The sequence below is a fragment of the Aegilops tauschii genome, chromosome 4 (genome assembly GCF_002575655.3).
Source record: "Aegilops tauschii subsp. strangulata cultivar AL8/78 chromosome 4, Aet v6.0, whole genome shotgun sequence".
NCBI classification, from domain to species: Eukaryota; Viridiplantae; Streptophyta; class Magnoliopsida; order Poales; family Poaceae; genus Aegilops; species Aegilops tauschii.
The window spans coordinates 376,952,429-377,024,517 of NC_053038.3; the positions used below are offsets into that span (position 1 = coordinate 376,952,429).

Below are 72,089 nucleotides of genomic sequence, written 5' to 3' on the forward strand. Positions count from 1 at the left end.
TCATAAGCAATAGACTTGGGGTCTGGCATAGTAAGGATAATTCAGTGAAGGGAAAGAGTTCATACCTCAAATTTCTGGTGCATTTGCTTCACCATATCAACTTCAAGGTCACGGCTGCTGTGCACTTGGCTAAGATATCCAGAAAAAACTTCCCCAATGCTCATGTGAGTATAATCAGCAATGTCAAATCTGACCTTACAGCGTTCCAGGAGCTCTTCCTTGGCAGAACACTTGGCTAGCACAGTAGGTCTCCCCAGTTCAGTATAGCCGGTCCTGGTAATTTCAACATCAGCATCTTGTGGATCGTCTATCTTGGCCGGGCTGGAAGCTTCAAGGGTTATAGAGCTATCGACGGCTTGATCAGCAGGCGGGTCAGCGGTTGGCGTTGGCATGTCATGAGCCAGTTCAAGCGGCGGCTCAGGAACAGAGGCTTCCGGTGCGGCCGTCTGGAGTTCTGGCTCGTTGATGGAGGGCTCTTCGGCCGTCTTGCTCATCTTCACCTTTTTGCTGGGCTTTGCTTTTCCGCTGCATAAAGATCAAAATATCAGTACAAATATAAAGAATTGAAATGAATACAAGAAAGTAAATTATCATTACCCTGGAGCGGTCTTAAAAGCCGGCATGTTGGACTGGAGTGAGTCGCTGGAGGAAGGTGAAGTTTCCTGATAATTCGAGTTAGAAGAGTTGAGTGGTTAACGAATGAGACCCGCCAAAGGATGAAAAGGAGTTAAGTCGGAGGTGACCTCGTTCCGGCGCTTCCTTGGTGTATTTGGTAAGCCGGAGGAGAGTTCCGCGTCCTTGTTGGTCCGGGTCTGCCTCCGGTTCTCGTGAATCTGTCGCTTCAAAAGAAATTGAGGATCTTGATAAGCTAAAGGATGTGAAAATCTTACTTTCCGGGTTACTCTTCGGATTTTCTATCTTGGCAAAAGCTCGGAGTCGGAGGAAATAATAGTTACCTCTTCACCCACTCCGTGACTCATTCCCGTGTCCTCCTGATGATAATCAATGTCAATAAGGTGGTTAAAAAAGGAGCCTAGAGAATCAAGAGCTACCTCCGACTTAGAGGTATCTTCTAGTCGTAGGAAATCAGAGGTGCTGGTCTTATTTCCTTTCTTCTTGGCGGCGGTTTTTCTTGCGGCTCTCTCTCTTGGCCTTCCTGGCTCTCTTTGCAGCTTCATGATCATACTTTGTCTTCCAAAATTTGTCATCAGCCTGTGAAAATCAGCAAAGTTTGAGTAAAGACAAAAACATCAAGGATGAAGGTAAAAATGCTCAGTTTGGCGACTTACCGCTGGAGCCGGGTTAGCTTTGCAGAAAGGGATTAAGCCCACCTTGCCACAGTCTGCTAGGCTTTCATTCAAGAGTGAATTTGTCATATCATCGATGACGTCGTCAGGTAAATTATCAGGGCTGTGCCACAGAGGATCATTCTTCTCGCCCGTATAAGTACACATCAAACCAGAGCGGCGGCTCAATGGAATGATCCGCCAGGCAAGCCAAACCTGGACCAAGTCGATACCACTTAAACCATTCCCCAAAAGAGCCTTGATTTTAGCCATGGTGGGGGCGAGTTTCTGGCGATCAGCAGCGGACAACTTGTCTGGAAGAGGATGATTAGACTCGAGGCGCGGGGCGCGAAAGCCGGGTAGAGAGTTCTCATCAGCCGGAGAAGTGTCCTGGCAATAGAACCATGTCTGGTTCCAGTCTTTGGGGTGACTTGGTGGATTCGCATAAGGAAAAATGGTGTCTCTCTGTCGTTGGATTGAGACCCCACCAAGCTCCAAGCTAGGCCCGTTGGCACATTCATTCTGGCGGTTCAAATAAAATAACTCTCTGAAGAGTAGCAAGTTGGGTTCTTCTCCAAGATACACCTCACAGAACACTTGAAAGTTGCAAATATTAGACACAGAGTTCGGTCTGATGTCTTGAGGACGGAGGTCAAAAAAGTGTAGGACGTCTCTGAAGAATTTTGAGCTGGGTGGTGAAAAGCCCCGGTTCATGTGGTCAGTAAAGACGATGACTTCCCCCTCTTTGGGCTGAGGCTTTTCCTCGGTTGGACCAGGCGCACGGTATGACATGACTTCCTTCTTTGGCAGATAGCCGGTTTTCACAAAATCGTCAAGAGTGCTATCAGTGACGATGGATGTGACCTAGTTGCATGAAGTGTTGGGAACGTAGTAATTTCAAAAAAAATCCTACGCACACGCAAGATCATGGTGATACATAGCAACAAGAGGGGAGAGTGTTGTCCACGTACCCTCGTAGACCAAAAGCGGAAGCGTTAGCACAACGTGGTTGATGTAGTCGTATGTCTTCACGATCCGACCGACCAAGTACCGAACGCACGGCACCTCCGAGATCAGCACACGTTCAGCCCGATGACGTCCCTCGAACTCTGATCCAGCCGAGTGTTGAGGGAGAGTTTCGTCAGCACGACGGCGTGGTGACGATGATGATGTTCTACCGACGCAGGGCTTCGCCTAAGCACCGCTACAGTATTATCGAGGTGGACTATGGTGGAGGGGTGCACCTGACACGGCTAAAAGATCAAACGATCAATTGTTGTGTCTCTAGGGTGCCCCCCTGCCCCCGTATATAAAGGAGCAAGGGGGGAGGTGCGGCCGGCCAGGAGGGGGCGCGCCAGGAGGAGTCCTACTCCCACCGGGAGTAGGACTCCCTCCCTTTTCCTTGTTGGATTAGGAGTGGAGGGGAAAAGAGGTGGAGGAGAAGAAGGGAAGGGGGGCGCCGCCCCCCTCTCCTTGTCCTATTCGGACTAGGGGGGAGGGGCGCGTGGCCCTTGCCGTGGCCGCCTCTCCTCTTCTCCACTAAGGCCCACTATGGCCCATTAACCCCTGGGGGGGTTCCGGTAACCCCTCCGGTACTCCGGTAAAATCCCGATTTCACCCGGAACACTTCCGATATCCAAATATAGGCTTCCAATATATCAATCTTCATGTCTCGACTATTTCGAGACTCCTCGTCATGTCCGTGATCACATCCGGGACTCCAAACAACCTTCGGTACATCAAAACATATAAACTCATAATATAACTGTCATTGAAACGTTAAGCGTGCGGACCCTACGGGTTCAAGAACTATGCAGACATGACCGAGACATGTCTCCGGTCAATAACCAATAGCAGAACCTGGATGCTCATATTGGCTCCCACATATTCTACGAAGATCTTTAACGGTCAGACCGCATAACAACATACGTTGTTCCCTTTGTCATCGGTATGTTACTTGCCCGAGATTCGATCGTCGGTATCTCAATACCTTGTTCAATCTCGTTACCGGCAAGTCTCTTTACTCGTTCAGTAATACATCATCCCGCAACTAACTCATTAGTTGCAATGCTTGCAAGGCTTAAGTGATGTGCATTACCGAGTGGGCCCAGAGATACCTCTCCGACAATCGGAGTGACAAATCCTAATCTCGAAATACGCCAACCCAACAAGTACCTTCGGAGACACCTGTAGAGCACCTTTATAATCACCCAGTTACGTTGTGACGTTTGGTAGCACACAAAGTGTTCCTCCAGTAAACGGGAGTTGCATAATCTCATAGTCATAGGAACATGTATAAGTCATGAAGAAAGCAATAGCAACATACTAAACGATCGAGTGCTAAGCTAACGGAATGGGTCAAGTCAATCACATCATTCTCCTAATGATGTGATCCCGTTAATCATATGACAACCCATGTCAATGGCTAGGAAACATAACCATCTTTGATTAACGAGCTAGTCAAGTAGAGGCATACTAGTGACACTATGTTTGTCTATGTATTCACACAAGTATTACGTTTCCGGTTAATACAATTCTAGCATGAATAATAAACATTTATCATGATATAAGGAAATAAATAATAACTTTATTATTGCCTCTAGGGCATATTTCCTTCAGTCTCCCACTTGCACTAGAGTCAATAATCTAGATTAGACAGTAATGATTCTAACACCCGTGGAGCCTTGGTGTTGATCATGTTTTGCTCGTGGAAGAGGCTTAGTCAACGGGTCTGCAACATTCAGATCCGTATGTATCTTGCAAATTTCTATGTCTCCCACCTGGACTAAATCCCGGATGGAATTGAAGCGTCTCTTGATGTGCTTGGTTCTCTTGTGAAATCTGGATTCCTTCGCCAAGGCAATCGCACTAGTATTGTCACAAAAAAATTCATTGGACCCGATGCACTAGGTATGACACCTAGGTCGGATATGAACTCCTTCATCCAGCCTCCTTCATTTGCTGCTTCCGAAGCAGCTATGTACTCCGCTTCACACGTAGATCCCACCACGATGCTTTGTTTAGAACTGCACCAACTGACAGCTCCACCGTTCAATGTAAACACGTATCCGGTTTGCGATTTAGAATCGTCCGGATCAGTGTCAAAGCTTGCATCCACGTAACCATTTATGACTAGCTCTTTGTCACCTCCATAAACGAGAAACATACCCTTAGTCCTTTTCAGGTATTTCAGGATGTTCTTGACCGCTGTCCATTGATCCACTCCTGGATTACTTTGGTACCTCCCTGCTAGACTTATAGCAAGGCACACATCAGGTCTGGTACACAGCATTCCATACATGATAGAGCCTATGGCTGAAGCATAGGGAACATCTTTCATCTTCTCTCTATCTTCTGCAGTGGTCGGGCATTGAGTCTTACTCAACTTCACACCTTGTAACACAGGCAAAAACCCTTTCTTTGCTTGATCCATTTTGAACTTCTTCAAAACTTTGTCAAGGTGTGTGCTTTGTGAAAGTCCAATTAAGCGTCTTGATCTATCTCTACAGATCTTGATGCCCAATATATAAGCAGCTTAACCGAGGTCTTTCATTGAAAAACTCTTATTCAAGTATCCCTTTATGCTATCCAGAAATTCTACATCATTTCCAATCAACAATATGTCATCCACATATAATATCAGAAATGCTACAGAGCTCCCACTCACTTTCTTGTAAATACAGGCTTCTGCAAAAGTCTGTACAAAACCAAATGCTTTGATCACACTATCAAAGCGTTTATTCCAACTCTGAGAGGCTTGCACCAGTCCATAAATGAATCGCTGGAGCTTGCACACTTTTTTAGCTCCCTTTGGATCAACAAAACCTTCTGGTAGCATCATATACAACTCTTCTTCCAGAAATCCATTCAGGAATGCAGTTTTGACATCCATTTGCCAAATTTCATAATCATAAAATGCGGCAATTGCTAACATGATTCGGACAGACTTAAGCATCGCTACGGGTGAGAAAGTCTCATCGTAGTCAATCCCTTGAACTTGTTGAAAACCTTTTGCAACAAGTCGAGCTTTATGGACAGTAACATTACCGTCAGCGTCAGTCTTCTTCTTGAAGATCCATTTATTCTCAATGGCTTGCCGATCATCGGGCAAGTCAACCAAAGTCCACACTTTGTTCTCATACATGGATCCCATCTCAGATTTCATGGCCTCAAGCCATTTTGCGGAATCTGGGCTCACCATTGCTTCTTCATAGTTCGTAGGTTCGTCAAGGTCTAGTAACATAACCTCCAGAACAGGATTGCCGTACCACTCTGGTGCGGATCTTACTCTGGTTGACCTACGAGGTTCAGTAACAACTTGATCTGAAGTTCCATGATCATCATCATTAACTTCCTCACTAATTGGTGTAGGCGTCCCAGGAACCGGTTTCTGTGATGAACTACTTTCCAATAAGGGAGCAGGTACAGTTACCTCATCAAGTTCTACTTTCCTCCCACTCACTTCTTTCGAGAGAAACTCCTTCTCTAGAAAGGATCCATTCTTAGCAACGAATGTCTTGCCTTTGGATCTGTGATAGAAGGTGTACCCAACAGTCTCCTTTGGGTATCCTATGAAGACACATTTCTACGATTTGGATTCGAGCTTATCAGGTCGAAGCTTTTTCACATAAGCATCGTAGCCCCAAACTTTAAGAAACGACAACTTTGGTTTCTTGCCAAACCACAGTTCATAAGGCGTCGTCTCAACGGATTTTGATGGTGCCCTATTTAACGTGAATGCAGCCGTCTCTAAAGCATAACCCCAAAACGATAGCGGTAAATCAGTAAGAGACATCATAGATCGCACCATATCTAGTAAAGTACGATTACGACGTTCTGACACACCATTACGCTGTGGTGTTCTGGGTGGCGTGAGTTGCGAAACTATTCCGCATTGTTTCAAATGTAGACCAAACTCGTAACTCAAATATTCTCCTCCATGATCAGATCGTAGAAATTTTATTTTCTTGTTACGATTCAACTTCACTCTAAAATTCTTTGAACTTTTCAAATGTTTCAGACTTATGTTTCATTAAGTAGATATACCCATATCTGCTTAAATCATCTGTGAAGGTGAGAAAATAACGATACGCGCCGCGAGCCTCAACATTCATCGGACCACATACATCTGTATGTATGATTTCTAACAAATCTGTTGCTCTCTCCATAGTTCCGGAGAACGGCGTTTTAGTCATCTTGCCCATGAGGCACGGTTTGCAAGTACCAAGTGATTCATAATCAAGTGGTTCCAAAAGTCCATCAGTATGGAGTTTCTTCATGCGCTTTACACCGATATGACCTAAACGGCAGTTCCACAAATAAGTTGCACTATCATTATCAACTCTGCATCTTTTGGCTTCAACATTATGAATATGTGTATCACTACTATCGAGATTCATCAAAAATAGACCACTCTTCAAGGGTGCATGACCATAAAAGATATTACTCATATAAATAGAACAACCATTATTCTCAGATTTAAATGAATAACCGTCTCGCATCAAACAAGATCCAGATATAATGTTCATGCTCAACGCTGGCACCAAATAACAATTATTTAGGTCTAATACTAATCCCGAAGGTAGATGTAGAGGTAGCGTGCCGACGGTGATCACATCGACTTTGGAACCGTTTCCCACGCGCATCGTCACCTCGTCCTTAGCCAGTGTTCGCTTAATCCGTAGTCCCTATTTTGAGTTGCAAATATTAGCAACAGAACCAGTATCAAATACCCAGGTGCTACTGCGAGCTCTGGTAAGGTACACATCAATAACATGTATATCACATATACCTTTGTTCACCTTGCCATCCTTCTTATCCGCCAAATACTTGGGGCAGTTCCGCTTCCAGTGACCAGTCTGCTTGCAGTAGAAGCACTCAGTCTCAGGCTTAGGTCCAGACTTGGGTTTCTTCTCTTGAGCAGCAACTTGTTTGCTGTTCTTCTTGAAGTTCCCCTTCTTCTTCCCTTTCCCCTTTTTCTTGAAACTGGTGGTCTTATTGACCATCAACACTTGATGCTCCTTCTTGATTTCTACCTCCGCAGCCTTTAGCATTGCGAAGAGCTCGGGAATCGTCTTATCCATCCCTTGCATGTTATAGTTCATCACGAAGCTCTTGTAGCTTGGTGGCAGTGATTGAAGAATTCTGTCAATGACGCTATCATCCGGAAGATTAACTCCCAGTTGAATCAAGTGATTGTTATACCCAGACATTCTGAGTATATGCTCTCTGACAGAACTATTCTCCTCCATCTTGCAGCTATAGAACTTTATTGGAGACTTCATATCTCTCAATCCAGGCATTTGCTTGAAATATTAACTTCAACTCCTGGAACATCTCATATGCTCCATGACATTCAAAATGTCATTGAAGTCCTGGTTCTAAGCCATAAAGCATGGCACACTGAACTATCGAGTAGTCATCAGCTTTGCTTTGCCAGACGTACTTAACGTCATCAGTTGCATCTGCAGCAGGCCTGGCACCCAGCGGTGCTTCCAGGACGTAATTCTTCTGTGCAGCAATGAGGATAATCCTCAAGTTACGGACCCAGTCCGTGTAATTGCTACCATCATCTTTCAACTTTGCTTTCTCAAGGAACGCATTAAAATTCAACGGAACAACAGCACGGGCCATCTATCTACAATCAACATAGACAAGCAAGATACTATCAGGTACTAAGTTCATGATAAATTTAAGTTCAATTAATCATATTACTTAAGAACTCCCACTTAGATAGACATCCCTCTAATCCTCTAAGTGATCACGTGATCCAAATCAACTAAACCATAACCGATCATCACGTGAAATGGAGTAGCTTTCAATGGTGAACATCACTATGTTGATCATATCTACTATATGATTCACGCTCGACCTTTCGGTCTTAGTGTTCCGAGGCCATATCTGCATATGCTAGGCTCGTCAAGTTTAACCTGAGTATTGCGTGTGTGCAAAACTGGCTTGCACCCGTTGTAGATGGACGTAGAGCTTATCACACCCGATCATCACGTGGTGTCTGGGCACGACGAACTTTGGCAACGGTGCACACTCAGGGAGAACACATTTATCTTGAAATTTAGTGAGAGATCATCTTATAATGCTACCGTCAATCAAAGCAAGATAAGATGCATAAAAGATAAACATCACATGCAATCAATATAAGTGATATGATATGGCCATCATCATCTTGTGCTTGTGATCTCCATCTCCAAAGCACCGTCATGATCACCATCGTCACCGGCGCGACACCTTGATGTCCATCGTAGCATCGTTGTCGTCTCGCCGTCTTATGCTTCTACGACTATCGCTACCACTTAGTGATAAAGTAAAGCATTACAGGACGATTGCATTGCATACAATAAAGCGACAACCATATGGCTCCTGCCAGTTGTCGATAACTCGGTTACAAAACATGATCATCTCATACAATAAAATTTAGCATCATGTCTTGACCATATCATATCACAACATGCCCTGCAAAAACAAGTTAGACGTTCTCTAGTTTGTTGTTGCAAGTTTTACGAGGCTGCTACTGGGCTTAGCAAGAACCGTTCTTACCTACGCATCAAAACCACAACGATAGTTGGTCAAGTTGGTGCTGTTTTAACCTTCGCAAGGACCGGGCGTAGCCACACTCGGTTCAACTAAAGTTCGAGAAACTGACACCCGCCAGCCACCTGTGTGCAAAGCACGTCGGTAGAACCAGTCTCGCATAAGCGTACACGTAATGTCGGTGGGCCGCTTCATCCAACAATACCGCCGAACCAAAGTATGACATGCTGGTAAGCAGTATGACTTGTATCGCCCACAACTCACTTGTGTTCTGCTCGTGCATATGACATCTACGCATAAAACCAGGCTCGGATGCCACTGTTGGGGAACGTAGTAATTTCAAAAAAAATCCTACGCACACGCAAGATCATGGTGATGCATAGCAACGAGAGGGGAGAGTGTTGTCCACGTACCCTCGTAGAACAAAAGCGGAAGCGTTAGCACAACGCGGTTGATGTAGTCGTACGTCTTCATGATCCGGCCGATCAAGTACCGAACGCACGGCACCTCCGAGTTCAGCACACGTTTAGCCCGATGACGTCCCTCGAACTCCAATCCAGCCGAGTGTTGAGGGAGAGTTTCGTCAGCACGACGGCGTGGTGACGATGATGATGTTCTACCAACGCAGGGCTTCGCCTAAGCACCGCTACAGTATTATCGAGGTGGACTATGGTGGAGGGGGGCACCGCACACGGCTAAAAGATCAAACGATCAATTGTTGTGTCTCTAGGCTGCCCCCCTGCCCCCGTACATAAAGGAGCAAGGGGGAGGTGCGGCCGGCCAGGAGGGGGCGCGCCAGGAGGAGTCCTACTCCCACCGGGAGTAGGACTCCCTCCCTTTTCCTTGTTGGATTAGGAGTGGAGGGGGAAAGAGGTGGAGGAGAAGAAGGAAAGGGGGCGCCGCCCCCTCTCCTTGTCCTATTCGGACTAGGGGGGAGGGGCGTGTGGCCCTTGCCCTGGCCGCCTCTCCTCTTCTCCACTAAGGCCCACTATGGCCCATTAACCCCTGGGGGGGTTCCGGTAACCCCTCCGGTACTCCGGTAAAATCCCGATTTCACCCGGAACACTTCCGATATCCAAATATAGGCTTCCAATATATCAATCTTCATGCCTCGACCATTTCGAGACTCCTCGCCATGTCTGTGATCACATCCGGGACTCTGAACAACCTTCGGTACATCAAAACATATAAACTCATAATATAACTGTCATCGAAACGTTAAGCGTGCGGACCCTACGGGTTCGAGAACTATGCAGACATGACCGAGACATGTCTCCGGTCAATAACCAATAGCGGAACCTGGATGCTCATATTGGCTCCCACATATTCTACGAAGATCTTTATCGGTCAGACCGCATAACAACATACGTTGTTCCCTTTGTCATCGGTATGTTACTTGCCCGAGATTCGATCGTCGGTATCTCAAACCTAGTTCAATCTCGTTACCGACAAGTCTCTTTACTCGTTCCGTAATACATCATCCTGCAACTAACTCATTAGTTGCAATGCTTGCAAGGCTTAAGTGCTGTGCATTACCGAGTGGGCCCAGAGATACCTCTCCGACAATCAGAGTGACAAATCCTAATCTCAAAATACGCCAACCCAACAAGTACCTTCGGAGACACCTGTAGAGCACCTTTATAATCACCCAGTTACGTTGTGATGTTTGGTAGCACACAAAGTGTTCCTCCGGTAAATGGGAGTTGCATAATCTCATAGTCATAGGAACATGTATAAGTCATGAAGAAAGCAATAGCAACATACTAAACGATCGAGTGCTAAGCTAACGGAATGGGTCAAGTCAATCACATCATTCTCCTAATGATGTGATCCCGTTAATCAAATGACAACCCATGTCAATGGCTGGGAAACATAACCATCTTTGATTAACGAGCTAGTCAAGTAGAGGCATACTAGTGACACTATGTTTGTCTATGTATTCACACAAGTATTACGTTTCCGGTTAATACAATTCTAGCATGAATAATAAACATTTATCATGATATAAGGAAATAAATAATAACTTTATTATTTCCTCTAGGGCATATTTCCTTCATGAAGTGCTAGTTTTGGGTGGCACCGTGAAGAAGGAAGCCTAACAAAGAGTGAAATTGCCGGTTCAAATTTAAGCCGGAGGAAAAACATTACAATACATATTCAAGATGGCGGCTTATAAAGGGGCCTAATGGTATATGGCTAAATTATGTCAAGTTATTTAAGCCGCCATGAGTGCCATGACCAGTCAAGTTATCTAAACCGCCATGAGTGGTTAAGGTTATCAATTGAGCATTGCAATTTTAAGCCGGTGGTAAGAGCCGCCATGGCTAGGTGGATCTAACAAATACAGTTTTTGCCTAAATGTTACACAAACAAGTTTCATAGGCTGCAGCTATTATTTTGGATCAATGGCTGGTCAGGAAAAGAAAAATAAATCTAGACCTAAAACCCAGTATAGATGAGTTCATGAGCTTTCACAGGATTTTTCTTCAGGAAAGGGGATCTACTGATATCAAAAGTGGAAATAAAACAACTACCTCATTGGTGGAACGCCGTTTTCAGCTCAAAGAAGCTTGCGGTACAGCCTGGAAGATAAACTACGATGAACTACGAAGAACACAGAGAAACTCGCAAACCCTAATGCGGATCTGGGGTATGGGAAGGCAGAAACTTACAGCTGCAGATCTATTGCGGAGGGTCGCCGCCGTTCTCTGGATCGATTCAGGTTGATGCAGCGGCCGAGGTTGAAGAAGACGAGGTGCTCTGCGGCGGCGGCGGAGCTCAAGTGGCAGAAGGGTTGCGAGAGGAAGAAGATGCTGGAAAGGGGGAGAATGAGGAAAGACCGGTCGTGCCTATTTATAAGGAAAGACTCTTAAGTGGGCGCGAAAAATGAGGAGGCCGAAAATATGGTTATCCAGCTACCAGGATGCCTCGATTCTCAGGACAGTCATTAAGATAAGGATCTGTTGAGATACGTTGGATAAAGTGTGAAGTAATGGCAGATGACGTCATGGCGGGTTATCACAAATCCAGAAGATGACATCATGGCGGGTTACAAATTCTTGCACAATGAAGAGCAGAAGATTTTCTATAAGTGTTGAAGATTGACATGAACCAGTTCAAATCAATCTGGGGCCTAATGTTGGGGACATAACTATTAGGTATGACCCGCCCAGGAGGGGCCAGGTTATACCTATGGCGATTCATGAAGCCCAAGACAGCTCTGGAAGATGGCGGTTCATTTAAGGGGCCAAGGCCCAAAGGCGACTCAAGGCCCGTAGAGATAAACCGTCATATGTACATAACTTGTATTGTAAGGCAGGGATAGTTAGAGACCGAGCCGGACACTGTTTATGAGCCAGCCGGGACTCTGTGAGCCGTTGGGTGTCGACCTCTGTATATAAAGGGACGACCCGACGACGGTTCAGGACAAGTAACATCAGATCGAAAGCTAGGTCAAGCAGATTCGCTCCCTGGTAATCGAAACATAAGCAATACCACCTCAAACTGGATTAGGCCTTTACCTTCACCGTAAGGGGCCGAACCAATATAAACCCTCGTGTCCTTTGTCCCGTTTTAACCCCTTTAATCTTCCTAGTTGCGATGGCTCCATGATTAAGTCCTTTCACTAGGACATCTGCCGTGACAATTCCACGACACAACCCAATATTTACCCCTACTATTTTTATGTGTTCACATGATTATGCTACTGTAGTAATCATGTTTTATAGCTTTTGTTCCAATAAAGTGCCAAGTAAAGCCTTTGGGATAGTGTGGATGATAGTTGATTTGATTCTGTGCAAAAACAGAAACATTTGCTTCCAGCCCCAGAATTGTTTAAATTCATTGTAGCGTGATAAAATTATGAATTTTTTATAAATTATTGGTATATAAGTTTTCTACATTGTCCCAATTTTTCAGAATTTTTGGAGTAACAGAAGTATGGTTATTGTTCAGATCATTACAGATTGTTCTGTTTTTGACAGATTCTGTTTTCAATGCATAGTTTGCTTGTTTTCTAGCTTTTATGACTTATATTGGTCAATATAAATTGTATAAATGATATGGTACAGTAGGCATTGTGTGAGAACAATTTTGAATCTTGTCTTGACAGTACCAAAGTGAATGATTTGTCTTTATCATACTAACCCATCTCACGAAGTTCCGTTAAGTTTTGTGTTGTGAAGTTTTCAAGTTTTGGGTAAAGTTTTTATGGACTAAAGAGTGGCAAGAGCCTAAGCTCGGGGATGCCCAAGGCACCCCAAGGTAATATTCAAGGACAACCAAGAGCCTAAGCTTTGGGATGCCCCGGTTGGCATCCCCTCTTTCGTCTTCGTTCATCGGTAAATTTACTTGAGGCTATATTTTTATTCACCACATGATATGAGTTTTGCTTGGAGCATCATTTTATTTTAGTTTGATTTGCTTGCTGCTATTTAGAGTAATGGTTTGCACCTTTTAGTTCAATAAAAGGTCAAGTATAGCCTTTACCATGCTTATTTTGCAAGTCTATATGTTGCTGTTTTGAAAACAGAAAGTTTTCGATCATTGTCTTTAAAAATGTCAGAACGTGATAAAATCTTGAAATTTTTACACAATGAGCAACAACAAATTATCTACAGTGTGGTAATTTTTCAGAATTTTTGGAGTTAGAGTAGTATGAATTTTCTTGCATTCTTTACAGGTTGTTCTGTTTAGACAGATTGCTGTTATGTTTGCATTGTTTGCATATGTTTGCTTGTTTAATGATTCTATTTGAGGATGGGAGTGTTAAATATACAAAGGCATTTAGTATGCAATGTCAAATAATAATTTTTGTGATTTGCTACAGTAGAGAATGATAAGGTTTTGCATTGATTTATACTAACGTATCTCACGGGTTCTTGTTGAGTTTTGTGTGGATGAAGTTTTTAAGATTTAGGGAAACCGCGATATGAAAGGAATTAAGGAGACACAAAAGCTCAAGCTTGGGGATGCCCAAGGCATCCCTAATTAATATTTCAAGAAGTCTCAAGCATCTAAGCTTGGGGATGCCCCGGTTGGCATCCCACATGTCTTCTTCAACAACTATCGGTCAGTTTTGCTTGAGCCTAAGTTTTTGCTTCTTCACATGATATGTGCTATCCTTGCAATGTTATTTTATTTTATTTTGCTTGCTGTTTGAGTAATATCCCAAGATCTGAAATTCTTAAATGAGAGGAGTCTTCACATAGCTAAATAATTATTTGACTACTCATTGACCTTCACTTATATCTTTTTGGAGTAGTTTTTCATTAATCACGTGCTTCACTTATATCCTATGAGTAAATGGTTGAATGAATTGAATATCATAAATCTGAAATTATATATGTTTCATATGCTTGTCCCATGGGGAGTAATGACTTCACATATAAGAAGTAGAGGTGGTAAATTTATTGAAAGTTAGCAAACATAGTTTTGGTCACTTGAACAATTCAAGAAAGAATATTGAAGGTAGAGAGGTTTCACATATAAATATACTATCTTGGACATCTTCTATGACTGTGAGCCCCATTAATTATTTTCAAACCTGAGCAAATTAGTTGAAGTTGGACAAGTAAGACGGCATAATGAGTTATGTTTGGGTATATTTGTATAGAAGTTATATTGTTATGGATCCTCCAACATGTGGTGCTTGCTATTTAGAATCTTTTGCTAGCCAAAATCTCTGTACTAAGCGGGAATATTACTTGTGCATCCAAATCCTTGAACCAAGTTTCTTCCATGAGTGTCCACCATATCTACCTATATGCGGTATTTACATGCCATTCCAAGTAAATTTGCATGTGCCAAACTCTAAACCTTCAAATAATAATCTGTTTTGTATGCCCGAATCGCTCATGTAGCAACTAGGGGCTGTCAGTATCTTCCATGCTAGGTGGGTTATTCTCACGATGAGTGGACTCCGCTCATCATTCACGAGAAAATGGCTGGTAACTGGAATGCCCAGACCTATGATCAAAAGATCAAAAACAAAATCGCAAATAATTTAAACAAAACTCCCCCAAGATTGTTGATAGTTGGACGGCACCCGTTGTTTCGGACAAGCCGTGGAGTGTGGTTGTTGGTGGAGGGGGAGTAAAATCTTTACCTTCTGTTTGGGAACCGCCTATAATGTATCTAGTATGGAAGATATTGGGAACTCTTGGTTGTTATGTTCACAATGAAAGCATACCTCTCAAAATTATTTTCATCTCTGTTTTAAAAACTTCGAGCTCTGGCACCTCTGCAAATCCCTGCTTCCCTCTGCGAAGGGCCTATCTTTTACTTTTATGCAAGAGTCATAGTATTCCTTCTCATTCCAACCTACTCTTTAGTTGTCAAGCATCACATGATGGAGAAAGATCTAAGCATATATGGCCATTCAAATATATTTGATCATGAATTATTATTGTTGACAATTATCTATATGATAAATAAGTTGGGAGGCGAAACATTAAGCCCCAATCTTTCTTTGTGTTCAATCGATGCTATTTGTTCTAAAAATATGCTTTGAGTGGTAGCAATCATGGAATACTATATGATAGTTGAGTATGTGGGATTTGCTAAATCAAAGCTCTTACATAGACCCTTCCTGAAAATAAGATGAATTGCAATTGTTTGATGACCAAGAACATAGTTTGTTAGTTTTCAAGAAAGTTTATGATCTATGCTTTGACATGTGAATAGCTTGTTACTTGATCATGAAAAGCTTTATGATATGAGCTACTGTTACGATATATAATGATGCTAGAAAAAGTGATTGAAATTATCATTGATCAAACTTGTGCACTTGATAGCATTCCACATCAAAAATTCAGTTTTATCATTTACCTACTCGAAGACGAGCAGGAATTAAGCTTGGGGATGCTTGATACGTCTCCAACGTATCTATAATTTTTTTTATTGTTCCATGCCATTATATTATTTGTTTTGGGTGTTTTATATGCATTTATATGCTATTTTATATGATTTTTGGGACTAACCTATTGACCTAGAGCCCAGTGTCAGTTTTTGTTTTTTCCTTGTTTTTGAGTTTCGCAGAAAAGGGATATCAAATGGAGTCCAAATGAGTTGAAAATTTACGGTGATTTTTTATGGACCAGAAGAAGCCCCCGAAGCAAAAGAGTTGGGCCAGAAGAGCCACGAGGCCTCCACAAGGGTGGAGGGCGCGCCCTCCGACCTTGTGGTTGACTCGTGGACCCCCTGACTTGAAACCGACGCCAAAAATTCCTATAAATACAGAAACCCCCGAAAAGAAACCTAGATCGGGAGTTCCACCGCCGCAAACCTCTGTAGCCACAAAAAACCTATCGGGACCCTATTCCAGCACCCTGCCAGAGGGGGAAATCATCACCGGTGGCCATCTTCATCATCCCGGCGCTCTCCATGACGAGGAGGGAGTAGTTCACCCTCGGGGCTGAGGGTATCTACCAGTAGCTATGTGTTTGATCTCTCTCTCTCGTGTTCTTGATTTGGCACGATCTTGATGTACCGCGAGCTTTGCTATTATAGTTGGATCTTATGATGTTTCTCCCCCTCTACCTTCTTGTAATGGATTGAGTTTTCCCTTTGAATTTATCTTATCGAATTGTCCCTGATCATCAAAAGGAGCTCTGGTTGGCCGAGGTCTGTCGCATCATTACTGGGGATCTAGAGTATGATTTGGTGGATGATTTTATTTACCCATTAGGAATTGGCTGTGTGGTTTTTGCGGATATGGAGAGTCGGGATGCTGCAATTAGGGAGGGACCTCACGCTCTGTCTGAGGATCTACTTTTTCTCTGGTACCTCACGATGAAGGTCTCAATATGCGCATGCCTGCTTTTGAATATGAGGTCTGGGTTATGTTCCTAGCTTTCCCTATGGATTACCAGACTGAGCACTATATCCACAAGGCCGTTTCTAACTTTGGAAAGCTCCTTGTGTGGCCACGTCCGGGTTTCAACAAAGCTCGAGTTCTGGTTAAATGCCATATCAAAGATGTGGCTGAAGTGCCACATAGTTTGTTAGTTACCAGGGTTGGTTTGCTGCCAGGGCTTGCTCGATCCTGGTCTGTGCCAGTGTATGTTCTGAATGGCAGGAATACTATTCCTAATTTGGTTGGCAATGAGGATGCTCCTCCGCTTCTGAATGCATCACCCCACCCTTATGAGCTTCCCTACTACACCCTCATGCAGCAAGCACGAATTGATGAGATGGCTGCACAAGAGGCTCTGAATGAAGCAGCATGGCATGCCCCAGAACCGGCCCAGGTGCAACTCCAGGATAATGGTTGGCCTTTGTGGCCTGTGGTTCCTCCACCGTACACAGGGTTCAGCTTCAGAACATTCTTCCAGTACGATGGACCGTCTCTTATGGATGGGGTGGATCCTGAAATCAATATCCAGGATAATCTGTCGGATGTTTGGTCTTCTGACTTAGAGTTTCAAGCGGTGGAAGCACTGGCGGATGGTTTTGTGCTCGGGAATCCTACTGCACGCCTTGCATTTGTCAGAGTTGGAGGAAACTCAGCTAGCTTCTTTGTGACTGTCGATCATGATCTGTTGCTTTGGATGGGAGGGATGCTTAAACGCATATATACGCCAGCTCTAGCCTTTCAGACTTCTGAGGCTGTTATGTTTCCTCTCAATCCTTTCAAGTTTCTGCAGAATCAGTTGAATGTTGCTGTATCTACCTGGCTGGAGGGCATAGTCCCAGAGCGTGATGTTCTGACAGAGGTGTTCAGTTCAATCTTTCAGATGGGGGCTGCCATCATCCCGTCGTCTTGGCTGCAGGAGGCCACTGAATGCCGATCTTCAGCGTTTGATTCTGCGTGGGGTAGGGCGGCTTGTTCTCCTGGTCTTAAGGAGATTTCAAGACTTGCCCCCCGAGATGCAGCGTTACATCCAGTGATCTTGTCTGTTCAAGAGTCGGCTCTTCAGGTTCGGTATGATGATTGCCCCCTCCTATGACGATTGAAGATCTTCAACAGATGGGCAAATGCTGCGGGATGGCGCAGGAGGCTCTTTCCCCCGAGAAGCTGCTGGATGATCAGCGCTCGTCCACGGGTGCCGGAGACTGAACTTCTGCTGGTTCATGAATAAATCTTCGAATGTTTTGTCGTGGAACATCCGGGGCATCAACTCTGATGCTAAAACTCTGGCGCTCCGAAATACTATTGACACTAGTGGTTGCTCTGTGATTTGTATCCAGGAAACAAAGCGTGAATCTTTTGATCTGGCGTTTATTAAAACTTTCTGCCCTAAGCGGTTTGATAAATTTGTGTTTGCTCCATCTGTGGGTGCCTCGGGTGGTCTTATTATTATCTGGAATAGCTCCGTGTTTGTGGGCACCCCTTGGTACGTTGATTCGTTTGCTGTGGGTGTTTCTTTTGTTGCTACACAGTCCAATGACTCGTGGAAATTGATCAATGTCTACGGTCCATGTTCTGGTCAGCGTCGGGTGGATTTTACTAATTGGTTATTTGACCTACACATACCTGATGATGAGAACTGGTTGATCCTTGGGGATTTCAATTTTATTCGTTCCACGAATAACAGAAACAAACCTGGGGGCGACGCTGCGGACATGTTGCTTTTTAATGAAATCATTAGAGCGCAGTCTCTGATGGAGTTACCTGTGAAGGGTCGAACATATACCTGGAGTAATATGCAAGATGATCCCTTACTTGATCAGCTTGACTGGTTCTTCTCGTCCTCTTGCTGGACCACTTCGTTTCCAAATACAATGGTCTTGCCACTAGGAAAACCGGTATCAGACCATATTCCCTGTGTGGTTACAATTGAGTCCTCTATTCCCAAGTCCAAACTCTTCCGTTTTGAGAACTTTTGGATTAACCATTCTGGATTTATGGAGGTGGTGGCCGCTTCCTGGTCCAAGGCGTGCCATGCACCGAACGCTGTCGCCCGTATTTGTAAAAAGCTGAAAACTCTGAGGTATGATCTCAAGAGATGGAGCAGGGATATCTCAAAGCTGAAAACCATCATTCAAAACTGTAATGAAGCTTTAGTTACGATGGATAATCTCGAGGACAAAAGGCCTCTATTTATCCAGGAATCAAACTTCCGGAAAATTTTGAAATCTCACTTGCAGACATTGTTGCAGTTTCAGAATGAATATTGGAGGAAAAGATGCACGATCCGATTCTTCAGATTTGCGGATGAAAATACCAAACTCTTTCAATCACTGGCCACGGAGAGATACAGACATAATTCTATCGCCATGCTTCGTGATGGCGATGTGGAAATACATGACCATGCTGGCAAGGAAGGGGTATTGTTCAGAACCTATAAGGAACGGTTGGGCTCCTCTAAACCCACTCACATGCGCTTTGATCTTTCCAGAATCATCCGTCGGATTGAGGGACTGGAGCACTTGTCGGCACCTTTTTCCAATGAAGAGATTGACACTGTTATTAAGGAAATGCCTAGTGATCGGGCTCCAGGTCCTGATGGTTTTAATGGTTGCTTCCTTAAGAACTGTTGGTCGATCATCAAGTCAGACTTCTATGAGTTGTGCCATGCATTTCATGTCGGAGGGCTAGATATAACCAGTATTAGTGAGGGGTATATCACATTGATCCCAAAGAACTCCTCTCCAGAAACTGCAAATGATTATAGACCAATTACTTTGTTGAATTGTTGTCTGAAAATCATCACTAAGATATTGGCAAATCGGCTACAGAAAGTCATCCTCAAGATCATTCACAGAAATCAGTATGGTTTTCTCAAAGGGAGGACTATCCAGGATTGCCTAGCGTGGTCGTTTGAATACATACATCAATGCCATACTTCAGCAAGGGAAAACGTCCTCCTTAAGCTAGACTTTGCCAAGGCGTTTGACACTATTGAGCACGCCCCCATGATGGAAATTATGAAACACATGGGTTTTGATGACAAATGGCTTGGATGGATGAACACGATCTTTGGTTCGGGGGTTTCTTCGGTACTTCTTAATGGAGTCCCTGGTCGAAAATTCAACTGTAAATGTTGAGTGCGCCAGGGGGACCCTCTCTCACCATTGATCTTTGTCCTTGCGGCTGATCTCCTCCAAGCAGCAGTTAATGATGCTTTTGTTCGTGGGCTGCTTGATCTTCCTCTCCCTCGTGACAGGGCGGGTGATTTCCCGGTTGTCCAATACGCTGATGACACGATTTTAGTTATGCAGGCATGTCCCGTGCAGGCTGCTCGTATGAAAGCTATCCTAGAAGATTATGCCACTTCCATTGGACTGAAGATCAATTTTCAGAAATCAACTCTCATACCCATTAACATTGATCACCGACGTGCTTGTGAACTGGCTGGGGTTTTTGGTTGCTCTGTTGGTTCCATGCCCTTCACATACCTCGGCCTGCCAATGGGCACAACGAGGCCCAGTGTCCTTGATCTTATGCCACTGGTTCATGCAGTTGAACGGAAGACATCCACTGCTCTGTCACTGATGTCATCTGGAGCTAAACTAACCTTGGTCAATTCAGTTGTGACTTCGATGCTAATATACGCAATGTGCACGATCAAGATACACCCAAAGGTGATTGAACATCTGGATAAGCTGCGTAGACATTGCCTCTGGGCTAAAAACTCTGACGATGGGATCAAAAATAACTCTCTTGCGGCCTGGGAGCTGGTCTGCCGCCCAAAACGCTGCGGAGGCCTTGGTTTTATTGATCTTAAAACACAGAATGCAGCCCTCCTCCTAAAGCATCTTTTCAAATTCTATAATCATGAAGATGTTCCCTGGGTGGAGCTTGTTTGGGATGCCTACTACAGAAACAAGATACCGCATGCATCTGAGGCGATTGGTTCTTTCTGGTGGAGAGATGTGATGTAACTCAGTGGGATATTCCGAGGGATCACTAAAGTCACCCCGGGGAATGGCTCTAGTGCTCTGTTCTGGAAAGATGCTTGGTTTGATAGTACTCAAGGCTCCCCGCTAATGGATATATACCCACGAGCCTTTTCATTTTGTTTGAATGAGGACGATTCCATTGCTAAGGTTCTTGCTGCAACTGACCCATCCACGATTTTTAGTCTACCTCTCTCGACCCAGGCGAGAGAAGAAATCAAAGAGATCCAGGAGGGGTTGCCGCAAAATCGACTGGCCGTCGATAACAGCGATGTCTGGGAATGCTTGCTCGGGCGTTTTTCGTCCAAGAAGTTCTATAATCACTGCTACAAACAGGTGGTGGCAGACGAGGCGTTTGGATGGCTCTGGAAAGCTAAAAGCCCGATCAAATTCAAGATGTTTGGATGGCTACTCCTAGTTGATCGCCTGAATACCAGGAATATGCTCAAACGCAGACACTTTGTTGTCATGGGGGGCAACTATGCATGCATGTTCTGTCAAAACCCTCCAGAGGAAACGGTGGAACATCTGTTCTTCAACTGCCCCTTTAGCCAACGCTGCTGGGATGTGGTTGGAGTGACATGGCCGACAGCTGATAACAGACTGGCTCTTCTGCATGGAGGTAGGGGTAGTTGGAGACAACCCCTCTTCATGGATATCTTTCTCCTGGCTGCTTGGAGTCTTTGGATGGAGAGAAACAATCAACACTTTAGAGGGATTCAGCACTCTCATGGAGCATGGCTAGCTAGATTTAAGCATCTCTCGGAGCTGCTAACACATAACTGCCGGGAGGATCTTCATCCTTTCCTTTCTAGTTACATTGTAAACTTGGGCCACTAAGACCGTGGATAGCTAGCATGGCCGGGGGGGCTCAAAACCCTTTTGTAATACATATGTAATTGTTCCTTTGTGAGTAATACAAAGTCAGTGGGAGCCTCTCCCACTGTCGCTCTTCCTCAAAAAAAATTGAGTCTTTAAGGATTTGAGAACACTTGATGTATGTCTTGCATGTGCTTATCTGTGGTGACAATGGGATATTCACGTGATCCACTTAATGTGTGTTTTGGTGAACAACTTGCGGGTTCTATGACCTTGTGAACTTATGCATAGGGGTTGGCACAAGTTTTCGTCTTGACTCTCTGGTAGAAACTTTGGGGCACTCTTTGAAGTTCTTTGTGTTGGTTTGAATAGATGAATCTGAAATTGAGTCATGCATATCGTATAATCAAACCCACGGATACTTATGGTGACATTGGAGTATCTAAGTGACATTAGGGTTTTGGTTGATGTGTATCTTAAGGTGTTATTTTAGTACGAACTCTAGGGCTGTTTATGACACTTATAGGAATAGCTCAGTAGATCGATTAGAAAGAATAACTTTGAGGTGGTTTCATACCCTACAATAATCTCTTCGTTTGTTCTCCGCTATTAGTGACTTTGGAGTGACTCTTTGTTGCACATTGAGGGATTGTTATATGATCTAATTATGTTATCATTATTGAGAGAACTTGCACTAGTGAAAGTATGACCCCTGGGCCTTGTTTCCAAGCATTGCAATACCGTTTCCGCTCACTTTTGTTACTAGTTATCTTGCTGTTTTTATATTTTCAGATTACAAAAACCTATATCTACCATCCATATTGCACTTGTATCACCATCTCTTCGCCGAACTAGTGCATCTATACAATTTACCATTATATTGGGTGTGTTGGGGACACAAGAGACTCTTTGTTGTTTGGTTGCAGGGTTGTTTGAGAGAGACCATCTTCATCTTACGCCTCCCACGGATTGATAAACCTTAGGTCATCCACTTGAGGGAAATTTGTTGTTGTCCTACAAAACTCCGCGCTTGGAGGCCCAACTAGAGTCTACAAGAAGAAGGTTGCGTAGTAGACATCACTAGGGTTTAAGGGCGGCAACAACAATATTGATTACTAGATATTTGCATTTTCAGCCGAATTTTAAATCTTTAAACTTGAAAACTGAGATTTTGCTAAATTGTTGATCAATTTGGTATGAAATTTTGTTAGTCTCTCAACAGGCCATTTATTATTTCGTTGGAAAGGAATCCATAGTTTTGCGTATGGTTTGTTCCAACCAAAGATAGTCCATTCCATTCACTGTTTTTTTTGAACGAAGGCTCAAGAAGAGCCCGGCTTTGAATTAACAAAGCCATCAACCGGCCAGGATTACAAACTCGGAACCAACACAAGAAAGAAAAGAAAACGGCAAGATACAAAGACGCTGGAAAGCAGCTCACAAGCCTCCTACACACCAAGCTAAAAAAGATCATCAGGGAGAAGCACCGCTTGGCGATGAAGAGGTCCTCAACGCGAACAAAACCGTGGAAGAAGTAGAATGCCCGCACTGGATCAACACGTCCAACGACGAAGCAGGGCACGCTATCGCCTAATCGCCAGCAGCCCCGACCCAACACATCCGCCCAGCTCCAATGTCAAAGAAGGCCCCTGCCTCCTCGCCTGGCTCGAAAGGCGCCGCACCGTTGACAAGAGAGCAGTTCACCCTAGAACCTGAGAGATAGTCGCCGGATGACTGCATCTGTAAAGAAACCAAGCTCGCCCAACAAGTCACGAACAGATCACCAGGAGCAGGGCACCGCCAAATCCCACAGATTGGACACGAAAGAGGAAGAATTGTCGGAACGGACAAAGTCGAGCAATAGCTAGAACTCGCAAGAAGACATTGAGAACCAAAGTGCAGGTACAGGAGAGCTCTCAAGGTGCGCTGAGAAGGGCCGCCGTAGGAGGGGAACCCGATCCCCTCTCGCCCAGGAGGAACCATGGGCCAGGCAGGGCACCCCGCATCAGACCGGAGAGCTCCCGAAATAGTCACTTAGGAAGTCGTCGTGGGAGGTCAGCTACCGCCGCCGCTGCACACGAAACATATCTCCGAGAAACCCCACGCTCACCTAGCTCCCAAAACGGCGCCTTCAGGAAGGGCGCCGCCGCCACCCAACAAACGTTGAGGATTTCTCCCGGGAGGCAAGGAGGGGGAGGGGACAGAGGAACATACCCTAGCGGCGCCTCCAAGGAGGGGAGCGACGCCCTCGGGCGTCGCCGCCGTCGAGACCAGCAAGGCCGGCCTAGGATTTCTCCCGGTCTTCACGTCCCCGCCAACCACTCCCCAACGGCACGAGAAACGGCGCCCCACGACGAAGCAAGCCGGATCCCGCCGTGGCATGGCTCATCCAGAGACAGAGGATGCAGGGGCGGCCAGATCTGGTGCCGCAAACAGAAGGTTGCAGGCACGCCCTGGCTCACGTCCTCCGGTTCGCCCGCCGTCCCCACGGCCGAGGTCGCCGGTCCACGCCCGCGCCACCGCCTGCCGAAGGCCGGTGACGCCACTCCGACCAGGGCCGCCGCCCTGGAGCACGCAGCCCCCTGCAGCAGATGCAGAGCAGCGAAGGCCCCGCTGCCACCTTCCTTTGCGGCGCCCCGGGCTTGCCCGGCGGCAGCCTCAGGCGGCGGCGAGGGGGGAGGGGAGGGAGGGGGCCGGCAGGGGGGCTAGGGTTTGGGGCCCCCGAGTCGCCCTGGAGGGGGCGACGCGAGGGGAGGCGAACTCTCCATTCACTGTTAGAATCGCTAATCCGCACTTGAAACTAGTGTATGGGTTATGTGCAATGGTGTGCCCAAATAGTGGCGGTTTTCAGTAAAATGTTAGCTAAGTGGTGGTTATGAGCAACACTAACCCTAACTGTGGTGGTCTTTTACGCAATTTACGCTTGCTCCAAATACAGGACAGGTCTGGGAAAGCCTGACCACCAGTGAGTAGCAGCTAGGTTTGATCAAAGCCTATGTATGCTAGGCAGTTTCATGGATGCATGGAGTACACCATAAGATACGTAGAAAAGCCAAACTGAACATAAAGCTTACCTTAACTTTTGTTGGCAGATGTTACTTGCTGCAACAACAACATGAGGTGATCGACTACTAGTTTCCACCGTTTGATCACACAGTTCACTGCTCAGCTTAAATTTGTGGCTCTTACACAGCACTCTTGCCACTCTTGTTGTATTAAATCAGCGACAATTAATATATACCCAGGGGGTATATTTTTCTTGATCTTCGTCAGGCACGGGGTACTGCCCGATCAGTGTTTTTTCTGAGTAACCGAGATGTTATCCCGGCATGCCATTTGCGTTGCAAGAAAACATTGGGTCCACAGACCACACATTAATGCCGTTCGTTCCCTACATGATGATGGATAATTGGGTATCACTCGGAGAGGAACGTTACCGCTTTCCTAATTAGGGAATCCGGCAGCGCTATTATCAGCCTGATCACTTGCCGTGGAGGGCATCGGAGCTTTTTCCGATGCCCGCGCCGATCTTTACACCGAGATGTGCAGAGGCACTTGATCATCTCGCACAGCTTTTCTCATGCCTGGTGGATGATCTCACCTCTCACTCTCCATGCATGGATGTACGGGCGCCTTTGAACTTGCTTGGGCGCGACGACTCTCTCGGAGGTACGCGCTTTTTTAAGAGCACATATAACCGTCTGCCGTTACTTAATTATAACGTGGGGCGCAGCTGCAGCAGTGGAGATAATCTGTCATGCCCATGAGCCCATGACGTACGTACTTTCGAATTATATATGCATGGCCGCAGATCTTAATAAGAAATACCCGTGTACAGTACATAATACGAGGCACACAGATCAACATCTGAAATCTAACGAATAATTGAGCATTGTATACTTTTCGTTAGGCAGCTAAACTCTTGCTTGCATAATAATAATAAATAATAATAATAGATACTCCCTCCGTTCCAAAATAGATGACCCAACTTTGTACTAAAGTTAGTATAAAGTTGAGTCATCTATTTTAGAACGGATGAAGTATTATGTACGGCTTTTCCCGTTCATTGTACTGAAATGAAATGGCACGATGGCAGCTGATGAGATAGATCTGGTTTTACAGCTCTTTCGGTGGCTTTAATTATAGGTTTTCCGACAGCATCAGGCAAGTTTGGCAGCTGCCCATGTATGTAGGCGTACCCTGTTTTCGTTTCTTTTCTTTTCTTTTCTTTTCTCGCCACAATTAATACTAGTACAGCCGAAGCGTCCAGAAAGGCATGCTGGGGTGTTTGGTTCTAGGGACTTTTTTGTGTTGGGACTAAAAAAAGTCCCTAAAATCTCTATCAAACCAAATAAGGAAGAACTTTTTTGTGACTTTTTGCTAAAAATCCTTAGAAGCACCTCTTTGAGAGTCTTTTTCAAAAAGTCCTAAGGACTAGAGAACCAAACACCACCTACATTCTCCCACGAGATCTGCCTATACGCTCCTCCTTAAACAAGCCTGGCTAGGCAAGGGCAAAGTCGGTACATCACACGTGGGCGTAGTACATTTGCTGCGATCTAGCCAGCCTTGGTCTTGGTCACTCGATCGAAAACAATTAAGGAGTCTTCCAAATGCAAGTTAAGCAGTGTAGAATAGCGCGAACCCTTTCTCCACTACTACCAGGACCACGCACGTACATCCTCCTAAGTACGTACGTGGTGACTTTGCGTGCGCGAGAGTGACACTGCCCCCTTTCCCACGATCGAATTCACTAGCAGCGTTCAGTTCACACGCCGCGTCCCTCACTATAAGTACGCACCAGTGTGGTGTGGCAGCAAGATCTCATCTCAGCAGCAGGGAGCTATAGCGCGTGGAAAATGGTCAAGAACCACCCGGGCAGCGGCACTAGCAGGTGCGACGCTGCAGCGGCTATGGCAGAGAGCGGTGGTGGGGGTGGGACGGCAACGCTGTGCGGCGGCGGGAGTAGGCAGCCGGCGGTGGCGGTGAGGCAGTTCAAGGGGGTGCGGATGCGGAGCTGGGGGTCGTGGGTGTCGGAGATCAGGGCGCCGCACCAGAAGCGCCGGATCTGGCTCGGCTCCTACGCCACCCCGGAGGCCGCCGCGCGCGCCTACGACGCCGCGCTCCTCTGCCTCAAGGGCTCCGACGCCGTCCTCAACTTCCCCTCCTCGTCCTCCGCCTCACCCTCGTCGCCGCATTCGCTTCCCTCCCCCGCCGACGACTTGTCCCCGAGGTCCATCCAGCGCGCGGCCGCAGCTGCGGCAGCGGCCTTTGAAGCCACGAGGATCGTCGCCGGCGTCGTGGACGACAGCTGCTCTTCCAGCGCCGAGGCGACGACGCCGACCTCGGTCTCAGTGTCCACGCTGGGAAGCGCCGACGTCCAGGAGCACACCACGTCTTCGATGTCCGCCGCGGCCAGCGCTGGCTCGCCGGCGGGAGATCACGACGAGCTGTGGACGGAGCTGGACGCATTCGCGTCCCCCAAGCTCATGGACCTCATCGCCGCCGGTCACGCCACGCCCTTCTCTTCCACCTGGGAGGAGCCCGAGGAGGACGGCGAGATGATGAGGCTGTGGAGCTTCTGCTAGAGTGATGCATGTCCCGTCTGCAATGGATCGCCATTGATAAGCGCATCCATGAGTCGATCGCCATTGATCATTGGTTTTTTCTTTCTCCCATGGAAGCTAGCTAGGTGCATGCATGGATCCTCTCTACTAGGCTCTAGCTAGGTCTCACTCCAAGTGTGCTTCCATAGATTCTTTCGTTCATTTAGTAAGAACATAATACTTATACAATATATACTACTATATGTTTTGTGTGTTTATTTGGCTAGACGTCAGTAATACTGCTACTACTACACTGTATGTCTGTATGGGTTGATGCGTGAGACTGGCTGCATTGGATACCTGTTGGATTTGTTCCGTTTCGCTTCAACTTATTTTTGTTGATCATTACAATAATTTTAGTTTAGTTTAATCGGAAAGTGCTCCGGGGAACGCGCTTTGTGTCTCGTGCGGAGGCTTGGTGTTTAAGCAGAACAGCTCACTCGCAGGAGCTAAGCTGTACTGGTCTGTAAGTCTGCAACTCTGGGGTTTTCGGTATTGTAAAGATGATAATCCAATGCTTTCGATCTAGCTAAGATTCTTTTTCTTTTTCTTTTTGAGGATGATCTAGCTAAGATTCCAGCGCTCCCATTAGCTGTTTTCCCTTTCCCACTTACTCCAGCTAGTCATCCAATGTTAAGTCTGTTCAGTGTTCACACCCTCTCGCCCTTAAGCAGAGTGACACGGCATGACCAGTTGCGGTGTGGAAGCAGTACTACGCAGGTCTTGCCTAGTTCGTTGCAGGTGTTTCTGTACGGCAACGCCATCAATACGGGTCCTTTTCGGCTCGAATTTCTGTGCACTTTGTCGGAGTACCAACCTTCAGTCGCCCCCATGCACCTGAGTTTTAGCTAGCTAAGCGAGATGTAGGTGTCTAAGAAACAGCTGTATGACTGTACACGATCTCGGTGTCTAAGAATCTAATTACTTTATCACCGGCCACCAGAATTTAGGATCAGGACTACGGTGAACCCTAACAGCTGATGACCAAAAATACAGCAGCAAGAAAAATACTCCACCTACGTTATATATTGCTTCAGAGATGCTTGATATCTAGTGCTCTAGCAAAGGCGGTATTCACTCTTCACCTCCGCGATTGTAAAACCGAACTAGAATACATTATACTATGTGTCCACTGTAGGTCTTTTTTTTACCTATTAAAAAAAGGTCTTTAAATCTGTGGTGAATGAGTTTGACATTGGAGCGAATCGGGAACACAGCATGTTCTGGACAGCTAAACCTATGACGCGGGATCAACACGTATATCTCTTATTCCTCCGTATTGTAATGAGGACTGGCAGGACGCCACTAAAGAAATTCATGGGGAAAACAAAAGCGAAAAGGCAAAAATAATGCCGGAAACCTTTTGTAGATCCCGATGGTTCCCATGGTAGATCTCTTTATTCCTGATAGTAATCGGCGTGAAAATGAACAAATCTAGCCCTTATTTGAAACTTCAACACAAAATGACCCCAATCTGAAAATATTTTATGAAATGGCTCACTTTTGCATGACGCACGGGGCTAGGGTGTCATGCTAGAGAGCATGACGCCCCGGGCTAGGACGTCATGGTAGCGACATGTAGCATGGCGCCCCGGCCTAGGGCACCATGCCAAATAGCATGACGCCCTAGCCCGGGGCGTCATCCTATCTAGCATGGCGCCCTAGCCCCAGGCGTCATGCAAAAAGGGCCATTTCGTGAAATTTTTCAGATTGGGGCCATTTTGTGTTGAAGTTTCAGATATGGGTCAGTTTTGTCCATTTTCACGTAATCGGCACAACTACTCAATGTGCAGTGAAGCCCGTGAAGCTGAAAATAATACTGTACTATGTTACCTGGTTCTGTGTCTTCCGTGGAGGTGCTTGGGTTTATACCCCGCAACTGAATCGAACAAAATGTAGTCATTATTGCCTTGAAAATCTTATAAGATGATGGCAATAGTTCTCTTTGGAAGTAAAAGAGGTCATCACCCCGGGCTGGTAAGATATGACTGGATGCGCTGATTAAGAAACCACATTCAGGTACATAAATTACTCTGAATATTAGCACGAATATGACCTGCCCTTATGGAAATTCTAGTTACACAGTAACAGTTTACAAAAAATGGCAGTCACCACAAAGTCCAACTGACAACAAAATCAAGAGCCCCAAGGATCAATCAACAAATGTTTGGATCTGGATCTAGCTTCAGCAGAATGAATTTCCATCTGCCTTGGTACCCAATATCTGCTTTCTAGTTCCAGCATGTACAATTGTGGCATCAAGGACCGCGGCATATCTGCTCAGGGGAAATATGCATTCTGTTCCGCGGCCCCTTATCACGTCTTGATATAAGAACGGACTACAGAAGGCAGTGCTTTCACTGTATTTCACCGGCTTAACCAGACCGGCAGCTCACGCATGCTCTGGCTGATCTGATGATTCATCTTTTAGTGTCTTCTGATCACCACTTGGATCAACAGCAACTTGTTGCGTACTAATGTTCCTGACTTCTGAGTCAGGAATTTCATTTTTAATGTCCTCATGAGTCTTGCTGCTTTCTTCAGTGCTGTCGCAACTATTTACAACATTCTTCACATTCTCAGGCTCCTCGGATATCTGAAGATCTGGTGCGGTTTGCTTGCTCTGAACAAGAGGCGTTTCAGGGGCGACACCCATGCCCTTAGAGAGTGCGACGTACTTAAGTACTAGTTGCTTGTAAGAGTTTAAAAGGTTATCTACATCAGCAACTGTCAGATCACCAGCACGGGCAAATAGAAATGGGTATTCCTGGAATATTTTGCTCAAGTCGTCATCCTTGACAAGCTCTGTAGCTCCCTTCTTCTCTAAATCAGAGATAGATTGCACCCGCTCAACTGATTTACTGCTCACATCACTTTCCCTTTTCATGTCCTGAACTGGACCTTGGACATGATCTTTCAAGTGTAGGTTGACATCGGAATTTCCACTAGCTTTTAGTGCTTGTGATCTATGCTCCCCCACATCAAGATTGGTCTGATTCTCCTGGTTCTCTGAGCTAACTGATAATCCTAACAAGCGTTCCCTTGCCAAATCCATCTTCTTTTGGAAATCTCGTTCATCCATGGATAATGATTCCGCCTCAATGTTCCAAATGAAAGACTCGGCAGATAGGAGGTTTGTAAAAAAATATTGAGCCTCTGACACCAGTCGTGATTGGCACCTGTATCTTTGTATGTATAAAAGATTTGAGTGTAACTGCGGAGGATTAGCCTGCATTAAGAACAGAAACTACTTAATTCATGAAGGCTACCCCAATTTAGTAATTTAGTATAAATCTACAGGTGTGTTTTGTAAGAAAACAGCAAAAAAGGGTCATCCCACACTAATCCAGATAATGAATAAATAAAACTAATAAAGCAGCAGTGCATGGCACAAGGGCGTCTTTGCCGATTACCGTTTTAAAGTTACCGAATGAAACCTTGACAGGCTGAGCCAGGAGGGTGCAGATGTAAGGAAGTCTAGTAGGTTCAATACAAGCAACAATAGTCAAATACATCACACCACAAGCTTGCTATCAGGATGACAAAATATGAAGGCTACATTAGACTAGATAGGTACAATGATACAATAAAAAAGTTCCGAAGAGAAATAACAAAGCTAGGCCACACAGTGCACTGACACCTATACTGAAGAAGCATGTATATGACATAACAAATAAACCACACCATCAGTTACAATTTGCAGCTATTTTTCAACGTATATCGAAGTTGAGCCATGTCTACCAATAGGCAAAGCCATGTTGACGCTTGAAACAAAAACATAGTACTGCTAACAATAGACACTTCATTTTACAAAAGATGGACTTCTAGAAATATCTTACAAAACAATCAACATGTCCTAGCACAAGCAGTGAACCATACCTTTATGGTGACGTAGATGAGGACTGGAAGAAATTCGTCAGCTCCAGGGGGGTTATCATGTGACATATGAGAAGCATTCATAAGTAAGTTATTGATGACTTTACAACAGTTCAGGATGCAAGCAAGCTTATCCCTTGGAGCCTTATACATGTTTATCTTCTGTAGCTCCTTTTGCGCAAGCTGTATAAAAGAAGAAGAAATTAATGGTGACCATGTATATGACGAGTGGGCCATAAAATGCATGCTATTGGAACAGTCCTTGGGTCCCAAATGGCTTCACCGTTATGTGTGTCAGCTCTAAGTCATAAATGCTCTACAATGCAACATGAAAATTTATGTTTGTTTTAAAACTAACAGTGATTTTAACTACTCTCCCTGAGAAGGGTAATTGGCATTTGGCAGCGGCAATGTCAAGAGTGGCATAAATGATAAATAGTAAAGTGTAATGAGTAGGAAGAATGACATGCTTAGCATAGGTAGGTCCAAACGTTTTGCTCTACGGCCTACTCATCACGATCGTACCATAGCTCAATTTCAGCTTGAAAACAATCATCTGTAAACACAGCTATCAACATGTGCAGTAACACAACATCCGGTATACGGAATTTTGAGAAAATAGGGAGGTTAAATTTTATACCAGCCATGATGTTTCATTCTGATATTCTGGTTTTATATCCAAGTTTTCAGGATGTATAAACTGCTGTAGTAGAGAAATCTTCTCAAAAAGCTCTTCGTCGCTCTTCACATCTTCCGGGACTGAAGCAAATACCCGATTATACAGCTTTGTCATAACATACTTCTCGAGGCCCTAGAAGCACAGAACAAGAAATGACAACAAATGTTATATGCTAGAAATAATAAATAGTCTAAGAACAAACTAGTATGTGTGCCAGATCAGCATGACAAAATTGTTAGCAACTAAAGTAATGGCACCTACAGATACGAAGATTTACCATATTGAGCCTCAACTACAAGTTATTAGGACAGCAGCATGGCTATAGTAGAATATATTAATACTTGGCATTCAACACTGCTAGTATTACTCACATGACTAACGTAAACTTCACTGCTGCAAGAAAGTATGACATCAAACACTTTTTGTTCAGAAGAAATGAAATGACAAAATTCTCAGTGTTCTTACACAGTAAAGCCTGAGCAAAAATGGTTATTTATAATCTATATGTCAGACATGCAGCCGGTTATTGAGATTTTGAGAGCGCTAACATGAAAAGATAAACCACAAACAATTCCAGTGAAAACATGGCCTGTCCAAGAATAAAACATTTCACTCCCATATCCAAATACCATTATGCAAAATATTAGTCATCACTCCTAAAGTCTAGATATAAGTTATTGCTAAGGATGACAGATTGCTTGTCGAACATTCAAAATGATATTCCACTATGATCATAAAATAGATTACCATTATGCATCAGGGCCGGAGTGCCATATATGACTTTGATAATGTGACAAAGCTATGCAATCATGTGGATCATAAAATAGATTAGAAGCGCCATATATATCAAAACATCAGCAAAAATAAAAAAGCAAGACAACAAAACAAGAAAAAGAAATCACATTCTGACAAACCTAGTCAAAGTCTTAGTCCAGCCATGTCAAAAAGTACAGATACTTACAGGATACTTAAATTGCATCAACCAAAAGCCAAAATGAAGAACAGTATTTTGTTTATGAGGATTCCAGAAATTTTGCAATCAACATGAAGATAAAGGTTTTGAATGCAATGCTAATCCTTATCCCTCTGGAGATGTAGTTGTATTAACAGGGCAACATATTAAGCGAATTACCTCACCGGCACTCTCTAGTTCTTCTTCAGAACTGCCAGCCCAAGGAGTGTGAGCTCTGAAAGCACCTTCCATATTTTCAAGGAACTCTTGAACAGCTGCACTATCTCTCTCTGGATCAGGTTCTCTGTTTGAGAACGTCATGATAAAGCTGTATACAACATATAACTACATTAATTTCGTATTGTTTACATGAAAACCTGCGTAAATAGCAAGTACTAACTAAACACTGGTACTGAATCTAGTTGGGGGTGGTGAGGCCCCACAGTATATTTTTGCTTGCATATAGAAGAACCATTATTCCCACAAGTTCATGCGGCATTAATTCACTGATAGGGGACTTCTAGTCTTGTTAGCAGCATATGGAGAGAAAAACAAAGGCATTGATCAGTTTCTGACTAAAGGATCCTCGCAACAGTTGGAGCTCAGGATTCGACCCTGGTTGCTGATGCTACTTGTAGCACAAATTGCGGGAAAACCCAGCCTTCATCTATCTCTAAGTAAGTGTGGGAGACTTATCTTCAAACACAGAATAATAAGCACAGTAGATTTCATGCACTGCACCCAAAGTAGCTATTTCACTTAAACCTAGTAACTATCAAGCTAAGCTCAAGTACACACTTAGGTAGGGGCGCGCACTGATCATGCAAGTTTCTAGAAAGCTTTGTTACATTGCCCGATTGATATATCGACACTATGCTGCAGGGCAAACCGGAATGGCATTGAACCCCAGCTCGAAATTACATAAACGATGGTTGGCAATAGTAGGTTTAAGCTCTCTAAACAAACTGACACAGCAGCAGAATCCCCTTGGATCCGCACTCAAGGTGTACCAAATTCCCACTAAACGACTGCAAAATGACTCATCTAACTGATTGAACCTACGCGCATCGCGCAGGGAGGAAGCGATTGCACCAAACCAACACCCCGGATCTCTACATCACGAACTGAATCGAGCGTATGGGCCCAGCACGGAATTTTTTTTGGGGGGGGGGGGGGGGGGGGGGGGGGGGGTTGGGGAGCGGGGGCGGAGGGGAGGGGCGCTGACCCCTTTATGGACTTGACGAATTCGGCGGCGGAAGGCTGGCGCATGCGCTCGAGGAAGTCGTGCCAGGCCAGCGGCGCGGTCGAGGACCCGAAGGCGTCGGCGCCGCCCTCCATCGTCGCCGGATCGGGAGGGGGCGGGACTCGGCGGTTCGGATCAGCGGGTTGTTTTGGTTCTATACTGAAGATGGGGTGGGTGGAAGTCAAAGGCTCGCCGCGGATGGCCCTGGCGACGCGGCGATTTTCGGATTCCTATACTGTTGGAGTTCGGACCCGCCGATGAGCTGCTTCACCGCTCAAGCGCTCACGGCGTGGCCGGGCAAGCAATGCTTCGTTTGTCTGCCTCCCTCGTCCACATGAAGGGTCTGTTTCGCGAAACTGATTAATTCTTCGAGGGCATGTAAAGAATTAATCAAATACTCCGTATCATTTTTTTCGTAAAAAATATTTTTATAAATTTGCATCAAGAAACACTTTCTCTATTTAAAACACATTAATTAAGAGCAAGACTGTTGCCTAGTTAATTGCGAACACTCACAGAAAAAATTATACTAGAAGACGCTAACTAAACACACACCTACAACCAAGCTTTTTTTTTACGAGGGCACCTACAACCAAGCTAACATCTCACTATTGTAAGAGAGAAAAGGTCATGACAATTATGAGAGAGCGTACCCAGGGCGCTCCCGCGAAGGTGAAGAAAACAACGCTCCACAAGCCCTAGTGCCAAAATCGATTTTGGTCACGCGCACGCCACTAACCAACATCAAGCATCAAGGATAATCCCCACCATCTACACAACATAAGGCAAATGTTCTCAATGTTGCTGAATTCTCGAGGTCGTTGTGACCTATAGAACCCATGACGCCATGCCGACGTACCACCACTCATCCTCGAGCCATAAGCGGTACATGATCCAGTTGCCCGCAACCGAACTGCACAGGACCACCACCCCGCATATCTCAACCGTTGCACCATTTAGGTGATCACCGCTCCCGGCATACCATCCAATCATCCTCATTGTGACGCGTCAACCGAGTCGACGACCTTGCATATTTGCTGCTCAAGGTCACCACGGGACCAATGCTAAGCTGCAGGCCTGGCATAGAGCAGTCGTCCTAGTGTTCTATGAGGTTGTTGCCTCGGCGCACATCAACCATCTAAGAGTCACTACCTCGGCATCCACCACCCTTGACGGCGAGGGAACCCCATGATACGTTTCCATCGTATCTACTTTTCCAAATTCTTTTGCCCTTGTTTTGGACTCTAATTTGTATTATTTGAATGGAACTAACCCGGACTGACACTGTTTTCAGCAGAATTGCCTTGGTGTTATTTTTGTGCGGAAATAAAAGTTCTCGGAATGACCTGGAAATTTACGGGGAATGTTTTTGGAATAAATAAAAAATATTGGCGAAATAATCAACCAGAGGGGACCCATCAGCTGTCCACAAGGGTGGGGGACACCCCCCCCCCAAGGGCGTGCCCCCTGCCTTGTGGGTCCCCTAGACCTCCACCGACCTCAACTCCAACTCAATATATTCACGTTCGGGGAGGAAAAAATTAGAGAGAAGGACTCATCGCGTTTTACGATACGGAGCCGCCGCCGCCTCCCGTTCTTCCTCGGGAGGGTTGATCTGGAGTCTGTTTTGGGCTCCGGAGAGGGGAATCCATCGCCATCATCATCGCCAACCTTCCTCCATCGCCAATTCCATGATGCTCACCGCCGGGAGTGAGTAATTCCTTCGTAGGCTCGCTGGTCGGTGATGGGTTGGATGAGATTTATCATGTAATCGAGTTAGTTTTGTTAGGGTTTGATCCCTAGTATCCACTATGTTCTGAGATTGATGTTGCTATGACTTTGCTATGCTCAATGCTTGTCACTAGGGCCCGAGTGCCATGAATTCATATCTGAGCCCTTTATGTTTCCATGAATATATGTGTGTTCTTGATCCGATCTTGCAAGTTGTAGACACCTATTACGAGTTATGATCCGCATACCCCAAGGTGACAATAATTGAGATTCTTTCCGGTGATTACCCTAGTTTGAGGAGTTCATGTATTCACTAAGTGCTAATGCTTTGTTCCGGTTCTCTATTAAAGGAGGCCTTAATATCCCTTAGTTTCCATTAGGACCCCGCTGCCACGGGAGGGTAGGACAAAAGATGTCATGCAAGTTCTTTTCCATAAGCATGTATGACTATATTCGGAAGACATGCCTATATTATATTGATGAATTGGAACTATTTCTATGTCACCCTAGGTTATAATTGTTGCATGATGAATGCCATCCGACATAATTATCCATCATTGATCCATTGCCTGCGAGCTTTTCACATATTGATCTTTCCTATGTTACTTTTCCGTTGCCACTGTTACAATTGCTACAAAACTGCTACTGTTACTTTTGCCACTGTTACCGTTACTTCCATACTACTTTGCTACTAAATACTTTGCTGCAGATATTAAGTCTTTCAGGTGTGGTTGAATTGATAACTCAGCTGGTAATACTTGAGAATATTCTTTGGCTCCCCTTGTGTCGAATTAGTAAATTTGGTTGAATACTCCACCCTCGAAAACTGTTGCGATCCCCTATACTTGTGGGTTATCAAGACATTTTTCTGGTGTCGTTGCCGGGGAGCATAGCTCTATTCTCTGAGTCACTTGGAATTTATATCTGTTGATCATTATGAAGAATTTGAAAGATACCAAAACCAAGATATATCCCTCTACTACGAGGGGAGGTAAGGAACTGCCATCTAGCTCTGCACTTGATTCACCTTCTGTTTTGAGTAAGCTTGCGACACCTACACCTGCTATTGATTTTGATATGTCGCATGTTATTGATGATGCCACTTCTGCTATGAATGATGCTTATGATGTTGGGGAACGTAGTAATTTCAAAAAAATTCCGACGCACACGCAAGATCATGGTGATGCATGGCAACGAGAGGGGAGAGTGTCGTCTACGTACCCTCGTAGACCGTAAGCGGAAGCGTTATGACAACGCGGTTGATGTAGTCGTACGTCTTCACGATCGACCTATCCTCAGTACCGAACGTACGGCACCTCCGAGTTCAGCACACGTTCAGCTCGGTGACGTCCCGCGAACTCACGATCCAGTAGAGCTTCGGGGAAGAGCTTCGTCAGCACGACGGCGTGGTGACGGTGTTGATGAAGCTACCGACGCAGGGCTTCACCTAAGCACCGCTACGATATGACCGAGGTGGATTATAGTGGAGGGGGGCACCGCACACGGCTAAGAGATCAATGATTAATTGTTGTATCTCCAAGGGGTGCCCCCTCCCCGTATATAAAGGAGTGGAGGAGGGGGAGGGGGCGGCCTCCTATGGCGCGCCCCATGAGGAGTCCTACTCCCACCGGGAGTAGGACTCCCCCCTTCCAAGTAGGAGTAGGAGAGGAGAAGGAAGGGAGAGAAGGAGAGAAGGAAAGGCCCCCCCTCCTTGTCCAATTCGGACTAGAGGGGGAGGGGAGCGCGGCTGCCCTGGCCGCCCCTCCTCTTCTCCCACTAGTGCCCATTAGGCCCAATATACTCCCCGGGGGGTTCTGGTAACCCCCCGGTACTCCAGTATATGTCTGAAACCTCCCGAAACACTTCCGGTGTCCGAACATAGTCGTCCAATATATCGATCTTTACGTCTTGACCATTTCGAGACTCCTCGTCATGTCCGTGATCATATCCGGGACTCCGAACTACCTTCGGTACATCAAAACACAAAAACTCATAATACCGATCGTCACAGAACTTTAAGCGTAAGAACCCTACGGGTTCGAGAACTATGTGGACATGACTGAGACACGTCTCCGGTCAATAACCAACAACGAAACCTGGATGCTCATATTGGTTCCTACATATTCTACGAAGATCTTTATCGGTCAAACCGCATAACAACATACGTTGTTCCCTTTGTCATCGGTACGTTACTTGCCGGAGATTTGATCGTCGGTATCTCAATACCTAGTTCAATCTCGTTACCGGCAAGTCTCTTTACTCATTCCGTAATACATCATCCCGCAACTAACTCATTAGTTGCATTGCTTGCAAGGCTTATTATGATGTGCATTACCGAGAGGGCCCTAGAGATACCTCTCCGACAATCGGAGTGACAAATCCTAATCTCGATCTATGCCTACTCAACAAGTACCTTCGGAGACACCTGTAAAGCACCTTTATAATCACCCAGTTACGTTGTGACGTTTGGTAGCACACAAAGTGTTCCCCCGGTATTCGGGAGTTGCATAATCTCATAGTCATAGGAACATGTATAAGTCATGGAGAAAGCAATAGCAACATACTAAATGATCAAGTGCTAAGCTAACGGAATGGGTCATGTCAATCACATCATTCTCTAATGATGTGATCCCGTTTATCAAATGACAAATCATGTCTATGGTTAGGAAACATAACCATCTTTGATCAACGAGCTAGTCAAGTAGAGGCATACTAGTGACACTCTGTTTGTCTATGTATTCACACATGTATTATGTTTCCGGTTAATACAATTCTAGCATGAATAATAAACATTTATCATGAAATAAGGAAATAAATAATAACTTTATTATTGCCTCTAGGGCATATTTCCTTCAGTCTCCCACTTGCACTAGAGTCAATAATCTAGATTACACAGTAATGATTCTAACACCCATGGAGTCTTGGTGCTGATCATGTTTTGCTCGTGGAAGAGGCTTAGTCAACGGGTCTGCAACATTCAGATCCGTATGTATCTTGCAAATCTCTATGTCTCCCACCTGGACTTGATCCCGGATGGAATTGAAGCGTCTCTTGATGTGCTTGGTTCTCTTGTGAAATCTGGATTCCTTTGCCAAGGCAATTGCGCCAGTATTGTCACAAAAGATTTTCATTGGACCCGATGCACTAGGTATGACACCTAGATCGGATATGAACTCCTTCATCCAGACTCCTTCATTTGATGCTTCCGAAGCAACTATGTACTCCACTTCACACGTAGATCCCGCCACGACGCTTTGTTTAGAACTGCTCCAACTAACAGCTCCACCGTTCAATATAAACACGTATCCGGTTTGCGATTTAGAATCGTCTGGATCAGTGTCAAAGCTTGCATCGATGTAACCATTTACGACGAGCTCTTTGTTACCTCCATAAATGAGAAACATATCCTTAGTCCTTTTCAGGTATTTCAGGATGTTCTTGACCGCTGTCCAGTGATCCACTCCTGGATTACTTTGGTACCTCCCTGCTAAACTAATAGCAAGGCACACATCAGGTCTGGTACACAACATTGCATACGTGATAGAGCCTATGGCTGAAGCATAGGGAACACTTTTCATTTTCTCTCTATCTTCTGCATTGGTCGGGCATTGAGTCTTACTCAACTTCACACCTTGTAACACAGGCAAGAACCCTTTCTTTGCTTGATCCATTTTGAACTTTTTCAAAACTTTGTCAAGGTATGTGCTTTGTGAAAGTCCAATTAAGCGTTTTGATCTATCTCTATAGATCTTGATGCCCAATATGTAAGCAGCTTCACCGAGGTCTTTCATTGAAAAACTCTTATTCAAGTATCCTTTTATGCTATCCAGAAATTCTATATCATTTCCAATCAACAATATGTCATCCACATATAATATTAGAAATGCTACAGAGCTCCCACTCACTTTCTTGTAAATATAGGTTTCTCCAAAAGTCTGTATAAAACCATATGCTTTGATCACACTATCAAAACGTTTATTCCAACTCTGAGAGGCTTGCACCAGTCCATAAATGGATAGCTGGAGCTTGCACACTTTCTTTGCACCTTTTGGATCGACAAAACCTTCTGGTTGCATCATATACAACTCTTCTTCCAGAAATCCATTCAGGAATGCAGTTTTGACATCCATTTGCCAAATTTCATAATCATAAAATGTGGTAATTGCTAACATGATTCGGACAGACTTAAGCATCACTACGGGTGAGAAAGTCTCCTCGTAGTCAACCCCTTGAACTTGTCGAAAACCTTTTGCAACAAGTCAAGCTTTGTCGACAGTAACATTACCGTCAGCGTCAGTCTTCTTCTTGAAAATCCACTTATTCTCTATGGCTTGCCGGTCATCGGGCAAGTCAACCAAAGTCCACGCTTTTATTCTCATACATGGATCCCATCTCAGATTTCATGGCCTCAAGCCATTTCGCGGAATCTGGGCTCACCATCACTTCTTCATAGTTCGTAGGTTCGCCATGGTCTAGTAACATGACTTCCAGAATAGGATTACCGTACCACTCTGGTGCAGATCTTACTCTGGTTGACCTACGAGGTTCGGTAGTAACTTGATCTGAAGATTCATGATCAATATCATTAGCTTCCTCACTAATTGGTGTAGGTGTCACAGAAACCGGTTTCTGTGATGAACTATTTTCCAATAAGGGAGCAGGTACAGCTACCTCATCCAGTTCTACTTTCCTCCCACTCACTTCTTTCGAGAGAAACTCCTTCTCTAGAAAGGATCCATTCTTAGCAACAAATGTCTTGCCTTCGGATCTGTGATAGAAGGTGTACCCAATAGTTTCTTTTGGGTATCCTATGAAGACACATTTCTCCGATTTGGGTTTGAGCTTATCAGGTTGAAGCTTTTTCACATAAGCATCGCAGCCCCAAACTTTAAGAAACGACAACTTTGGTTTCTTGCCAAACCACAGTTCATAAGGCGTCATCTCAACGGATTTTGATGGTGCCCTATTTAACGTGAATGCAGCCGTCTCTAAAGCATAACCCCAAAACGATAGCGGTAAATCAGTAAGAGACATCATAGATCGCACCATATCTAGTAAAGTACGATTACGACGTTCGGACACACCATTACGCTGTGGTGTTCCGGGTGGCATGAGTTGCGAAACTATTCCGCATTGTTTCATATGTAGACCGAACTCGTAACTCAAATATTCTTCTCCACAATCAGATCGTAGAAACTTTATTTTCTTGTTACAATGATTTTCCACTTCACTCTGAAATTCTTTGAACTTTTCAAATGTTTCAGACTTGTGTTTCATTAAGTAGATATACCCATATCTGCTTAAATCATCTCTGAAGGTGAGAAAATAATGATACCCGCCGCGAGCCTCAATATTCATTGGACCACATACATCAGTATGTATGATGTCCAACAAATCTGTTGCTCGCTCCATTGTTACGGAGAACGGCGTTTTAGTCATCTTGCCCATGAGGCATGGTTCGCAGGTACCAAGTGATTCATAATCAAGTGATTCCAGAAGTCCATCAGTATGGAGTTTCTTCATGCGCTTTACACCGATATGACCTAAACGGCAGTTCCACAAATAAGTTGCACTATCATTATCAACTCTGCATCTTTTGGCTTCAACATTATGAATATGTGTATTACTACTATCGAGAGACAACACAAATAGACCACTCTTCAAGGGTGCATGACCATAAAAGATATTACTCATATAAATAGAACAACAATTATTCTCTTATTTAAATGAATAACTGTCTCGCATCAAACAAGATCCAGATATAATGTTCATGCTTAACGCTGGCACCAAATAACAATTATTCATGTCTAAAATTAATCCCGAAGGTATATGTAGAGGTAGCGTGCCGACGACGATGACATCGACTATGGAACCATTTCCCACGCGCATCGTCACCTCGTCCTTAGCCAATCTTCGCTCAATCCGTAGTCCCTGTTTCGAGTTGCAAATATTAGCAACAGAACCAGTATCAAATACCCAGGTGCTACTGCGAGCTCTAGTAAGGTACACATCAATAACATGTATATCACATATACCTTTGTTCACCTTGCCATCCTTCTTATCCGCCAAATACTTGGGGCAGTTTCGCTTCTAGTGACCAGTCTGTTTGTAGTAGAAGCACTCAGTCTCAGGCTTAGGTCCAGACTTGGGTTTCTTCCCCTGAGCAGCAACTTGTTTGTCGTTCTTTTTAAAGTTCCCTTTCTTCTTCCCTTTACCCTTTTTCTTGAAACTGGTGGTCTTGTTGACCATAAACACTTGATGCTCCTTCTTGATTTCTACCTCCGCAACCTTTAGCATTGCGAAGAGCTCGGGAATTGTCTTATCCATCCCTTGCATATTATAGTTCATCACGAAGCTCTTGTAGCTTGCTGGCAGTGATTGAAGAATTCTGTCAATGACACTATCATCCGGAAGATTAACTCCCAGTTGAATCAAGTGAATGCAGTACCCAGACATTCTGAGTATATGTTCACTGACAGAACTATTCTCCTCCATTTTGCAGTTGTAGAACTTATTGGAGACTTCATATCTCTCAATCCGGGCATTTGCTTGAAATATTAAATTCAACTCCTGGAACATCCCATATGCTCCATGACGTTCAAAACGTCGTTGAAGTCCCGGTTCTAAGCCGTAAAGCATGGCACACTGAACTATCGAGTAGTCATCAACGCGCGACTGCCAGGCATTCTCAATGTCTGTAGTTGCCGGCGCAGGTGGTACACCTAGCGGTGCTTCCAGGACGTAATTCTTCTGTGCAGCAATGAGGATAATCCTCAAGTTATGGACCCAGTCCGTGTAATTGCTACCATCATATTTCAACTTTGCTTTCTCAAGGAACGCATTAAAATTCAACGGAACAACAGCACGGGCCATCTATCTACAACAACATAGACAAGCAAAATACTATCAGGTACTAAGTTCATGATAAATTAAGTTTAATTAATCATATTACTTAAGAACTCCCACTTAGATAGACATCTCTCTTATCATCTAAGTGATCACGTGATTCGAATAAACTAAACCATAACCGATCATCACGTGAAATGGAGTAGTTTTCAATGGTGAACATCACTATGTTGATCATATCTACTATATGATTCATGTTCGACCTTTCGGTCTCAGTGTTCCGAGGCCATATTTGCATATGCTAGGCTCGTCAAGTTTAACCCGAGTATTTTGCGTGTGCAAAACTGGCTTGCACCCGTTGTATAAGAACGTTGAGCTTATCACACCCGATCATCACGTGGTGTCTCGGCACGACGATCTTTGGCAACGGTGCATACTCAGGGAGAACACTTGTACCTTGAAATTTTTAGTGAGAGATCATCTTATAATGCTGCCGTCAATCAAAGCAGAATAGGATGCATAAAGGATAAACATCACATGCAATCAATATAAGTGATATGATATGGCCATCATCATCTTGTGCCTTTGATCTCCATCTCCAAAGCACCGTCATGATCACCATCGTCACCGGCGCGACACCTTGATCTCCATCGTAGCATCGTTGTCGTCTCACCAACTATTGCTTCTATGACTATCACTGCCGCTTAGTGATAAAGTAAAGCAATTACATGGCGATTGCATTTCATACAATAAAGCGTCAACCATATGGCTCCTGCTAGTTGCCGATAACTCCGTTATAAAACATGATCATCTCATACAATAAAATATAGCATCATGTCTTGACCATATCACATCACAACATGCCCTGCAAAAACAAGTTAGATGTCCTCTACTTTGTTGTTGCAAGTTTTACGTGGCTGCTACGGGCTGAGCAAGAACCGTTCTTACCTACGCATCAAAACTACAATGATATTTCGTCAAGTTAGTGATGTTTTAACCTTCAACAAGGACCGGGCGTAGTCACATTCGGTTCAACTAAAGTTGGAGAAACTGACACCCGCCAGCCATCTGTGTGCGAAGCACGTCGGTAGAACCAGTCACGCGTAAGCGTATGCATAATGTCGGTCCGGGCCGCTTCATCCAACAATACCGCCGAACCAAAGTATGACATGCTGGTAAGAAGTATGACTTGTATCGCCCACAACTCACTTGTGTTCTACTCGTGCATATAACATCTACGCATAAACCTGGCTCTGATACCACTGTTGGGGAACGTAGTAATTTCAAAAAAATTCCTACGCACACGCAAGATCATGGTGATGCATGGCAACAAGAGGGGAGAGTGTCGTCTACGTACCCTCATAGACCGTAAGAGGAAGCGTTATGACAATGCGGTTGATGTAGTCGTATGTCTTCACGATCGACCGATCCTCAGTACCGAACGTACGGCACCTCCGAGTTCAGCACACGTTCAGCTCGGTGACGTCCCGCGAACTCACGATCCAGTAGAGCTTCGGGGAAGAGCTTCGTCAGCACGACGGCGTGGTGACGGTGTTGATGAAGCTACCGACACAGGGTTTTGCCTAAGCACCGCTACGATATGACCGAGGTGGATTATAGTGGAGGGGGGCACCGCACACGGCTAAGAGATCAATGATCAATTGTTGTGTCTCCAAGGGGTGCCCCCTCCCCGTATATAAAGGAGTGGAGGAGGGGGAGGGGCCGGCCTCCTATGGCGCGCCCCATGAGGAGTCCTACTCCCACCGGGAGTAGGACTCCCCCTTGCATGTAGGAGTAGGAGAGGAGAAGGAAGGGAGAGAAGGAGAGAAGGAAAGGGGGGCGCCGCCGCCCCCCTCCTTGTCCAATTCGGACTAGAGGGGGAGGGGGCGTGCGGCTACCCTGGCCGCCCCTCCTCTTCTCCCACTAGGGCCCATTAGGCCCAATATACTGCCCGGGGGGTTCTCGTAACCCCCCGGTACTCCAGTATATGTCCGAAACCTCCCGAAACACTTCCGGTGTCCGAACATAGTCGTCCAATATATCGACCTTTAAGTCTCGGCCATTTCGAGACTCCTCGTCATGTCCGTGATCATATCCGGGACTCCAAACTACCTTCGGTACATCAAAACACAAAAACTCATAATACCGATCGTCACAGAACTTTAAGCGTGTGGACCCTATGGGTTCGAGAACTATGTAGACATGACCGAGACACATCTCCGGTCAATAAGCAACAACGGAACCTGGATGCTCATATTGGTTCCGACATATTCTACGAAGATCTTTATCGGTCAAACCACATAACAACATACGTTGTTCCCTTTGTCATCGGTACGTTACTTGCCCGAGATTTTATCGTCGGTATCTCAATACCTAGTTCAATCTCGTTACCGGCAAGTCTCTTTACTCATTCCGTAATACATCATCCCGCAACTAACTCATTAGTTGCATTGCTTGCAAGGCTTATTATGATGTGCATTACCGAGAGGGCCCTAGAGATACCTCTCGGACAATCGGAGTGACAAATCCTAATCTCGATCTATGCCTGTCGGCGTTCTGGGAACGGGGGTCCCCAGACTTGCCTGCCTGCGGCCCACGGCGTGGCTCTGCGAGCGGGCCCGTACGGCAAATCTTCGCCGGCAAGCTTTCAAGACTCTCGCGAGGGGCCAATCCTCGCGAGGCGAACGACTCTCCTCAGGAGAGGCTTCACCAGGCTGGCTCACGAGGGGCAGAGAGATCAAGGCAAGGCAAACCTCGCGAGGTTCCAGTGACGTGAGCCATGACGATCGAGACCAGGCGGGCGCTAGCGCGCAGTGTCCTTGTTTCCTCTTTGGTGCTAAGGAGGCAAGCGCAGGCGAGGAGTACCGAGGTGTCAAGCAAAGGTTTCCATATCGGTGCAACGAGACCAAGACCAGCAGGACGACAAGACGGAGGTCATTGTGGAGCCCAAGACCGCGTCACCACCAGAGCCTTTGGCAGGCGAAGACTACTTTTGTCAAGATAAGTTGTACTAGTTGTCCCCTTTCAAATTGGCCGTTGTGGGATCCCTTCCCGCTCAATATTTGGGAAGAGGACCATGGCCTCTATAAATAGGGCTAGCCACCACAGTAGGAGGGTGTCTGATCTGATCTCATCTTGAGTAATCCTCGTCCACACAAGTTCACCAAGCACAAGAACACCTCTCCTCAGGAGGCTGTTCTTCCCCTTGTACTGTTCATCCTCAGCCCAAGAGGCAATCCACCACCACCATACTGGAGTAGGGTACTACACCACAACGGTGGCCCGAACCAGTATAAATCTTGTGTCCCTTGTGTTGCGAGTTCGTCGAGCTAGCCTAGAGATCGCAAAGCGTGTGAGGGCGTGATGTGTGAGGGAGAGATCTTCGCGCGCACCCCAGAGTTCGAACCTTAAGGGTTTTGCCGAAACCCGAGATCCGACATTTGGCGCGCCAGGTAGGGGTGCGCCGGAGTTTTCCTTCCGTTCATCTGCTCCATGCTGCCACCATGCTCCGCCCCCATGGCGAGCGCAGCGCTTCCTGCTCCGGCGACCGATGCCGGCAACGAGGCCAGGGGGCTCCGAGCCCTTGCTCCCGCCTTGCGGCGGGTGCAGTGGCCACCCAAGTTCAAGATGTTGATGCCGCCACGCTACGACGGCGCGGCGGACCCGTCGGCTTTCCTGCTGGCATACGAGGAAGCCGTCCTCAAGGCCAGAGGCGACGACAAGGTCATGGCCAACTGGCTCCCCATGGCCCTGACCGGTGTGCCGCGCGCCTGGCTGCTCAACCTCCCTGGATCCACAGTGGCATCTTGGCAGGAGCTGCGCGATCTCTTTGTCGCGCGTTTCGCAGCACCGGTGAGGGAGTCCTGGATTAGGGGGTCCTCGGACGGCCGGACTATATACTTTAGCTGGACTGTTGGACTATGAAGATACAAGATTGAAGACTTCATCCCGTGTCCGGATGGGACTCTCCTTGGTGTGGAAGGCAAGCTTGGCAATACGGATATGTAGATCTCCTCCCTTGTAACCGACTCTGTGTAACCCTAGCCCCCTCCGGTGTCTATATAAACCGGAGGGTTTAGTCCATAGGACAATAACAATCATACCATAGGCTAGCTTCTAGGGTTTAGCCTCTACGATCTTGTGGTAGATCAACTCTTGTAATACTCATATCATCAAGATCAATCAAGCAGTAAGTAGGGTATTACCTCCATCGAGAGGGCCCGAACCTGGGTAAACATCGTGTCCCCCACCTCCTGTTACCATCCGCCTTAGACGCACAGTTCGGGACCCCCTACCCGAGATCCGCCGGTTTTGACACCGACATTGGTGCTTTCATTGAGAGTTCCACTGTGCCGTCACCCTAAGGCTTGATGGCTCCTTCGATCATCGGCAACGATGCGATCCTGGGTGAGGTTTTCCTCCCCGGACAGATCTTCGTATTCGGCGGCTTCGTATTGTGGGCCAACTCGCTTGGCCATCTGGAGCAGATTGAGAGCTACGCCCCTGGCCATCAGGTCAGGTTCGGAAACTTGAACTATACTGCCGACATCCGCGGAGACATGATCTTCGACGGATTCGATCCCATATCAGGTGCGCCGCACAATCACGACGAGCATGACTTAACTCTGCCGTCGGACAGTGTTCAGGAGATCACACCTGCAACTACTCCGGCCCTCAATCCGGAACAAATTGCGCCATCTAAGGACGGGTGGATAGGCCCCGCCACGGAGGCCGCACTCTCAGTGGCGATAGAGCCGAATACTGACTTCACCTCCTACGAGAGCCGTGTTGTCGAACCATTGGATTCGTCCCCGACCACGGGCTCCGAGCCGCTTGCGTCTGTGCCTATCGAATCCGATTGGGCACCGATCATGGAGTTTCCCTCCGCGGATATCTTCCAGCACTCACCTTTTGGCGATGTGCTAAATTCATTAAGGTCTCTCTCCTTGTCAGGAGAACCTTGGCCGAACTATGTCCGGCTAGAATGGGATACAGATGACGAAGAAATTCGCTCCCCACCCACCACCCACTTAATAGCCACTATCGACGATTTAACCGACATGCTCGACTTCGACTCCGAAGACATCGACGGTATGGACGACGATGCAGGAGACGAACAGGAACCACCGCCCACAGGGCGCTGGACCGCCACCTCATCATATGATATATACATGGTGGATACCCCCAAAGAAGGCGATGGTGATAAGACATCGGAGGATGACCCCTCCAAGAAGCAACCCAAACACCGACGTCAGCGGCGCCGCTCTAAGTCCCGCCATAGCAAAAGTAGCGATACCGGCACAAGAGACAATAACACTCCGGATAGTGCCGAAGACGACGACAATCCCCTCCAGCCAGATTTAGAGCGGGAGGATGAACAAGCTAGCCCTCCAGAACAGGCAGCAGACGGAGAAACGGAGGATGACAATTACATGCCTCTCTCCGAAGACGAGGTGAGCCTCGGTGACGAAGAATTTATCGTGCCTGAGGACCCCGTCGAGCAGGAGCGCTTCAAGCGCCGGCTTATAGCCACATCGAACAGCCTGAAGAAAAAGCAACAACAGCTTCGAGCTGATCAAGATCTGCTAGCGGACAGATGGACTGAAGTCCTAGCGGCCAAGGAATACGAACTCGAACGCCCAACCAAGAGTTACCCAAAATGCAGGTTGCTACCCCAACTCGAGGAGGAAGCATTAAAACCTACATCACCAACGTATGATGCGGCGGATCGGCCACCTCGTGGCCGAGACAGAGGGGCATATCAGCCCGAAGTCCAGCTCGCACCCCGTCGCCAGACAACCAAAAACACCAAGGCCCGGGGCAACACGCGGGACCTGCGAGACGTATTGGAAAACAAAGCAGGGCATACAAGATCAATATACGGATCACGGGATCGCGCCCCAACGCGTGACAATGATCGTCACGCCGGATAAACTAAAAGCAAATCCGGCTGGGCCAAATATAGCAGACAAGACTCGTATGAACTGCGTCGTGATATAGCCCGGCACAGAGGCGCCGCACACCCCCTATGCTTCACTGATGAAGTAATGGATCACGAATTCCCAGAGGGTTTTAAACTTGTAAACATTGAATCATATGATGGCACAACAGACCCCACGATATGGATCGAGGATTTCCTCCTCCACATCCACATGGCTCACGGTGATGATCTGCATGCCATCAAGTACCTCCCGCTAAAACTCAAAGGACCAGCTCGGCATTGGCTGAATAGCTTGCCAGCAGACTCCATTGGCAGTTGGGAGGATTTGGAAGATGCATTCCTTGACAACTTCCAGGGCACTTATGTGCGACCACCGGATGCTGATGACTTGAGCCATATAACTCAGCAGCCAGGGGAATCGGCCAGGAAATTCTGGACCCGGTTCCTAACTAAGAAAAACCAAATTGTCGACTGTCCGGATGCAGAGGCCTTAGCGGCATTTAAGCATAACATCCGTGACGAGTGGCTCGCCCGACACCTCGGCCAAGAGAAGCCGAAGTCCATGGCAGCCCTCACGGCACTCATGACCCGCTTTTGCACGGGCGAGGATAGCTGGCTGGCTCGCAGCATCAATACATCAAGGAATCCTGGCACTTCAGATGCCTAAGATACTAACGGCAGACCACGCCGTAACAGACACAAGCGCCGCAGCAACGGCGATAACGCTGAAGAGACGGCAGTCAATGCCGGATTCAGTGGCTCTAAATCCGGTCAGCGGAAAAAGCCGTTCAAAAGAAGCAATCCGGGCCCGTCCAGTTTGGACCGTATACTCGATCGCTCATGTCAAATTCACGGCACCCCCGATAAGCCAGCCAATCACACCAACAGAGAATGCTGGGTGTTCAAGCAGGCCGGCAAATTGAATGCTGAAAACAAGGACAAGGGGCTGCATAGCGACGACGAGGAAGAGCCTCGGCCGCCGAACACAGGAGGACAGAAGAGGTTCCCTCCACAAGTGAAAACGGTGAACATGATATACGCAACCCATATTCCCAAGAGGGAGCGGAAGCGTGCACTAAGGGACGTCTATGCGATGGAGCCAGTCGCCCCAAAGTTCAACCCATGGTCCTCTTGTCCGATCACCTTTGATCGCAGGGACCACCCCACTAGTATCCGTCATGGCGGATCTGCCGCATTGGTCCTTGACCCCATCATTGACGGATTTCACCTCACTCGAGTCCTTATGGACGGTGGCAGCAGCCTGAACCTGCTCTATCAGGATACAGTGCGCAAAATGGGCATCGATCCCTCGAGGATCAAACCCACAAAAACCACCTTTAAAGGGGTAATCCCAGGTGTAGAGGCCTGTTGCACGGGCTCAATCACACTGGAAGTGGTCTTCGGGTCTTCGGACAACTTTCGAAGCGAGGAGTTAATCTTTGATATCGTCCCCTTTCGCAGCGGCTATCACGCACTGCTCGGACGAACCGCATTCGCCAGATTCAATGCGGTACCGCATTATGCATACCTCAAACTCAAAATGCCAGGACCACGCGTGGTTATAATAGTTAATGGAAACACAGAGCGCTCGCTCCGTACGGAGGAGCACACTGCGGCTCTCGCAGCAGAAGCGCAAAGCAGCCTTATTAGGCAAGCTGACAATTCAGCGAAAAGGACCCCGGACACCTTCAAGCGAGTCCGGAGTACCCCGCAGGCGGATCGGCAGGCACGTTTGAGGCTCGACTAGCGATTCGGCCTCCGTCCTAGTCCCAGTCAAGTGGCGAAATCTGTGCCCCGCGTACATAACTACGCACTCAACATACCATGGACATAGGCGGAGGCACCAATATGGCACATCCCACAATGCGGCTCAACCACCCCAGGGGTTGTATACCTTTATCATTTTCTCTCTTTCAGGACCTTACTCCCTGGAGGCCCTTTCCGGCAGTCTAATTGTTGGACTCATCGCAGTAAGAAAATACCAAGGAAGCAAGACGGTCTGACGTACAAGGGAATCCCCAGGTGGTCTCTGATAACGATCAAAATACCTGTTTTACATACCCGCACGCAACTTGCCCTTGGATAGGACATGTCAAATGGCCCTATTTTCTACTTATTGCACTACTTGTATCCGTACGCTTTGCCGTACTATTTAATAACAATGCGTAGCGTTAGCCTATTATTGCATTACCCTTTTTTTTCTTTCTCTTATCTGCTTAATTACGACAGATTGCACCCGTACATTCTAGTACGACTAGTACGCCAGGGGCTTCAGCATACCCCATAATACGGCGTGAGAAGTCCGAACACTTTCAACAGTGCGGCACCCCGAACTTATAGCATTATATGCATCAGCTCCGAATCATGTCTTGGGTCGATAGTTGGGTTTGCCCGGCTCCCATGTTTTGGTACCTTACGTTCCACAAAATCGGCTAAGGTAGCGCTGGGAGAACTACTGCAATTGTGTCCCGGTTCTTCTGGACGAGCACCTCAGTAGAGAAAGCCGAAAACTGACTGTCATGATGAGGCGAGAGCTGGTCGCTGTTCGAGAGGTTACAAGTCCTTAAAGACTTTTTCCGCTTCGGGCGAGGAGTCGGCCTTGCCCGACTTAGGCATATATAGCGCCCCAAATTCGGCCTTCCGAATACTAGGGGCTTCGCCAAAATTTAAAATTGTAGACTTCTCTGGCTAAGTGATGGTGATAAAGCTTTATAGTCCGATTGCCTGGTTCGCTGTGCTGAACACCTCCTCCGAAGGACCCAAAATTGGGATAAAGAGTGTCCAGGTTTATCCCGAACACCCCAGTACTAGTTACATGGGGGCAGAAGCCGACGACTGACCAACCCTCAGATTTCATAAACGGCCGCACAGAAGGTAATATTTTAAATTAACAAGCGTTGCATAGCGCAAATGAACTCGTTTCACATTACAGGATCACATGAGTACATTCGTTCGAATATTACATCCTTAGCACATTCCTCCGCCACAAGACGGGAACCCTTCAGGACACTGTCATAATACATTTCGAGGTGGCGATGCTCCTTGCCTTCCGGCGGCCCCTCCTTCACCAGCTTTACGGCGTCCAGCTTCGCCCAGTGCACCTTCGCCCGGGCAAAAGCCCTGCGCGCACCCTCGATGCAGACGGACCGCTTTATGACGTCGAGCCGTGGGCAGGCATTCACAAGCCGCCTCACAAGACCGAAGTAGCTACCAGGCAGGGGCTCGCCAGGCCACATCCGGACTATAAGACCCTTCATGGCCTGTTCCGCTGCCTTGTGGAGCTCGACCAGTTGCTTCAGCTGGTCGCTCAAGGGCATTGGGTGTTCGGTCCCGGTATACTGAGACCAGAACAACTTCTCCGTTGAGCTCCCCTCCTCAGCCCGGTAGAACTCCGCGGCATCCGACACACTATGGGGAAGATCTGCGAACGCTCCTGGAGAGCTCTGAACTCGGGTAAGTAAAAGGAAAGTTTCCTTCACATGCTTGCTTTGCATAATGAATGCCTTACCCGCTGCTATCTTCTTAACCGCCTCAGTTTCCTGGAGGGCCTTTTGGGCTTCGGCCTTGGCGTTCTGTGCGCTTTCGAGGGCCTTCGCAAGCTCGGACTCTCGCGTCTTAGAGTCAAGCTCCAAGGACTCATGTTTTTTGGCGAGAGCCTGGAGCTCTTGCTGCACCTTGCCCACCCGGGCTTCTTGCTTTTCTCGCTCGATGTGCTCCTTGGCCACTTTATCTTCGGCCTCGGATAGCGCCTTCTGCAGGGTCGCCACTTTGATCGTGGCCCCTAGCAAAATTCATGACGATCCTACTATTTTACAACCAAATTTCTTTTTAATATACAGACGGGGTATCGCTTACCTTTGTTCTCTTCGAGCTGCCTCTTGGTAAGGCCGAGCTCTTCCTTGGACCGCTCAAGGTCCTGCTTCAGTGCAGCGACCTCTGCACTACGTGCGGCAGCGGCCAGCAGTGAAGCCTGCATATGCACATAGACATATTCTGATTAGACTCTATGGTTATTATTTGATCCTCTATTCGGCCTTTCTTTGGGAACACCAAACAGAGCATCAGGGGCTACTGTCTATGCTGTAACATTTTCTCATAATTTGATCACTTACCTCAAAGCCTGTTAGGAGGCTGGTACAGGCTCAGTCAGTCCACTTTTGGCGGACTGAACTTTCTCGATCACCGTACTCATGATAGTGCGGTGCTCTTCATCGATGGAAGCGCCGCGGAGCGCTTCCAGCAAGTTGTCCGGTGCCTCTGGATGGACAGAGGCCACCGGCACAGGCGGCTTGCCCCCCTTAGCGAGGGGTCGCCTGATAGAGTCCGGAACCACTGGAGGTTCCGGCGCAGTATTCGGCTGGGGGCCGAATTTGCTGCCCCCGTCATCGGAGCCCATGGGAGTCTTGCTCCCCTTGCGCCCAGGGTCCGGAATGTCGCCTTGAGGCGCCTCCAGGACTACCTCCCCTCGGCTCGGTGCCCTTTGAGACAACACCTCGATGTTGTCCGTAGGGCGAGGGGAGGAGGCGGTCGGAAGTGAATCGCTATTCATATCCGACAGGTCCAAAGAATCATCCGACGAAGATACGTCGATATGGGCTCGGGACGGACTGCATAATCATGTTCGGCGTGATGAGAGGCAGTACAATAAAACATACCATGAATTGCTATGGTATCCGGATACTTACGACTTTGCCAGGGGCTTGTCCCTGGGCAACCACTCGTCGTCGCTATAGGCGGCCATCGTGGAGCAGTCCGGGAGGAGGGTCCTTCCCTTCTTGGACCCTTCGGCCTCCCCGGATGGGGCGACCTTCCTTTTCTTGTCTCCCCCGGTTGGGGGGGAGAACATTCCTCTTCATCCTCCTCATTTTCGTGGGAGGAGTGCGCCTCGGTGTTTTCGGACGATGAGTCCGATATAACCTTGCGCCGGAGACCCTTCCGGGTCCCCGTGGCCTTCTTGTTGGCCTTCTTCACCGGCACCTCGTAAGGAGCCGGAACCAGCATCTCCGTTAGGAGAGCGTCTACTGGATCTTCAGGCAGGGGGCTGGGCAATCTATCCGCTCCGCTGTCTCTACCCAGTCCTGTTAAATGGCGTGGAGGCTTAGATCCCGCACATGGTTAAACTGGGAAAATAAACATCTTATGAGATATAAAAGACTTACCGGATTGGCATGGCGCTTTGCGCTGAGTCCACGGTCCTCGGTAAGGGGAGGAGGTACCTCGGCGCCCTTGAACAGCACCTTCTAGACGTCCTTGTGCGTCGTGTCGAAGAGCTCTCGCAGCGTCTGGTGCTCAGCCGGGTCGAACTCCACAAATTGAATGCCCGTCGTTGACACGGGAGGATCCGGCGGAAGAGCATGACCTGGACCACGTTGACGAGCTCGATTTTCTTGCTCAGCATGTTTCTGATGCATTTCTGGAGTCCGGTCAGCTCCACCGATGAACCCCAGGACAGGCCCTTCTCTTTCCAGGAGGTGAGCCGCGTGGGGATTCCGGATCGGAATTCGGGGGCCGCCACCCAGTTGGTGTCGCGCAGTTCGGTGATGTAGAACCACCCCGATTGCCACCCCTTTATGGTCTCCACATAGGAGCCTTCGAGCCAGGTGACGTTAGGCATTTTGCCCACCATGGCACCTCCGCACTCCGCTTGCTGGCCGACCACCACCTTCGGTTTAACATTGAAGGTCTTCAGCCACAGGCCGAAGTGGGGCCTGATGCGGAGGAAGGCCTCGCACACGATGATAAACGCCGAGATGTTGAGGATGAAATTGGGGGCCAGATCGTGAAAGTCCAGCCCGTAGTAGAACATGAGCCCGCGGACAAACGGGTGGAGGGGAAATGCCAGTCCGCGGACGAAGTGGGTATGAAAAACCACCCTCTCATGGGGTTCTGGCGTAGGGACGATCTGCCCCGCATCTGGCAGCCGGTGTGCGATATCTGTGGCTAGATATCCAACTCCCCGTAGCTTTGTGATGTTCTCCTCCGTGACAGAGGAGACCATCCACTTGCCTCCCGCTCCGGACATGCTTGGAGTGGTTTGAGGAGAAAAACGCGAACTTGGGTGCTGGAGCTCGAGTGCGCAAGAATGGATGAGCAAGGAGGAAGAAGGCGTGGGTAAAAAGAGGAATCCTTGTATCTTTATAAGGGTGGAAGAAACTATACGCCTCCCCACCTGCCTAGTAAAACTCGCTTATTCCCCAAGCGCCGTAATTGATGGCGCGGTTGGGTTACCCACACCCGTATTGATGAGAATCCCGTGATAAGGGGACACGATCTCCGCTTCGACAATACGTGCCAAGGAAACCGCCTCGCAATGTGTGCAGTCGCTGGTTGAGAAAAACGGTTCGAATAATGACCGGGCCGTGGTATGATGTCATGCTGCCGAACGTGTCAGCAGATTAGATTTGTGGAAATATTATTCTCTCTACGGTGGTATGTGGAATTTGTTTTGCAGAGCCGGACACTGTCCTTGTATTCAAAATCTTCTATGGAGTATTCAGAGGAAGAACCCGCCTTGCAATGTCGAAGACAAATCTGCGCGCCAGACTCATCGTCATTGAAGCCTGGTTCAGGGGATACTGAGGGAGTCCTGGATTAGGGGGTCCTCGGACGGCCGAACTATATACTTTAGCCGGACTGTTGGACTATGAAGATACAAGATTGAAGACTTCGTCCCGTGTCCGGATGGGACTCTCCTTGGCGTGGAAGGCAAGCTTGGCAATACGGATACATAGATCTCCTCCCTTGTAACCGACTCTGTGTAACCCTAGCCCCCTCCGGTGTCTATATAAACCAGAGGGTTTAGTCCGTAGGACAACAACAATCATACCATAGGCTAGCTTCTAGGGATTAGCCTCTACGATCTCGTGGTAGATCAACTCTTGTAGTACTCATATCATCAAGATCAATCAAGCAGGAAGTAGGGTATTACCTCCATCGAGAGGGCCCGAACCTGGGTAAACATCGTGTCCCCCGCCTCCTGTTACCATCCGCCTTAGACGCACAGTTCGGGACCCCCTACCCGAGATCCGCCAGTTTTGACACCGACAACGGGCACCCCACGCGGTCGCGGCCCTCCTCGGCGGCTCGCAAGCACCGCCCTCGGACCGCCACGTCAAGCCGTTCCTTTGCCAGATCGACGCCGCTTCCAAGCGCCCGAGGCCGACCTCACCTTCGACTCAGGGGATCATCCCGTCTCCACCGCCAGCTCGGGTATGCTCCCAATGCTTTGCACTCCCACCATCTGCAACATGGCCGTCACCAAGACCCTCATCGACGGTGGCGGCGGCCTCAACGTGCTCTCCGTGGAAGCCTTCGGCCTCCTTCATGTACCACTCGACCGGCTCCGCCTCAGCAAGCCCTTCTCAGGAGTTGGCGGCGACACCGCCCACTCCCTGGGGCAGATCCACCTTCCTGTCACCTTCGGCACGCGCGACAATTACTGCACCGAGCTGGTCGACTTTGACATCGCCCGCATCGGCCTCCCGTACAACGCCATCCTCGGGTACCCAGCTCTGGCCCAGTTTATGGCAGCAACCCATCCGGTTTACAACCTCATGAAGATGCATGGGAGCAAGGGCGTCCTCACCATCGAGGGGGACACCAAGGAGGCTCTGCTGGCGCAGCCCGCCGCCGCAGGTGCTTCCGAGGCCAAGGGAGCCGCACCAACCAAGAAGAAGCAGTTGTTCACCCAAGACAAGGCAGAAACCAAGAAGGTGCCCGTCGATGAGGACAAGTCCTCAGGAGCCACCTTTACCAAAGGTGCCGACCTCGACCCTGACCAAGAGGAAGCGTTGGTGAAGTTCTTGCGTGCAAACAAGGAGATATTCGCATGGGAACCCAAGCAGCTGGTGGGGGTCCCGAGAGAGGTGATTTAGCATCACTTAAGGGTGTGCCCCAACGTACGCCCTGTGAAGCAGCGGGCGAGACGACAGTCCACGGAGAAGCAAGCCTTCATCGTCCAAGATACCCGCAAGCTGGAGGCGGCGGGTGCCATTCACGAAGTTCGGTACCACGGGTGGCTGGCAAACCCCGTTGTTGTGCCAAAGAAAGGCGGGAAGGAGGGCATGTGTGTCGACTTCACCACCCTCAACAAAGCCTGCCCCCAAGATCCGTTCCCGCTTCCACGCATCGACCAGATCGTCGACTCCGCAGCAGAGTACGATTTGCTGTGCTTCCTAGATGCGTTCTCGGGCTACCACCAGATCAAGATAGCGGTAGAAGATGCGGAGAAGACCGCCTTCCTGACCCCGTGTGGGGTGTACTGCTATACTTGCATGCCTTTCGGACTGCACAACACGGGCGCGACCTTTCAGCGGCTGATGCACATCGCCTTAGGGCGGCAGCTCGGGAGAAACACGGAGGCCTACGTCGACGACATCGTGGTGAAGTCTCGGGAGGCAAGAACCTTGATCCAAGATCTGGAGGAGACTTTCGCAAGCCTACGCCAGGTGAACTTATGGCTCAACCCGGAGAAGTGCGTGTTCGGTGTCCCTTCCGGCAAGCTCCTGGGTTTCCTCGTATCCCACAGAGGGATCGAGGTGAACCCAGAGAAGGTCAAGGCAATCGAAGACATGAGCCAGCAACAGACCCTCAAGGAGATGCAGAAGCTTACTGGTCGTGTGACTGCGTTGGGCCGCTTTATCTCCAAACTGGGAGAGCGAGCCCTACCGTTCTTCATGCTGATGAAGAAAAAGGGCCCATTCAAGTGGACTTCGGAAGCTGACCAAGCGTTTCAAGACCTCAAGAGATACCTGACCAGCCCGCCAGTGATGGTGGCGCCTCGACCCCTCGAGCCCTTGGTGCTCTACCTGTCTGCCACACCCCACTCCGCCAGTGCATCGCTGGTGGACCTCAGAGAAGAGCACCAGATCAAGGGCCCGCCAGGGGGAACCCCCAGGCCGGACGAAGCGGCACGACACCAAGGCGAAGCTCCTGAAGCAGCAACTGCTTCAGCGGACCACCAAGCCCCTGAAGCCAAAGCCCTCGCAGAGACACCTCAGCTCCCGGAAGCCGAAGACTTCGTCAGCTCTCCCGCCCTCATCGAGCACCCGGTGTACTTCGTCAGCACCGTGCTGCGGGATGCGAGGGCACGGTACCCCATGCCTCAGAAGATCCTGCTCGCGCTCCTGGTGGCCTCGCGCAAGCTGCGCCACTACTTCCAGGGTCACCCCATCAAGGTCGTCTCGGCTTACCCACCGGAAAGAGTGCTCAGGAGCCCCAATGCTACCGGGCGAGTCGCTGAATGGAACATCAAGCTGCAAGCGTTTGACTTGGAATTCAGCACAACCAGGGTCATCAAGGAGGCCGCGCTCGCAGACTTTGTGGCTGAATGGACCAACGCCCCAGAACTTGAAGCAGGTGAGGACCAATCCCTATCTCTAGGAAGCGAAGCACTGGACGGCTGGGTCATGTACTTCGACGGCGCATTCTCACGCCAGGGCGCGGGGGCTGGAGCGGTGCTCATCTCACCCACCCAGGACAAGCTCTACTACGCCGTGCAGCTCTGCTTCCAGCAGGGCGAGAAGGTCTCCAACAACATAGCAGAGTACGAAGGCCTCATAGCTGGCCTCAGGGCTGCGGTGGCCTTGGGGGTGAGGCGTCTCACCATCAAGGGCGACTCGTAGCTCCTCGTCAATTTCTCCAACAAGGTTTATGAGCCAAAGGACGAGCACATGGAGGCATACCTCGCGGAGGTGCGCAAGATGGAGAAGCATTTCTCGGGTCTGGAGTTACAGCATGTGTCCCGTGGCACCAACAAGGAAGCTGACGACATCGCCAGAAGAGCATCCAAGCGGCTACCCCAAGAGCCTGGCGTCTTTGAGGAGCGGCTCTTCAAGCCATCAGCAACGCCACCACTCTCAAGGACAGCGCTGCCTCGCGAGGAGCTCCCTCAACCACCTGCCTCAGGAGCCCCGGCTTGCGGCCCGACCTCGGGGGCACGCTTGATCTTGGCGCTCGAACCTCAGGAGGGATGCTGGATTAAGGAATTCAAGGAATACCTGACGCAAGGGACGCTGCCGGAAGAGGAGGAAGACATGGAGCGTGTGGCCCGACAAGCCACGGCATATTGCATCCGGGACGGTGAGTTATACAGGAAGCGGCCAAATGACGTTTCCCTGGTTGTATCTCCAGGGAACAAGGGAAAGAGCTGCTAGCTGACATACACGGCGGGGACTACGGGCACCACTCGTCGTCGCGAACCCTCGTCGGCAAGGCATTCTGCAGTGGATTCTACTGGCCTACGTCACTCAACGACGCGACTGAACTGGTGAAGTCCTGCGAGGCCTGCCAGTTCCACGCCAAGCAGATTCATCAACCGTCTCAGGGCCTCCAGACCGTCCCACTCACATGGCCGTTCGCGGTCTGGGGGCTAGACATCCTGGGCCCGTTCCCTCGAGCGCCAGGGGGCTACCGATACCTCTATGTTGCCATCGACAAGTTCACCAAGTGGGCGGAGGTGGAAGCCGTCTGCACCATCCCAGCCGGCTCTGCGGTCAAGTTCATCAAGGGTCTCGTGAGCCGTTTCGGGGTCCCCAACTGCATCATCACCGACAATGGCTCGCAGTTCACCAGTAATCTCTTCAAAACATATTGTGCTAACCTTGGAACGCAGATCTGCTACGCTTCGGTGGCGCACCCCCGGAGCAATGGACAGGCCGAACGCACCAACGCAGAGGTCCTGAGGGGCCTCAAGACCAGGACCTTCAAGAAGAAGCTCGAGGCCTGCGGCAGGGGCTGGTATGACGAGCTCCAGTCCGTGCTGTGGTCCATCCGCACCACCGCCACCAAGCCAACGGGCGAGATCCCGTTCTTCCTCGTCTATGGAGAAGAAGCGGTCCTCCCTCACGAGGTCAAGCATCGCTCCGCATGGGTCCTGGCGTTTGATGAAACGCAGCAGGACGCCACGCGGGGGGTCAAGCATAATCCCAAGTCTGCAAAGGTGAACATGATGAATGCAGCTCAAGCGGAGGAATCTACTGATGTGATAATGGGTAATCTTCCTGTTAATGACTTTCCTGCAAAAGTTCTTTTTGACACTGGTGCATCGCATTGTTTCATGTCAAGATCATTTGTTGCAAAGCATGATTTCATTTCAGAAATGTTGGAAAAACCCATGGGAGTTGTTTCTCCGGGCTCTTCTATGAGGGCTACCACAATGATTCCGGATGTTTCTATCAAGATGGGAAACTATAAATTTCTATCTAAACCTTTTGTTCTTGGCGACTCTGATATTGATCTAATTCTTGGGATGGACTGGCTTTCCAAGCACAAGGCTCAACTTGATTGTGCTGCGAGGGAAATTCAATTGACACACTCCTCTGAGGATGTGATCATCGATGCCGCTCGTGACGAGACCATTCGGTTATTCTCTCTCAATGAGAAGGGTGAGCTAGACGCAATCTCTCAAATTCCAGTCGTTTGTGAATACCAAGATGTCTTTCCAGAAGAGCTTCCGGGTATGCCTCCTCACCGGCCAGTTGAGTTCGTTATCGATCTTGAGCCTGGCACGGAACCCAAGGAGCTGAAAGAATTGAAGAAACAACTCGATGAACAAGAGCGTCTGGGTCTGATCAGAACGAGTTCATCTCCATGGGGTTGTGGTGTTCTTTTTGTCCAGAAGAAGGATGGCACGGACCGACTTTGTGTCGACTACCGTCCATTGAACAAGAAGACAATTAAGAACAAGTATCCACTTCCCAACATCAATGAGCTATTCGAGCAACTTAAAGGTGCTAAAGTATTCTCCAAGCTTGACCTTCGTATGGGTTATCATCAGATTCGCATTCGTGAAGAAGATATTCCCAAGACAACATTCAGAACAAGTTTTGGTTCTTATGAATATACTGTCATGTCTTTCGGCCTTGTCAATGCTCCTCCAACATTCTCTCGAATGATGAATTTCATCTTCAACCCCTACACCAATGAATTCGTCCTGGTGTATCTCGATGATATCTTGGTCTTCTCCAAGAATAAGAAGGATCATGCCTACCTGATGCGATTGGTGCTCGACAAGCTCAAAGAGTATCAATTCTATGCGAAGTTTTCCAAATGTGAGTTTTGGCTTGATGAAGTTCTTTACCTTGGTTATATCATCTCTGCCAAGGGCATCGCTGTTAATCCCGAGAAGGTGTCTGCAATTGTGAATTGGGAACCTCCTCAGAATGTCAAGCAGCTCCGCAATTTCCTTGGTCTTGCAAGCTATTGCCGAAGATTCGTTGAGAATTTCTCTAAGATTGCAAAGCCTCTTTCCAACCTCCTCCAGAAGCATGTGAAGTATGTCTGGACTCCTGAGTGTGACGTTTCTTTCAACACTCTCAAAGAGAAACTCGTCACAGCTCCTGTCTTAACTCCTCCTGACGAATCCAAGCCATTCGAAGTTTTCTGTGATGCTTCTCTTCAAGGTCTCGGTGCTGTGTTAATGCAAGAGAAGAAAGTTGTGGCCTATACCTCTCGTCAGTTGAAGCCCAACAAAAAGAACTACCCCACTCACGATCTTGAGTTGGCGGCAGTTGTCCATGCATTAATAACATGGAGACATCTCTTGTTGGGAAGGAAAGTGGACATATTCACCGATCACAAGAGTCTCAAGTACATCTTCACTCAGCCCAACCTCAACCTCAGGCAAACTCGATGGGTTGAAATGATTCAAGAGTACAATTCGAGTATTGAATATACTCCAGGCAAGGCCAATATCATTGCAGATGCTTTGAGCAGGAAGGCTTATTGCAACAGCTTAATTCTCAAGCCCTTCCAACCGGACCTTTGTGAAGCTTTCCGCAAACTGAATCTCCAAGTTGTTCCTCAAGGCTTTCTTGCCAACCTCCTAGTCTCTCCTACTTTGGAAGATCAAATTCGTGAGGCACAACTCCTGAATACCATGGTGAAGAAGGTGAAACGTGGTATTGACAAGGGTCTTTCCAAATACAAGTGCTATCGCATTGATGATAGAGACACTTTATTCTTCGAGGACCGGATTGTGGTTCCTAAAGGTGATCTAAGGAAAGTCATTATGAACGAGGCACACAATTCTCTTCTTTCCATTCATCCTGGAAGTACGAAGATGTACCATGACCTCAAGCAGTCGTATTGGTGGACTCGAATGAAGCGAGAAATCGCTCAATTCGTGAATGAATGTGATGTCTGTCGAAGGGTGAAAGCAGAACACCAACGACCAGCTGGTCTCCTCCAACCTCTTGCTATTCCAGAATGGAAGTTTGATCATATCGAAATGGACTCCGTGACTGGTTTTCCCAAGTCCAAGCGCGGAAATGATGCTATCTTCGTTGTCATCGACAAGCTTACTAAAGTGGCTCATTTCCTTCCAATCAAAGAATCTATCACAGCAGCTCGGTTGGCAGAGCTATACACCTCCAGGATTGTCTCCTTGCACGGCATTCCACAATTGATTTCTTTAGATCGTGGAAGCATCTTCACTTCTAAGTTCTGGGACTCCATCCAGAAGGCCATGGGCACCAACATTCGCTTCAGCACAGCTTTCCATCCTCAAACTAGTGGCCAAGTCGAGCGAGTCAATCAAATCCTTGAAGATATGCTCAGGGCTTGTGTCATTTCCTTTGGCATGAAGTCGGAAGATTGTCTTCCATATGCCGAGTTCTCCTACAACAACAGCTTCCAAGCGAGTTTGGGCAAGGCCCCATTCGAGATTCTCTATGGCAGAAAGTGCCGTACTCCTCTCAATTTGTCAGAGACTGGTGAACGCCAACTTCTTGGCAATGACTTAATCACAGAGGCTGAAGAAATGTGTAAAGTCATCCGTGAAAATCTCAAAGCCGTGCAATCGCGCCAGAAGAGTTACTATGATACCAAGCACCGTGACTTGGCTTTCGAGATCGGAGACCATGTCTACCTCCGCGTCTCCCCAATGAAAGGCACTCGTCGCTTCGGTATCAAAGGGAAGCATGCCCCTAGACACGCGGGTCCTTTCAAGATCATTGGCAAAAGAGGCGACCTCGCCTATCAACTTGAGCTTCCCTCCAACTTCGTGAACGTGCACGATGTGTTCCACGTGTCACAGCTTCGCAAGTGCTTCAAGACGCCTGAGCGCACCATCAACTTCGAAGGTATTGACCTCCAAGAAGATTAGTCCTATCATGAGCACCCCGTTGCTATTCTTGAAGAAATTGAGCGCAAGACTCGCAACAAGTCTATCAAATTCCTAAAAGTGAAGTAGTCACACCATTCCGACCGGGAAGCCACCTGGGAGCGCGAGGACCACCTCCGTTCCGAATATCCGGAGTTCTTTCAGTCCTAGATCTCGGGACGAGATCCTCTCGTAGTGGTGGAGTGTTGTAACACCCCGGATGTAACTTTCCATATTTGTAACTCCAACTCTTGGCATTTTCGGCTATGTGTTATCATATTCCATTCATGGTCGGGTTTTTGTCTTTCGTTTTGCATTTTGTTCATGTCATGCATCTCATATCATGTCATCATGTGCATCTCATTTGCATACGTGTTCGTCTCATGAATCCGAGCATTTTCCCCGTTGTTCATTTTGCAATCCGACACTCCCACACGCACCGGCGCACCCCTCTTGTCTCTTTTCGTGAGCGGGTGTTAAACGTTCTCGGAATGGACCGAGGTTTGCCAAGTGGCCTTCCTACACCACCGGTAGACCACCTGTCAAGTTTTGTTCCATTTGGAGGTCGTTTGATGCTCCAACGGTTAACCGGGTAACCGCAAAGGCCTTTGGTGTGTTGCATCCCAACACCCCTCCAAAACAGTCCAATAACCCACCTAAGTCACTTCCATGCTCTCCGTCGTTCGATCATGATCGTGTGGGCGAAAACCGCACTCCATTTGGAGTCTCCTAGCTCCCTCTACCTATAAATAGGTGATCCCCCCGGATTTTCGCGCAGACGAAACCCTAGCCTCGCCCCTCTCCGCCGCCGGACACGTCCGACCCGAGCCGGATGAAACCGCGCCCGCGCCCGTGCCAATCCGGACACGCCACGTGGCACGCCGCTGGCCCGCGAGGCCCACGCCTGGCCCCCGCGGCCCGCCTCCCCGTCGCCCGCGACCGCCACCGCCGCGCCTCCCCGCGGATCCCATGCCCCGCCGCCCGCGCCAGCGCCTCCGCCCGCCGCTCCGCGCTCCATCGCCGGCGTGCCCGCACCCGAGCCGGCGAGCTCCCGCGCCAACTCCGGCGACCGCGTCCACCCGCACCCGCGCCCTCGCCGCCGGGTCTCCCCCTCGCCGGATCCGTTCTTCCCCGACCCCGGCGACCTCTCCAAGTTCCTCTCCGGCCATCTCCTTCCAACTCCGGCGAGATCCAGCCCCGCCTCGGCATCCGTGCCAAAGTCAACCCAGATCCGCGAGGTGAAATTCCTCCAAGTCCCCGGAATTGTAATATTATGTGGCTCTGTTCATTGCATCATATCTCATTGCATACTGCTTCGTTTTGCGTGCATGATATATAGAAATGTTCATCAGGAGATTCTCTTCACTTTGTTCCATTGTGCCATGCTCGTTTGTATTCATCTTGATGCCCAAATCTCTGATGCAAGAGTGCTATATGTTGTTTACTGCTGTAACTTATCAGAAATTGATGTTTTGTTATTTTTGTTGTATTTGATGTGTGCATCTTTTGGGCATGAGCTCTACATGTGTTTTGATCTATGCCATGCCACCTTTACAGGGGTGTATGCCATGTATTTTTGTGATCTATGTGGTGACTAGCACAAGCATGCAAACTAGGCTTCGTGATGTTTATGTTTTCAGGGACTTAGAAATTTGCTGTCTTTACCTGTTGTTATTTTGATGCCATGTATCCATGTGTCTACAATGAGATCCATGCTTCTTTTGAGTATGTTCAGTAAGGATGTTTTGGACATATGGTTATGCTCTATCCATCCATGCCCCTGTTTGCAATTATGGAGTGCCCTAGCATGTCTCAATCTTGCTCTACTTTTGCTATAAAATGTTCCTGGCAGAATGTTAACATGATATTCAATTTTGCCAAGGTTGTTGTAGTTGATCCATACATGCTACGAACTTGCTCTTGCCATGGTTAGCTTCATGAACATGCCATCTTGCTGTAGGTATGCTTGTTTTGTCATGCATTGCTTTGTGATGAGTGAATCGAGCTCACAAAGATGCCTTCATAATTCTGATAATGCCATGCTCTGTTTTCTGGCAAGTCTGAAACCTGTTAACGAAATTTGCTATGTTTACATGGGTGCCATCATATCTTCTGATCCTTTTTGGCTCATGGTCAGTAAGGGACTTTTGTTCTATGCATTTAGTAGATTCATGTCATGCCTTATTTTGCTATGATAAGTTCTTGTAGCATGTTGATTGCTTGCTCTGAACATTGCTACCTGATGCTGTTTCAGCCATGTTCAGTATTTTCACCAAGTCTGTGAAGCTGATATCTTTTGCACTTTTGCCATGCTTGTTTGAACCTGTTATTGTGTGATCTAGCCGTAGCTCAGTATTCATCGTTTGTCAAGCATCTCTTGTAGTTCACTGCCATATGATTTGTTGCTATGTTGGGGTGCTGTAGCATAGTTACTTGATGTATTCTAAGTGCTATCGTGCTGTTAATCGCAGAAATATGTCATTCTTGTTTTGCTTGCCATTTGCAAACCGTGCATCCGTTTCCGGTGATCTTTATATCGATTTCGACCGAAATCATCTCATCTTTCCAGTGTCATACTTGGTTTGCCAAGTTGATGCCTTGGTCATCCTTTTTTCTTCCGGAGCACGCATACGCATCGCATATCACATCTCGCATATCATGCATGTATTGCATCATGTTGCTTGTGCATTTCCCGTGATTGATTGTGGTTCCATTGCTTGTGTACTTGCTGTGGGTAGATCCGGGAGACGAGTTCGTGAACGAGGAACCTGTTGAGTACGCTTACGAGGATTAAGCTTTCGACAACTCTGAGAACCTTGCAGGCAAGATGACCATACCCTCGAAATCATTTCTATCTTTGCTTTGCTAGTTGTTCGTTCTATTGCTATGCTGCGCTACCTACCACTTGCTATATCATGCCTCCCATATTGCCATGTCAAGCCTCTAACCATCCTTTCCTGCTTTTGCTCAGCCCTTCTTATAACGTTGCTAGTTGCAGGTGAAGTTGAAGTTGGTTCCATGTTGGAACATGGATATTTTGGAATATCACAATATCCCTTATTTTAATTAATGCATCTATATATTTGGTAAAGGGTGGAAGGCTCGACCTTATGCCTGGTGTTTTGTTCCACTCTTGCCGCCCTAGTTTCCGTCATACCGGTGTTATGTTCCTTGAGTTTGCGTTCCTTACGCGGTTGGGTGATTTATGGGACCCCCTTGACAGTTCACCTTGAATAAAACTCCTCCAGCAAGGCCCAACCTTGGTTTTACATTTGCCTACCTAAGCCTTTTTCCCTTGGGTTTTCGCGAGCCCGAGGGTCATCTTTATTTTAACCCCTGGGCCAGTGCTCCTCCGAGTGTTGGTCCAAACTAGAGCACCGTGCGGGACCGTCCCTTGGCAACTTGGGTTACGTTGGTACCTGTACGCTTAGCTTATCTGGTGTGCCCTAAGAACGAGATATGTGCAGCTCCTATCGGGATTTGTCGGCACAGCGGGTGGTCTTGCTGGTCTTGTTTTACCATTGTCGAAATGTCTTGTAAACCGGGATTCCGAGACTGATCGGGTCTTCCCGGGAGAAGGTTTATCCTTCGTTGACCGTGAGAGCTTATGATGGGCTAAGTTGGGACACCCCTGCAGGGTATTATCTTTCAAAAGCCGTGCCCGCGGTTATGAGGCAGATGGGAATTTGTTAATGTCCGGTTGTAGAGAATTTGACACTTGACTTTAATTAAAATACATCAACCGTGTGTGTAGCCGTGATGGTCTCTTTTCGGCGGAGTCCGGAAAGTGAACACGGTCTGGGTTATGTATGAACGTAAGTAGTTTAGGATCACTTCTTGATCATTTCTAGCTTCGCGACCGTTGCGTTGCTTCTCTTCTCGCTCTCATTTGCGTATGTTAGCCACCATATGCTTAGTGCTTGCTGCAGCTCCACCTCATTACCCCATCCTTTCCTATAAGCTTAAATAGTATTGATCTCGCGGGTGTGAGATTGTCGAGTCCTCGTGACTCACAGATTCTACCAAAATAGTTGCAGGTGCCGACGATACCAGTGCAGGTGACGCAACCGAGCTCAAGTGCGAGTTCGACGAGGAACGTGGTCGTTACTATGTTTCGTTTCCTGATGATCAGTAGTGGAGCCCAGTTGGGACGATCGGGGATCTAGCATTTGGGGTTATCTTATTTTCATTTTTATTTGACCGTAGTCGGTCTATGTGTGGATTTTGGATGATGTATGAATTAATTTATGTATTGTGTGAAGTGGCGATTGTAAGCCAACTCTCGTTATCCCATTCTTGTTCATTACATGGGATTGTGTGAAGATGACCCTTCTTGCGACAATACCTATAATGCGGTTATGCCTCTAAGTCGTGCCTCGACACGTGGGAGATATAGCCGCATCGTGGGCGTTACAGGGTGGACCTCGTGTTGGGGAGGAACACCACCGTGAAGCTGCACTACGGGCGGCAAGGTATCAGCAGGCACTGCGGCGGTACCACTGCCGCAACATCCACCCCAGGACGCTCGAGGTGGGTGACCTCGTCCTGAGGCGGGTCCTCTCCAGGGAAGGGCTGCATGAGCTCTCACCCATGTGGGAGGGCCCGTTCAAGGTCGTCCATGTCTCCAGGCCTGGCGCCGCGCGCCTGGAGACACAGGACAAGGTACCCATCCAGAACGCCTGGAACATCCAACAGCTCCGGAAGTTCTACCCATGAAGAAAGGCCTAGCGCCTGTGAAGAAGGACTAGTGCCTGTGAAGGTCTCCACTCGTGACATTCTCACGTAATAATGAGTGGGGCTGTACACGCTCCGGAGTCTCAGGAGTGCCGCCCTCGGGGGCTCCCTCCCACGTCTTAGTGGCAGCACTTAGCTCCGCACTGGTGAGAAGACTTGAAGACTAGACTAGGTGCCGGACACAGCTTTTCATTTGCTTTCCGTAGTTGGCTCGCCCCTCTTTAATTGAAGTTTGCTTCTGGCGTTCTCGGTTGATTTGGTTTCGTTGCCTTCTGCCTCTGCTTCTGTCTTTGGCTTGGCCTGTACTCTCTCTCTCTCGCATTCCTCGCGAGGGGGCTGGACAGGTGCCCTCGTGAACGTTTTTCTTCCCTCGTGAGCGTTTTTCCTTGTTCTGCCTTTCATTTGCTTTTCACGAGGCACCCTCGTTCGAGCCCACAAGCTGGCGCACTTCTTCTAATCCATGCCCCACGGGTACCGCGATACAAAGCGCAGGGTCAAGGCCAGCGGCGCCTGCGCCCAACGCTCGGGAAAACGATAAGCCTCCTAATGAGTTTTTTCTGCAGTTCCTAAGCGCCTACCAGGCCAAGGGGGCCTCGACAGGCACCAGGAAGCGAGCACCTCGTGGAGAGGAGACTGCTCCAAGCACGTCAAGCTAAGTTATCCTTACATAAAGCACGACACAGCACAGGGACGATGAACATAGCATAATAACTGGGAAATCATAGTTCGTTGCACGCCCCTCCGGGGCCCCATACTGGGTTCTTTCTTAATACAGGAAGGAAAGGAAGAACAAGATAAAAGCGTCGCATGCCCCTGTGGTGGACCGCGAAGGCGGGCTCTTAGCGCTGACCTGAGCTCAGCCAGAACCCTCCTCGTGCTTCACAGGGGCGTGATGGTGAGACGGCCCGCTGCCACCTTCGAAGTGGGCGCGGCGGCTGGTCGTAACCACCGCTGCTGGAGCTGTCGCCGTGGGAAGAGCCGTCGTAGCTGGACGAGACACGGTGGACGCCAAGGGCGGGTTTGCCCTCATCCTCGTCACGACCATCGCCAAGGCCGAGCACCTCGTCGCCGTCATTGACCTCGGGGCAGCATCCGGCGCGGCGACCATCTTCCCTAAACACCCTCACGTAGAGGGTCGCATCGCCGTCGTACTTGAAATGAAGAGTGCACCGCCTGCCCAGGCCGCGCGCGCGGGCAAACATCTGCCAGCCACGGGCCAGGGCTATGTTGCCCGCAATAGAGACCTTAACCGCGACCCGGGAAGCCCTGCTGCAGCAGCCGTCCGCCTGAAGCCAGAGCCCGCCTGGACCTGCGGCCGGCAGCTCGTCGACGAAGAAGCGCGGGAGCTGAAGCCAGTTGCCGGCTGGGTCCTTCAACCAGACAACGAACTCCGTCAGCACCTCCGCCGAGTGGAAGCGCGGCCGGGGAGGCCGTGCGACCACGACGCGTCTCCCTTCATCAGCAGGGCTGCCGCGACCGGAGCGACCCCTGCCACACGAAGCGGCACCGCCGCGGCCGCGGGAGGCCGCAGCGGGGGTCGCGGTGTGCTTGCGGGGACGGCCACATCCACGCTTGGGCATCGGAGAGCCGGGCCCTGCACGAGGGGCCTCCCCCTTCTCCGCGGCGGAAAACCTCTTCGACGGCGCCATTGGTGTCGCTGCTGGCAATGGAGCAAGGGGGAAGAAGCGAGCGGAATAGGAAGAGATGGGCGACGGGGGCTCTGCCCCCTCCCCATTTATAGCAGGAGAAGGCCAACCAGTGCCCCCCACGATCATAGGTAATGATGGTTTTTCCTTGCATGTCGTAGGGACTTGTCAAGTCGGGCAGTTGCTGAGGCAGCGTGGGGAAGCGGTGACGCCCACGTCCAATCAACCGCCACGCGTCGACCAAGGCCTCAGGCTATTGGGGCCCGCAGCGCTCTGCACTTGCCCTTTGGTTTCGCCTCGAAGCCAAGCCCGAGCGTGCCTTGGGCCAAGGGGCTACTGTCGGCGTTCTGGGAAAGGGGTCCCCAGACTTGCCTGCCTGCGGCCCATGGCGTGGCTCTGCGAGCGGGCCCGTATGGCCCATCTTCACCGGCAAGCTTTCAAGACCCTCGCGAGGGGCCAAGCCTCGGGAGGCGTACGACACAAGACCTCCTCGAGAGCGGCTTCACCAGTCTGGCTCGCGAGGGGCGGAGAGATCAAGGCAAGGCAAACCTCGCGAGGTTCCAGTGACGTGAGCCATGACGGTCGAGACCAGGCGGGCGCCAGGCGGGCGCCAGCGCGCGCAGTATCCTTGTTTCCTCTTTGGTGCGAAGGAGGCAAGCACAGGCGAGGAGTACCGAGGCGTCAAGCAAAGGTTTCCATATCGGTGCAACGAGACCAAGACCAGCAGGACGGCAAGATGGAGGTCATCGTCGAGCCCAAGACGGCGTCACCACCAGAGACTTTGGCAGGCAAAGACTACATTTGTCAGGATAAGCTGTACTAGTTGTCCCCTTTCAAATTGGCCGCTGTGGGATCCCTTCCTGCTCAATATTTGGGAAGAGGACCAGGGCCTCTATAAATAGGGCTAGCCACCACAGTGGGAGGTGATCTCATCTCATCTCATCTTGAGTAATCCTCGTCCACACAAGTTCACCAAGCACAAGAACACCTCTCCTCAGGAGGCTGTTCTTCCCCTTGTACTGTTCATCCTCAGCCCAAGAGGCAATCCACCACCACCACACTGGAGTAGGGGATTACACCATAATGGTGGCCCGAACCAGTATAAATCTTGTATCCCTTGTGTTGCAAGTTTGTCGAGCTAGCCTAGAGATTGCAAAGCGTGTGAGGGCGTGATCTGTGAGGGAGAGATCTTCGCGCGCACCCCAGAGTTCGAACCTTAAGGGTTTTGCCGGAACCCGAGATCCGACAATGCCTACTCAACAAGTACCTTCGGAGACTGATACGTCTCCAACGTATCTATAATTTTTTTATTGTTCCATGCTATTATATTATCTGTCTTGGATGTTTAATGGGCTTTACTATGCACTTTTATATTATTTTTGGGACTAACCTATTAACCCATAGTCCAGTGCCAGTTTCTGTTTTTCCCTTGTTTCAGTGTTTCGCAGAAAAGGAATATCAAACGGAGTCCAAACGGAATGAAACCTTCGGGAGCGTGATTTTTGGAACGAACCTGATCCAGGAGACTTGGAGTTGAAGTCAGGGAAGCTTCGAGGTGGCCACGAGGCAGGGAGGCACGCCTGCCCCTGGGCGCGCCCCCACCCTCGTGGGCCCCTCGTGGCTCCCCTTACTGACTTCTTTCGCCTATATATACCCATATACCCTAAAAACATCGGAGAACAGAAGAGATCGGGAGTTTCGCCGCCGCAAGCCTCTGTAGCCACCAAAAACCAATCGGGGCCCTGTTCCGGCACCCTGCCGGAGGGGGGGATCCCTCACCTGTGGCCATCTTCATCATCCCGGCACTCTCCATGACGAGGAGAGAGTAGTTCACCCTCGGGGCTGAGGGTATGTACCAGTAGCTATGTGTTTGATCTCTCTCTCTCTCTCTCTCTCTCTCTCTCGTGTTCTTGATTTGATACGATCTTGATGTATCACGAGCTTTGCTATTATAGTTGGATCTTATGATGTTTCTCCCCCTCTACTCTCTTGTAATGGATTGAGTTTTCCCTTTGAAGTTATCTTATCGGTTTGAGTCTTTAAGGATTTGAGAACACTTGATGTATGTCTTGCCGTGCTTATCTGTGGTGACAATGGGATATCACGTGATCCACTTGATGTATGTTTTGGTGATCAACTTGCGGGTTCCGCCCATGAACCTATGCATAGGGGTTGGCACACGTTTTCGTCTTGACTCTCCGGTAGAAACTTTGGGGCACTCTTTGAAGTTCTTTGTGTTGGCTGAATAGATGAATCTGAGATTGTGTGATGCATATCGTATAATCATACCCACGGATACTTGAGGTGACATTGGAGTATCTAGGTGACATTAGGGTTTTGGTTGAATTGTGTCTTAAGGTGTTATTCTAGTACGAACTCTATGATAGATCGAACGGAAAGACTAGCTTCGTGTTATTTTACTACGGACTCTTGAATAGATCGATCAGAAAGGATAACTTTGAGGTGGTTTTGTACCCCACCATAATCTCTTCGTTTGTTCTCCGCTATTAGTGACTTTGGAGTGACTCTTTGTTGCATGTTGATGGATAGTTATATGATCCAATTATGTTATTATCGTTGAGAGAACTTGCACTAGTGAAAGTATGAACCCTAGGCCTTGTTTCCTAACATTGCAATACCGTTTGTGCTCACTTTTATCATTAGTTACCTTGCTGTTTTTATATTTTCAGATTACAAAAACCTGTATCTACCATCCATATTGCACTTGTATCACCATCTCTTCGCCGAACTAGTGCACCTATACAATTTACAATTGTATTGGGTGTGTTGGGGACACAAGAGACTCTTTGTTATTTGGTTGCAGGGTTGCTTGAGAGAGACCATCTTCATCCTACGCCTCCCATGGATTGATAAACCTTAGGTCATCCACTTGAGGGAAATTTGCCACTGTCCTACAAACCTCTGCACTTGGAGGCCCAACAACGTCTACAATAAGAAGGTTGTGTAGTAGTAGACATCAAGCTCTTTTCTGGCGCCGTTGCCGGGGAGGTGAGTGCTTGAAGGTATATCTTTAGATCTTGCAATCAAATCTTTTTGTTTCTTGTTTTACCACTAGTTTAGTCTATAAAAGAAAACTACAAAAAATGGAATTGAGTTTGTCTCATACGCTTCATCTTTTTAATGTCTTTCGTGAAAATGATGGGAAGGAAAATTGTGCTCAAGTGCTAGAAGAAGAAGTCTATAAAATGTTTGGCACTAAATCTTTGAATGATGAGCATG

At 48.0% G+C, this 72,089-nt stretch overlaps 2 protein-coding genes across 2 annotated transcripts; one reads left to right on the forward strand and one right to left on the reverse strand.

The window, feature by feature from the left end:
• The first annotated feature begins 25,708 nt into the window (after nt 1-25,708).
• LOC109775159 (uncharacterized) lies at nt 25,709-27,428 on the forward strand. Its single transcript, XM_020333920.4, has one exon. It carries the CDS (start codon nt 26,354-26,356, stop codon nt 27,080-27,082), a length of 729 nt encoding a protein of 242 aa, XP_020189509.1. The 5' UTR covers nt 25,709-26,353; the 3' UTR covers nt 27,083-27,428.
• Nucleotides 27,429-29,078: 1,650 nt separating this feature from the next.
• On the reverse strand, nt 29,079-34,202 carry LOC109775145 (vacuolar protein sorting-associated protein 9A). Its single transcript, XM_020333903.4, has 5 exons — nt 33,833-34,202; nt 32,788-32,935; nt 31,617-31,787; nt 30,980-31,159; nt 29,079-30,329 (listed from the first exon to the last, which is right to left on the reverse strand). The coding sequence occupies exons 1-5, from the start codon at nt 33,943-33,945 to the stop codon at nt 29,493-29,495; spliced, it is 1,449 nt and encodes a 482-aa protein (XP_020189492.1). The 5' UTR covers nt 33,946-34,202; the 3' UTR covers nt 29,079-29,492.
• Nucleotides 34,203-72,089: the final 37,887 nt, after the last annotated feature.

Bases quoted from the DNA above. Each gene is read 5' to 3' on its own strand.
- LOC109775145 (XM_020333903.4), bottom strand. From the start codon at position 33,945: ATGGAGGGCGGCGCCGACGCCTTCGGGTCCTCGACCGCGCCGCTGGCC. The intron at 32,936-33,832 runs GTCAGCGCCCCT...TGTTGTATACAG, and splicing joins TTCGTCAAGTCCATAAAGGG to CTTTATCATGACGTTCTCAA. The intron at 30,330-30,979 runs GTATGGTTCACT...TTCTTAATGCAG, and splicing joins TCATCTACGTCACCATAAAG to GCTAATCCTCCGCAGTTACA.
- LOC109775159 (XM_020333920.4), top strand. From the start codon at position 26,354: ATGGTCAAGAACCACCCGGGCAGCGGCACTAGCAGGTGCGACGCTGCA.